Consider the following 72089-nt stretch of genomic DNA (forward strand, 5'->3'; position numbering starts at 1 on the left):
TCACTGAGCATGCACCAGGATCAGAGACAAGGCCGGAAGAAAATAAAATATAAGATAAAATAGGAAGGACTTCCCTGGTGGCCCAGTGGTTGGGACTTTGCCTTCCAGTGCAGGGGGTGTGGTTTTGATCCCTGGTCAGGGAGCTAAGATCCCACATGCCTCACAGCCAAAAAACCAAACCATAAAACAGAAGCAATCATTTTTTTGATCCAAACCTTCCTGTAAAAGGCCCATTAAGCCAAGGGTTTTAGAGGGTGTGCTTCGCTGGCCCTGGAGACCACGAGACCTGGGAGGTCATGGCTACTGCCACTGAGGGCCACGCACAGCTGCCCCAACCAAGGGGGATCTTGCCTGGCGCCCAGCTCGGCGGTCTGGGGTTCCCAGGCCCAGGAGTGGGTGAAGCCTTGCCTGCTGGGCCGTGAGGAGGCAGGTGGCCCCTGTGCCCACACCCACACGCACGCCATGCCAGAGGCCGCCACACCGCTAGGAAGATGAACTGTTTGTGCCACCCCCGAACAGAACTGGGCCATTTCAGAAGAGCTTTGTCCTGGGTGGCAACTTCCTCCTCCAACACTGGAATGCATGTACCACTTTATGTGCTGTGGTTTTGATTCCTGGATACTTTTTCCATCTATCTGGATTACACAGCAAAAAAAAGCTATTTTCTGTTGTTGTTCTGTTCTTACCAACATGGTCAAATTAAAGCTGAGATTTGAAACAATCTTTGAATGATTGCAAAACATCATGAAAAGCAATGGCTTAATGCCCCTTGTTAGGAGAAAACAAAGGAAAGGCTGCTCATCTCCACAGGGATCATGCATGACAAATGTTATTTGAAAAGTGAGAAGCTGTTATGGACATAAGAGTCAGAGACATTGCCTGAGCAGTGAAACCATAGATGTTGTTTTATACATCATCCACTGCCCACTTTAGGAGTATCCATGAAGAAGCGTTTTTCAGAATAATTTTCTTTCTGCCATGATGGTTTATTTCATCCTTGTCATATTTGGAATCTCATTTTGATTTACACGTATGTCCATTTTATTTTGGCTTTCCCAAGAAACACCTTCTGAGACAAGGATTAGAGTAAAAATGGCAAATAAGTGGTGAGGTAATATAGAAAATGGAAGGAGATGAAAAATCTACCATAGTGAGCTACTGAAACATAATCTCACAGAGAGATACTGGGAAATGATAAAAACACATGCCTTAAGCCCAAAGAGAGCCATGTGGCTGACAGGGTCTTCGTGCTGCAGCTGGGGGTCAGGCCTGTGACTCTGAGGTGGGAGAGCCGAGTTCAGAACATTAGTCCACCAGAGACTCCTGGCTCCAGATGATATCAAATGGCAAAAGTATTCCCAGAGATCTCCAGCTCAAGGCTAAGACCAATCTCCACTCAACAATGAGCAAACTACAGTGCTGGACACCCTACATCAAACAACCAGCAAGACAGGAACACAAACCCACCCATTAGCTGAGAGGCTGCCTAAAATGATAATAAGGTCACAGACACCCCAAACACACCACCGGACATGGTCCTGCCCACCAGAAAGAGAAGATCAAGCCACATCCACCAGAACACAGGCACCAGTCCCCTCCACCAGGAAGCCTAGACAATGCACTAAACCAGCCTTAGCCACTGGGGGCAGACACCAAAAACACTGGGAACTACGAACCTGCAGCTTGCGAAAAGGAGACCCCAAACACAGTAAGTTAGACAAAATGAGAAGACAGAGAAACACACAGCAGATGAAAGGGCAAGGTAAAAACACACCAGACCAAAGTAATAAAGAGGAAATAGGCAGTCTACCTGAAAAAGAATTCAGAGTAATGATAATAAAGTTGATCCAAAATCTTGGAAATAGAATGGAGAAAATACAAGAAAAGTTTAACAAGGACGTGGAAGAACTAAAGAGCAAACAAACAATGATGAACAACACAACAAATGAAATTAAAAATGCTCCAGAAGGAATCAATAGCAGAATAAACGAGGCAGAAGAACAGATAAGTGACCGGGAAGATAAAACAGTGGAAATAACTACGCAGAGCAAAATAAAGAAAAAAGTATGAAAAGAATGGAGGACACTCTCAGAGACTTCTGGGACAACATTAAATGCACCAACATTCAAATAATAGGGGTCCCAGAAGAAGAAGAGAAGAAGAAAGGAACTGAGAAAATGTTTGAAGGTATTATAGTTGAAAACTTCCCTAATATGGGTAAGGAAATAGTTAATCAAGTCCAGGAAGTGCAGAGAGTCCCATAGAGGATAAATCCAAGGAGAAACATGCCAAGACTCATATTAATCAAACTATCAAAAATTAAATACCAGGAAAAAATATTAAAAGCAGCAAGGGAGGGCTTCTCTGGTGGCGCAGTGGTTGACAGTCCACCTGCCGATGCAGGGGACACAGGTTCATGCCCTGGTCCAGGAAGATCCCGCATGCTGTGGAGTGGCTAGGTCTGTGAGCCATGGCCACTGAGCCTATGCGTCCGGAGCCTGTGCTCCGCAACGGGATGGGCCACAACAGTGAGAGGCCCACATACCGCAAAAAAAAAAAAAAAAAAAAAAAAAAACAAAAACTCAGAGAAAAACATAGGCAATACACTCTATGACATAAATCACAGCAAGATCCTTTTTGACCCACCTCGTAGAGAAATGGAAATAAAAATAAACAAATGGGACCTAATGGAACTTAAAAGCTTTTGCACAGCCAAGGAAACTTAAACAAGACAAAAGGCAACCTCAGAATGGGAGAAAATATTTGCAAATGAAGAAACTGACAAAAGATTAATCTCCAAAATTTACAAACAGCTCATGCAGCTCAATATCAAAAAACAAACAACCCAATCCAAAAATGGGTAGAAGACCTAAACAGACATTTCTCCAAAGCAGATATACAGATTGCCAACAAACACATGAAAGGATGCTCAACATCACTAATCATTAGAGAAATGCAAATCAAAACTACAATGAGGTATCACCTCACCCCAGTCAGAATGGCGATCATCAAAACATCTACAAACAATAAATTGTGGACAGGGTGTGGAGAAAAGGGAACCCCCTTGCACGATTGCTGGTAATGTAAATTGATACAGCCACTATGGAGAACAGTATAGAGGTTCCTTAAAAAACTAAAAATAGAAATACCATATGACCCAGAAATCCTACTACTGGACATATACCCTGAGAAAACCATAATTCAAAAAGAGTCATGTACCACAATGTTCATTGCAGCTCTATTTATAATAACCAGGACGTGGAACCAACCTAAATGTCCATCGAGAGATGAATGGATAAAGAAGATGTGGCACATATATACCATGGAATATTACTCAGCCATAAAAAGAAACAAAATTGAGTTATTTGTAGTGAGGTGGATGGACCTAGAGTCTGTCATACAGAGTGAAGTAAGTCAGAATGAGAAAAACATACTGTATGCTAACACATATATATGGAATCTAAAAAAAAGAAAATAAATGGTTCTGAAGGACCTAGGGGCAGGACAGGAATAAAGACACAGATGTAGAGAATGGAGTTGAGGTCATGGGGAGGGGGAGGGGTAAGCTGGGACAAAGTGAGAGAGTGGCCTGGACATACATACACTACCAAATGTAAAATAGATAGTGGGAAGCAGCTGCATAGCACAGGGAGATCAGCTCGGTTCTTTGTGACCACCTAGAGGGGTGCATTAGGGAGGGTGGGAGGGAGACACAAGAGGCAGGAGATATGGGGATATATGTATATGTAAAGTTGATTCACTTTGTTATAAAGCAGAAACTAACACACAATTGTAAAGCAATTATACTCCAACAAAGATGTTAAAAAAAAAAAACAGAAGCAATATTTTAATAAATTCAATAAAGACTTTAAAAAAATGGTCCACAGAAAAAAAAGATAAAATAGGAAACATGAAGTTATAATATGTGAGTCCATGTGAAGTTGTGGGTCTTAATCTTATAGCGAAAAATGGAAAATAAATAATGATACAAATAGTCTATTCGTTAGTAACTTGTTTTGTCAATTTTAACAATGTGTTTGTTTTTGTAAAGTAAGGAATGTGTAAAAGATATACTTTAAAAATGAATCAGCATTACTAATTCCAATTGAACAGTGCCAATTCTTATAAACTTGATTCCTTGCATTATTTAAATAGCAGAAGGCTAATTAATCCTTTTTTAACATGATCTAGTCATTAAAGTGCTTAACATCATGATCCACTTTTCAGATCTTTCATCCTGAGACTTCATTATGAATCATTTCACAATTTATGTTTGTATATAAATTTTTAATAAATTTAAATAGTAAATATGTCACCATGTTTAGAATATTCAAAATAATTTATGTGTAATGTAGCAAACCCTGTGATTTAGATAAATTTTTTATTATAGTTCTAGGCCAAAATAGGATATGTTTAGGAAGCAGAGATCTGGTGATACCTTACTAATCAAATCACATAGAATTCCATCTGTACACATACAAGTCCACCTGCCAACTGCTTTTATCATATTGGATGTGAGCTCTACTGACATGACAGAAATTACCTCTAGGTTCTTCTTTTTTATGTTAATAATTATTTGTAGTTAGTTTCCTATTCTTCCACATTTCTTATGTCCCTCTACAAAGTTATGTTAATTATTTCTATGCTATTAAAGATAAAGTTGCTTATACAAAAAATTTATACATATATGATCTGAGACTAAATCTTGCCTTCCTATATGTTATTTATCACCAGAGTCCAACTGACGATAGAATACAACGCATTCAATACCTGTCTGAGTATAACTGGCTACTGGTAACTAAATCTTGTACTGGAGTAAAACTTTTAGAGGCATCAATCATGTGAAAAGTTATAAAAAGGACTGAGAGCCATTCAATCCAGTCCTAAATGAATATTACAGTGGAGTTAATCTCACTTGTTCCCTGATAATGTTCTCTCCTCTGGTTGCAGTTTAATTTTAATCCCTCATTAACCTCTCTATATTGCTCCAGTGTGTTATAGAAAAATTATGTTTCCCTGGCTACATTATATAATTGGTCTGAAACAAATTCATATCTGTCACACTAGAAAATAAATGACACTCCCAAACCACAAGCAACCAATACAAACTTTAACAGTCTACTCTACTATAAATATACTCTCCCTCTCAACCTCACAAGAGCAACACCGCAGTAAACCCCTTCTTTCCTGCTTCACCTTTATACAGTCATTACATATATGTTCATATACTAGTGGTCTTACACTAATACACTCTCTATAAAATTTGATTTTATTTTTGATATTTAGGAAAACTGAGATACTTTGGGAAATACCCTTTTTGTGTTTTTGTTTTTGTGTGTGTGACAATTAATTCATTGTTTGACAGTTATGGAAACTCTCTCATTATGTCACTTTACTCACTTAGAAAACACCGGTAAAGGCATTAAACCCACAGTCTCTTTTTTTTTTTTACATCTTTATTGGAGTATAATTGCTTTACAATGGTGTGTTAGTTTCTGCTTTATAACAAAGTAAATCAGTTATACATATACATATGTTCCCATATCTCCTCCCTCTTGCGTCTCCCTCCCTCCCACCCTCCCTATCCCACCCATCCAGGTGGTCATAAAGCACTGAGCTGATCTCCCTGTCTTTATAATAAGATCCTTTGAATAAAATTCCCTGCCTTTAATTTACGTTAATGCTTCACTTGCTGGTTTGTTTATAAATTGCACAATACTTTTGTACTTTAATTTTTATTAGTTATTATTTATTTATTATAGGGGAAACTAAAGGAGCATAGAAATGGAAGTGGTAGTAAACTTTAAAGTAGCTAATTTTGCTATTTAGAGTTGAAATTAATTTTTTTAATTTGAAGATTGGGATTTTTCTAATTGAACACAATTTAAATGTCCAATAATAGAAAAGTTTTAACATAAAATGTTCTATATTCATAATATATGATACTATGCAGAAATTAACAAAAGTGATATAAATCACATTTATCGACATTAAATTTTATTGAAATTAAAACTATAAGATGTTACATAAAAATACATATGTGCATGTGTATATGCAGGTATGTGTATTTTTAAACAGTACTTTACTAAAGTTTTGGTTTAAGGAATATTTTATCTCTTATTTATTTCCTAAATTTATAATATGATTACCACTTATTAATGTAAAAGTATAATACAAAATTAATTGAATTATTGAAAATATTTCTGTTTACTGTAATGTATATTTATTTTGGCTTTCATTATTATTAATCTATGAGTGCTCAGTAACAATTGATGTGACATCCTATGACAATATATATCTATTATTCAGGATTATAAAATAAGTTTATTATTATTTCTAATAATACATTTATTTTAATTAGGCATCCCCATTTTTCAGGACCCAGCGAGGCGTGTTCTTATTACATTGCAATAAGAATAGAGAGACTGAGCAAGCTTCAGGCTAGGATGGAGACACTAGTAGAAGGGAACGAGGCCCAAACACAGTCATAGGTCTTGGAAGGAAGCACAGTCTGTCAGTGACAATGTATTATCCCCAAAATGTGCTATTGGGTAATATTTATATTAGACCATACAAAGGGACAATTCTGCTGAGTGGGAAAAATGTATAAAAATGATAGCAATAGCAGGTGATAGAGAAGACTGATGTGTATAAGAAGAAAAAGATAATTAGTCATTTAAGAGATGTAAATATACAGAAATATAATTGCCAATTGGGGGCATTTCAGATGTCTGTGAAAATAAAGGAATCTTGCAAATAAAATTTGATACAAAGAACCACACTCTACTTTTTGAATGGAATACTTTATAAGAGTGAAACAGATATCAGGAAAGTTATCTAGAAAAATTTCTAGATGCAGAGACTGGATAGATGTTAGAAAAATGATCTGAAACATTTTACAGAAGTGAGGTGACCGGAAGCAATTGTGACAGAGAGAATACAATATAATTAATATTATATATAGAAATTAAAAAAAGGTATAACAGATGTTAAATGAATTAATATATTTTTGAAATATAGATAAAATTTATGCCTATATAATATTCTGTTACAACAATAAAAAGTTAAAATCTGATACTTAATTTCTGCAATTAAAACATTTTAAACACAAATAGAAACTAAAAGTGATCACAAAGAAGGACAAAGTTGAAGTAACATAGTGCTATTATTGTTAAATTCAAATTTACTGTTTAATTGCAGGAATATGTAGTACCATAGGTGTAGAAGAAACAAATTTAACCCAAAATATTGCTTGAATTATTCTAAACTTTTATAAATTTTTTGTTTAAGTGAACACATGTAACTGTGTATAACTGGGGGTTCCCCATATTAACTTCCATATAAACTATAATGTCTACTACATAATAAGTAATGGTATTGCCTTAATTTAACATTTGTGGGTATAATAAAGCCAGTCCTCACTTTGCATAATAGTGGAGACAAAAAAAAAAAGACCTTGCAAGCTGAAATTGTGAAAAGTGATGTTAATACTCAATGGGAAAAATTTACAATTATTCCATGACCTTTAAAATCTTTGTCAAAACATTAAAAGCTCTCTTACTGTTGGTGATAAATGTATAAGGCAGAGAAAAAGAAGAAAATTGTTTAACTATAATTTAAAACACTGAGATCAAAGTATTTTATTTCTTAGTAAAATTACTTGCCTTATCATATAGTTTATGATATGAAGTGAACATGTTTTCTATAGATTGAGGAATTATCATCGTCCATTCTAGTTTTGGATCACTTTCAAATATTTTCGTATTTTTGTTTTCAATATTGTTAAATATCTTCAAGATTTCCTTTAAATGAAGTTTTCTGCCAGAGTTTCTTCCTGTGGGAACTCTTTATCTTTTTGGTTGCAATCACTTTTTTCCTTATGTCTCTAAATGTGCCTTTACTGAGATCTTCTGGCTGTATATATAGTCTCAAGAATGATGGCAGTATCAACATTCTTATGGTCAGTTATTTTTTCAAAATATGCATTTAAATTTGATTCAGATTTCACTTTTTTTCAGCATTATCTCTTTTCATTTCTTGCTGAACTTTCATCTTTGTTGGCCAGTGGCTTCATTTTAATATCCAATTTTGCAAATGCCACTTGGCCTGTCCCTGTGAGACAAGGAGTCAGCACAGCTACAGGCCTTGCTGTCTGTGCATAAACTGAATGACAGTGGCACAATGACCAATCACTGACAGACTTTGAAAGAAGTAACATAATTGTCACTGATCATGATGTGCATCTGTTATTTACATAATGATTTGTGGACTGAAGAGCTACCAGTGAAGTTATACTTTATGCAACTACTCAGACTTAATGTAGTGTGGTAACTAAACTTTGAATCACATTGTTGGGACACTGGTATCATTTTACTAGAACATGGTAACTGAAATTTGTGTGTATTAGAAACATACAAAATGAGGACTGCTTGTATTAGAACAGTAACTGCAGCAACTGTTTAGAACTTAGGTCATCAATTATTTTTCAGGGGAGAATGGTTTATCATCGCTTTATTTAGAATTGCCAAAGCAGGCATTTTATTTGGATTTTTAAATTGTTTTTAAATTCTTTGCAGAAAATGCGTTCCTTTATTGGCTGCATCAGGAACTGACTGTTCTCACCTCCCCACCATTGGTAAGCCACTTAGGCATATCATCACGACTGGAAGTCCATGGGAAATTTGAGCATTCACTCCTACCATTTGGCCACAGGGGGGAAATAAAAGGCTGGAGGTGAGCTTAAGGAGCAAGTTGTAAGTAAAGCCCCTTGAAGGTTCTCTTAGACCAACTACAGAAAAGAGCACAAAAGAATTACTGGAGTTTTGGGAACAACTGGACAGAAGTAACATATGTCTCAGTGTTAACCTTGTCTTTTTCACACAGCTGAATATCTCACCAAAAACTCTGGGCAAAATTCTCAGTCTTTTGTTTTCTTTACATTTATTAGAGAGCAATCTCAGCTAAATTAAATTTCTTAATATAGCTTTTTCCTTACTAAGACACACAGAATTTTAAACTATACTTTCTCTGACCAGAGTGAATTCTGTTGTTAAAACTTTATTTAATATAAATTTATTTAATTTTTCAAGTATTTTATTAAATCTGTAATTGGTACACTTATTATTGGATTGATTTTGCTCCAATGTCCAAGTATTTTCCTTAATGTATACTTAACAAGTGTTTTCCCCTCACTCTGAGGGTGGAAGTGGGGAGCTCAATTTAAAATCTCCAGTGTTCAAATGTTCTTCCTTTTTTTCCCCCCAGAAAATTCTTTCTTTATACAGTGATTCTTCCTCCGCCGCCAATGTCTTTTCTTTCTCCTCATGCATAAGCTATCCGTTTCCTCTTCTTTCTGCTCATCTCTGAAACATGGTCCATTCTTTCACCCTGTCCATATCTATATTTTAACATTTCCCTCCTTAAATTTCAAACACTTCACAAGTCTAAGTATCTACTTTCCCTACCCATAATAAAACTGCTGAATGTTTCGGATAAAATCACCCAGAAGTCTGTAGTGACACTACATGAAATTACTGTCAGAAATCTCATCTGGTGACTAAAATATGCCCAGAAATCTTTTACTATTGTCCCATTCAAGCATTTTCCAATTTTCATAATAATCGTTTTAAAATATTTTCCCTTTCTGAAAACTTCTGCAAAGCCCCAATACTCCCAATGGTTTTTAGCAAAAGACCTTGCCTTTCACTTCACAGAAAAAATGCCATCAGATGTTTACTGAAACAACTTCCTTACATCAAATCTAAAAAGATTATATCTGCACCTAGACACACAAACTCATTACACACATATGTTTTATTTATATATGAATACTATATATATATGTTTTATACACGCTGCTTTTTCCCTCATTTTATAAGGAAAATTCTATCATAGTCTACATGCTGATATTCTAACTGTACACTCTATCTCAACCTCTGTTTCTTCCCAAAGGAAATTTCATTATCAATTATTCTCCTACTCATTTATATCTTCACCTCCTCCCTCTCATATTGTTAATTTTATTTCATATTTCAAGACATTTTGTTCTACTCATCTTCCCCATCATTTACTGCCTTTTTTCCCTCTTCTTCACAGCCAAAGGTCATGCTTGAATTGTTTACACACATTTCCTATATCTCCCTACCTTCTAGTTACCTCTCAACCAACTGTAATGTGGGATTTGCCCAAATCTGCTAACTAATTTAATGACAAAGGGCCAACATATTACATCATCCTATAAGGTCTTTTCCAAACCAAGATTATATTTGAAACTATTGGCAGCTATCTCTTCAAAGCACACACTTGCCTTAAAATCTTTTGTTATCACGGAATATCAAAGCCAACTCCTGAGAAATAATAATATACAGAAAAATAAATACAGAAATTTCATTATATATTTTGGATATAAGTCCTTTATCAGATAAAAGTTCTTTATTAGGTATTATCTCCCAGTCATTCTCTTAGTAGTGTCTTTCAAAGAGAAGTTCTTAAACCAGCCTTCCACCTATTTTCAGAAACAAGGCTTTGCTTTATTAGAATAAAGCCACACTCATGTTACATATTATCCATGACTGTTTTTGTGCTACAATGGAAGGCTTACTTATTGCAACAGAGACCATATGACTAAAATATTTACTATCTGGTCTGTTAGAAATAAAGTTTATAATCCCCTGCCTAAATATACAGTACATTATTATTAATTTTGCTGTAAACAGTTACCTTTTAGAGTTATTAAAAATTTAGAAGTTCATTTATTTTCATTTATTCCATTTTAAATGTTCTTCATTATACTTTAAAGATCCAAGATTTTTATTATCATATCCCTTTTGCCTCAAGAACTTCTTTAACATTGTTTGTAGATTAGTTCTGCAGGCAATGGATTACTCAGTTTTTGTCTGCTTCTTAGAGTCTTTAATTCTCATTTACTGTTGAGGATGATTTCTACTATTATTTATATATGAGTTGACAATATTTTTCTCTCAGTTGTTTAAAAATATCATCCATTTTGTTCTTACTTGCATTTTTTCCTGAGAAAAATCTACTGTAATTCTTATCCTTTTTGCTCTGTAGGTAACAAGCAATTTTCTCTGGCTTAAGATTTTCCTTTGTCTTTGGTGTCAGCAATTTGAATATAATATATCTAAGGAGTGTGTGAGTATGTGTCTGTGCGCTGACACACTCTGTTTTGGTATGAATTATGAATGATGTTTTCAGAGGTACTTGGATCTATGGACAATCATTTGATTTATTATCATTCTTTTTTCTTATGTAAATAATTAATGACATTTTTCTTAAATTTTCACTTGTACTACATTCCACATATTTTGATATGTGATATTTTTAATACCCAGTTGCATTATTAAAATACCATTATTATTGATTTGACTCATAAGTGTGAAAAGTAATAGTTTTCTTAAAATTTCAAAATGAATGAATATCTATTTTTATTATCAGCATTTAAATTAACATTGTATAGGACTTATGATATCAAGTATTTAAATTTTGTTATAAAATTTGCAGTGAAAAAATAAATGTGAATATATTTTTGACATACATGGAGGAAATAATTTCTTAAACTAGACCCAGAAGTACCACCTCTAAAAACTTTTGTTAATTTTGGATAAAAAATTTAAATTTAAAATTAAAATTTCTGTTAATATATTTACAACACACATAACAGACAAAAGGTATAATATGAAGAATAGCATCTATACACACATACACATATGTACACACACACACACACACACACACACACACACGCACATTTTGAAATCAATTTACAAAGACAACCCAATAGAAATATGGACAAATTCAAACCAAAATTAAACCATACTTTTCAGGCATTTGATTAAAACACATTAGAGTTCTGATGATACCAAATGTTGCAGATGTATATCAATAGCTGTTCTCATAATTCACTGGTTGGGATATAAATTAGTACAACCAAATTTGAAAAATACCTTAGTATAATTTTTTATTGATGATAATCTCAATCTCAACCTCTCTTTCTCTCTCTTCCCCTCTTTCTTATTTGTCCTTCTATATGGAGAGGAGCACTGGGATCAGGGGTGCATATAGGTAAATTATTTTCAGTATTCTACTTATATTGGCAGTTGTATTCACAGATATTTATGGATTTTTAAACGTAGTGTGTAATGAATCAAAATTCTATTTAATCCATTTCTACTATTTTTCTGTTCTTTACATTGAACCAAGGAGAAATTTCTAATGTTTTCTAAACTCCATTTTAACAAAGGAAAAATAGGTCTTAAGTTCAAAACTTTGGCAGACAGCAATATCTAAGGAGAATTTAATAACATAATTTTTCCACTATGCTTTTTTAGAATTAGCTTTTATACACTGTAAGTGACATTGTATTTTTAACCATAGTGATAACTGTTACCTTTTAAGCTAAAATGGTACATAGAATAGTGAGTTGATATAAGAAAATAAATTAAAGCAAAGCTGGTATGATGTGTGAACAATTGTGGAAGTGCTAGGCATATGACTCATAGTTGGGAACAAAGAAATCAACAGTAGGTTTAAAGCAGATTCCCATACCAAAACATAGACAGTACTAAATGTACCAGATTTCAGAAGAATATGAGTGCTTTACTAACCACAAAGGTAGGAAAAAAAGAATTTTTAATGAGGATATTTGGGTGGAATATTCATTAATTTTGCTTAGATACTTAGATCAGTAATATAAATTTTTGCAGTATTTCTACCTATTAGCCATATTTATTCTCTTACAGGTATGTATTCATTTCACATCATCATGTTCTTAACTATGTGTGTACTATTTTTATTAACTAATCTAGAAATTTGTTTTACAATAATTCTGGTGTGGGATTTATATCTATAAATACAGAATTAAACTTTTCAGTATTAATAATACAGCATGCATTTTCAGACTTATAATAGTTGTACTTTTTGTTTTTTTGTGGTACGCGGGCCTCTCACTGTTGTGGCCTCTCCCTTTGCGGAGCACAGGCTCCGGACACGCAGGCTCAGCAGCCATGGCTCAAGGGCTTAGCCACTCCACGGTATGTAGGATCTTCCTGGACCGGGGCATGAACCTGTGTCCCCTGCATCGGCAGGCGGACTCTCAACCACTGCACCACCAGGGAAGCCCTAGTTGTACTTTTCTTGACACAAGTCTTTAATTTGATAAGGGGATATGTAGTCCAATGCTACAAGCTACATGGTTCACTATCTTGCCCATTAGTGAAATTCAAATTTTCACTCTTTAGGGCAGACTCCTGTTGCATGCTGAATGCAACTTGAATTAAAGGTTCCTTTGCCACAGCTGGGATTTATATAACTTAAGTTGTATCTTAATTTTAAAATTCAATCTTTAGAAAATCCCAACCAAGTAAATTTGGATCTCCAGTGACAGAAGACTTTGGCATCTGTGAGTAGCAGAATTAGACTCATTTAGTTGTCTTATCTGTAATCATCAGTTTGAATTAAAAGCTAATACTACTGGTGGGGAGTTCATGAACAGAAGAAATTCATATATTACATAGACTCATCCTGAATAGAATCTGGAGTGGATTTGTTTTGTTTCCTTTTTCTCACCATTTTGATTTTTAGGGACCCCTAAATAGTTAGAGATAAATGATACTGTGAGGAAGAGAATTTATTAGTTTTTACATATACTTAATTACTGTGATAATGACCTATGACTTCTATTTATCCTCCTTATTGTGTTCACTAAATCACAGATGTTTATAGTACGTGAAGTAATATATTTAAGCAGCATAAACAATATTTATTTATCAAACTTTTGTTTGAGATTCATATACAGGATATATCAAATATAGGATATATCAAGTACATTATTTCATTAAGCAACTATAGTAAGAAAATCATTCCAAATTGGTACACATGTATCTTTAAGTTAATCAAAATAAATGTTATACTTGTAATCCAGGTGGACCAGTCAGTACAGTTCTATGTGGCATCTTTGCAAGTCTCCCCGTTTCACTTGTGACTAAGCTCCTTACCTGAGTCTCCTGTCAGTCCTTCCAACACAGCAGACCATTTTTCATCTCACAACCTTCATGTTTTCTCTTCTACAATTGAAACAAAGGTTTCTCAAATATTTGATTATCTAAATCATTCTGTAATCTAAATGGTCTTTTAACTTTTATTGTTTTACACAGCATTAAGGTATTGAGTTTATTTTTGTTCTCCATAATAACAGCCTCTATTGTTTTTAGTTATTTGTTATATTTTATGTTTATTTATCCTCAATAATAATATATGGTTCATGAAGACAGGAACTTGCCTGTTTTGTTCTCTGTTCTTGCTCTCTTGTTCAGGTCAGAGAGCCAAACCCAGAACAGAGTTAATTTTCAGTGATATTTGTTGAATGAATGAATATATTACTATAACTTTTAATAGTATTTATATTTCTAATCACATTAAACCTCATGAGTCCTCACTGTTTTTTGAGAAAAAGTAAACTGACTTGATCTGATGTTGAATTTTATATCAGTCTACAGACCTTTGAAAATTTCCAAGTTTAACATTCTACTCTTATTCTCTCTTCTCCATTACATTTTGAATATTGTTTCTTAGGTCAAAAATTACTATTTCCCAAATCCTGGGTATTTTTGGAAATTGGTTTTATTTATATCTTCAAATGATAATCAATGGGGTATTGCTTGACCCTAAATTGTCTGACATATTATTTTAAATATACAAAGGTAAATTATATCCTATTCAAAGACAAATTAAATTCACAACTTTTAAATATCTCACCTTATCCTGGATCTAAATGTCTAAATGTAGTCATGACACAAAGAGTGTATAATTTTCTGCCAGGTCCAATTATTTACCATGCTTTTGAGGTACTTTTTTGTTGTTTATTAGTTTTTCACTATCAGAAAATGTTTTTATAAGCTTCTGTTCTCTTCTTGAGGAACTGAGTAATTGAGGTTGAAATTAGAAACATGTGGGTTCTTACTATGACATGTAATATGAAGGTTTTAAAAATCCATTTTAGGCCAAATTTCTGTCACAACTAAAGCATATGGTGTTTTTCATTTTTGCACTAATAAATTAAATCTAAAGAAATGTTTTTATATGTAATAAAACTTAATACTGAGGAATACCCAAGATACATGCTATTTACATAATTGATTACACATCAAAATCTTAAAAGCCTAAATATTTTAAGAGCTTCAGTATGATTCATTAGGGCGTTGGGCTACTTGTTTGGATTATTTTTGAAAAACAATTAGATTGCTCTGTGAGGATTATAATATTAATAAAATACTGTTTAATGAAGAATAATTTTAGCAGAAAGTATTAACTTTAGTAGTAGAAAGACTCACTGTATAGCTATTAGAGAAGACCAATAATTGTCCTGAGAAATTTCTTCTTACTGAATGATACACCTCAATAGAAATAAGCCCTAAATAAATTTCCATTCAAGTAATAGCTTAATTGAAAACACAGCACTGAATTTTGCCATTTGTGACAACAGGCATGGACACAGAGGGTATTATGTTAAGTGAAATAAGTCAGAAAGAGAAAGACAAACACTGTATCATTTCACTTAGATGTGGAATCTAAAAAACAAAACAAATGAACTAAAACAGACTCACTGATACAGAGCACAAACAGGTGGTTGCCAGGGGTAATGGGGTGGGTTTGGGAATGGAATGAATGAAATATGTGAGAGAAATTACGAGGTACAAACTTCCAGTTAAAAAATAAATGAATCATGGGAATGAAGTGTACAGCATGGGGAATATAGTCAACAATACTGTAATACCTTTGTATGGTGACAGATGGTAACTAGACTTATGCTGGTAATCATTTTGTAATGTATAAAAATACTGAATCACTATGTTGTGCACCTGAAACTAACATAGTGGTGTGAGTCAATTATATTTTAAAAAGGAAGAAAATGTGTAGGAAAAAGAAATTACTTTTCATTTCTATTTTTTAATCTGATAAATTTAAATTTTAGCATAATTTTAGTGTATGTTTTAAAATTTAAAATATATTAAAAGAGATGTAAAATGCAAAAATATTCAAAAATCAATAACTACATTGACCACATCAACAGGGTAAAGTGGGAAAGTCATATAATCATATCAATAGACACAGAGAAAGCATTTTACAAAACCCAACACCAATTCATGTTTAAAAAAAAAACAACTCTACAAATTGGAAATAAAGAATAACTTCCTCAACTTGATAGGGAACATCTACAAAATCCTACTTACTGGCTAATGTCATACTTAGTGGTGAGAAACAAATCATTCCCCCTTAGAATGGGAAGTAGGCAAGGATGTCCCCTCCACCACCCTTATTGAACATCATACTGGAAGTATAAAGTAATAAGAAAATAAAACATATTAATTGACATGGAATAAATGAAACTGTCTTTGTTTCCAGATTGCATGATTATACATGTAGAAAATTCCAAAGAAAAATTAAAAAATTCCTGGAACTAATAAGGAAGTTTAGCAAGATCACAGGATGCAAAGTTAATGTACAAAATTTAATTGATTTCCTATATGCCAGCAATGAACAACTGACATTTTAAATTAAAGCCATATACATTAACACCTCCAAAATTAAATACTTAGGTATAACTTTAACATAAAATGTATTAGAACTGTATGAGAAAACCTAGAAACTTCTGATAAAAGAAATAAAAGATCTAAATGGAAAGATATTCCACATTCGTGGATAGGGACTCTCAATATTAAAAGGTCAATTTTTCTTGTTAGAAAGATCCAATGCAATTCCAATCAAAATCCCAACAAGTTACTTTCTGGTTATTGAATAACTGATTTTGAAGTTTAAACGGAAAAGCAAAAATCTCAGAAAAGTCAAAACAAAATTGAAAAAGAACAAAGAGGACTGACAACTTCAAAACTTACTATAAAGCCATAGTAATCAAAACAGCATGGTACCGACAAAAGAACAGACAGACACATCCTTGTAACAGGATTGAGTGCCTAGAAATAGACACACACAATATAGACCCACATGATAAATGACTTTAACAAAAGAACAAAAGGCATTTTGATATAGAAAGAATATTCTTATTGATCCAAGAAGAAGATATAACAATTGTAAATATTTATGCACCCAACATAGGAGCACCTCAATACATAAGGCAAATACTAACAGCCATAAAAGGGGAAATTGACAGTAACACATTCATAGTAGGGGACTTTAACACCCCACTTTCACCCATGGACAGATCATCCAAAATGAAAATAAATAAGGAAACACAAGCTTTAAAGGATACATTAAACAAGATGGACTTAATTGATATTTATAGGACACTCCATCCAAAAACAACAGAATACACATTTTTCTCAAGTGCTCATGGAACATTCTCCAGGATAGATCATATCATGGGTCACAAATCAAGCCTTGGTAAATTTAAGAAAATTAAAATTGTATCAAGTATCTTTTCTGACCACAACGCCATGAGACTAGATATCAATTACAGGAAAATATCTGTAAAATATACAAACACATGGAGGCTAAACAATACACTACTTAATAATGAAGTGATCACTGAAGAAATCAAAGAGGAAATAAAAAAATACCTAGAAACAAATGACAATGGAGACACAACGACCCAAAACCTATGGGATGCAGCAAAAGCAGTTCTAAGGGGGAAGTTTATAGCAATACAAGCCCACCTTAAGAAGCAGGAAACATCTCGAATAAACAACCTAACCTTGCACCTCAAGCAATTAGAGAAAGAAGAACAAAAAAGCCCCAAAGCTAGCAGAAGGAAAGAAATCATAAAAATCAGATCAGAAATAAATGAAAAAGAAATGAAGGAAACGATAGCAAAGATCAATAAAACTAAAAGCTGCTTCTTTGAGAAGATAAACAAAATAGATAAACCACTAGCCAGACTCATCAAGAAAAAAAGGGAGAAGACTCAAATCAATAGAATTAGAAATGAGACAGGAGAAGTAACAACTGACACTGCAGAAATAAAAAAATCATGAGAGATTACTACAAGCAACTCTATGCCAATAAAATGGACAATCTGGAAGAAATGGACAAATTCGTAGAAATGCACAACCTGCCAAGACTGAATCAGGAAGAAATAGAAAATATGAACAGACCAATCACAAGCACTGAAATTGAAACTGTGATTAAAAATCTTCCAACAAACAAAAGCCCAGGACCAGATGGCTTCACAGGTGAATTCTATCAAACGTTTAGAGAAGAGCTAGCACCTATCCTTCTCGAACTCTTCCAAAATATAGGAGAGGAAGGAACACTCCCAAATTCCTTCTACGAGGCCACCATCACCTTGATACCAAAACCAGACAAGGATGTCACAAAGAAAGAAAACTACAGGCCAATATCACTGATGAACATAGATGCAAAAATCCTCAACAAAATACTAGCAAACAGAATCCAACAGCACATTAAAAGGATCATACACCATGATCAAGTGGGGTTTATTCCAGGAATGCAAGGATTCTTCAATATACGCAAATCTATCAATGTGATAAACCATATTAACAAATTGAAGGAGAAAAACCATATGATCATCTCAATAGATGCAGAGAAAGCTTTCGACAAAATTCAACACCCATTTATGATAAAAACCCTCCAGAAAGTAGGCATAAAGGGAACTTTCCTCAACATAATAAAGGCCATATATGACAAGCCCACAGCAAACATCATCCTCAATGGTGAAAAACTGAAAGCATTTCCACTAAGATCAGGAACAAGAGAAGGTTGCCCACTCTCACCACTCTTATTCAACATAGTTTTGGAAGTTTTAGCCACAGCAATCAGAGAAGAAAAGGAAATAAAAGGAATCCAAATCGGAAAAGAAGAAGTAAAGCTGTCACTGTTTGCAGATGACATGATACTATACATAGAGAATCTTAAAGATGCTACCAGAAAACTACTAGAGCTAATCAATGAATTTGGTAAAGTAGCAGGATACAAAATTAATGCACAGAAATCTCTAGCATTCCTATATACTAATGATGAAAAATCTGAAAGTGAAATCAAGAAAACACTCCCATTTACCATTGCAACAAAAAGAATAAAATATCTAGGAATAAACCTACCTAAGGATACGAAAGACCTGTATGCAGAAAATTATAAGACACTGATGAAAGAAATTAAAGATGATACAAATAGATGGAGAGATATACCATGTTCTTGGATGGGAAGAATCAACATTGTGAAAATGACTCTACTACCCAAAGCAATCTACAGATTCAATGCAATCCCTATCAAACTACCACTGGCATTTTTCACAGAACTAGAACAAAAAATTTCGCAATTTGTGTGGAAACACAAAAGACCCCGAATAGCCAAAGCAATCTTGAGAACGAAAAAAGGAGCTGGAGGAATCAGGCTCCCTGACCTCAGACTATACTACAAAGCAACAGTAATCAAGACAGTATGGTACTGGCACAAAAACAGAAAGATAGATCAGTGGAACAGGATAGAAAGCCCAGAGATAAACCCACGCACATATGGACACCTTATCTTTGATAAAGGAGGCAGGAATGTACAGTGGAGAAAGGACAGCCTCTTCAATAAATGGTGCTGGGAAAACTAGACAGGTACATGTAAAAGTATGAGATTAGATCACTCCCTAACACCATACACAAAAATAAGCTCAAACTGAATTAAAGACCTAAATGTAAGGCCAGAAACTATCAAACTCTTAGAGGAAAACATAGGAAGAACACTCTATGACATAAATCACAGCAAGATCCTTTCTGACCCACCTCCTAGAGTAATGGAAATAAAAACAAAAATAAACAAATGGGACCTAATGAAACTTCAAAGCTTTTGCACAGCAAAGGAAACCATAATCAAGACCAAAAGACAACCCTCAGAATGGGAGAAAACATTTGCAAGTGAAGCAACTGACAAACGATTAATCTCCAAAATTTACAAGCAGCTCATGCAGCTCAATAACAAAAAGACAAACAACCCCATCCAAAAATGGGCAGAAGACCTAAACAGACATTTCTCCAAAGAAGATATAAAGAATGCCAACAAACACATGAAAGAATGCTCAACATCATTAATCATTAGAGAAATGCAAATCAAAACTACAATGAGATATCATCTCACACCAGTCAGAATGGCCATCGTCAAAAAATCTATAAACAATAAATGCTGGAGAGGGTGTGGAGAAAAGGGGACACTCTTGCACTGCTGGTGGGAATGTGGATTGGTTCAGCCACTATGGAGAAGAGTATGGAGGTTCCTTAAAAAACTACAAATAGAATTACCATATGACCCAGCAAACCCACTACTGGGCATATACCCTGAGAAAACCAAAATTCAAAAAGAGTCATGTACCAAAATGTTCATTGCAGCTCTATTTACAATAGCCCAGAGATGGAAAGAACCTAAGTGCCCATCATCGGACGAATGGATAAAGAAGATGTGGCACATATACACAATGGAATATTACTCAGCCTTAAAAAGAAATGAAATTGAGTTATTTGTAATGAGATGGATAGACCTAGAGTCTGTCATACAGAGTGAAGTAAGTCAGAAAGAAAAAGACAAATACCGCATGCTAACACATATATATGGAATTTAAGGGAAAAAAATGTCATGAAGAACCTAGGGATAAGACAGGAATAGAGGCGCAGACCTACTGGAGAACGGACTTGAGGATATGGGGAGGGGGAAGGGTGAGTTTTGACAGGGCGAGAGAGAGTCATGGACATATACACACTAACAAAAGTAGTAAGGTAGATAGCTAGGGGGAAGCAGCTGCAAGGCACAGGGATATTAGCTCGGGGCTTTGGGACAGCCTGGAGGGGTGGGATGGGGAGAGTGGGAGGGAGGGAGACGCAAGAGGGAAGACACATGGGAGCATATGTATATGTATAGCTGATTCACTTTGTTATAAAGCAGAAACTAACACACCATTGTAAAGCAATTATACCCCAATAAAGATGTTAAAAAAAAAAAAAAAGAAAGAAAGAATATTCTTTTCAACAAATGGTAATAGGACACCTGGCTATCCACATGCCAAAAAAAAGAAAAAAGGGTATCTCGACACAGACTTCACATCTTTCACTCAATAGAGATCATACACCTAAAAGTAAAACACAAAACTATAAAATTTCTAGAAGATAACATAAGAGAAAACCTAGGCGGTCTAGGGTTTTGTAATGACTTCTTTTTTCCCAAATAGGCTTATTTTTGGTAAAGTTGTAGATTCACAGTAAAATTGGATGTAAAATATAGAGAGATCCTACATAACCTCTGATTCCACACATGAACAGCCTCCACCACTGTCAACATCCTGTATCAAACCGGTACATTTGTTACAATTAATGAACCTATATACACATCATCACTCAACGTCCAAAGTTTACATTAAGGTTAACTCTTGGTATTATACATTCTATGGATTTGGACAAATATATAATAATATGTATCCACTTTATAATAAGTATCATACAGAATAGTTTCATTGCCCTAAACGTCTCTGTGCTCTGTCCATTCAACTCTCCCTTCACCCAACCCCCTGTAACCACTGATCTTTTTACTGGTCTTTTTTTTTTTTTTTCAGAATGTCATAGAGTTGGAATCATACACTATGTAGTCTTTTAAGATTGACATCTTTCACTTAGTAATATGCATTTAAGGTTCTTCCATGTCTTTTCATGATTTAATAGCTCATTTCCATGTTAGCACTGAATAATATTCTATTTTATAGATGTACTACAGTTTATTTATACATTAACCTACTGAAAGGTATCTTGGTTGCTTCCACATTTTTGCAATTATGAATAAAGCCACTTAAACATTCAAGTGCAGGTTTTAAAAGCTCATTTGGTTAAATACCAAGGGGTGTGACAGCTGGCTCATTATAGTAAGAGTATGTTTAGTTTTGTAAGAAACAGCCAAACAGTCTTCCAAAGTGGCTGTACCATTTTGCACTCCCCCAGCAATGAATGAGAGTTCCTGTTGCTCCACATCTTCACCAGCATTTGCTGTTGTCAGTGTTTTTGATTTTTACCAATCTAATAGTTGTGCAATGATATCTCATTATTGTTTTAATTTGGATTCCCTAATGATGGTGGTGAATTTTTAGATACAACAACAAAAGCATGATCCATGAAAGAAAAAAGTTGATAAGTAGAACCTCTGTAAAAAACAAAACTTCTGCTCTGAGAAAGTCACTATTGAAAGAATGAGAAAACTGGGGAAAATATTTGCAAAATATATAACTCAGAAAGAACTTGTATCCAAAATATACAAAGAACTCTTAAAATTCAATAATAATAATATTAAAAATTTAAAAGTGGGCAAAAGATTAGAACAGACACCTCACCATATAAGATGTATAGATGGTATATAAGCATATGAAAAAATGCTCAACGCCATATGTATTGGAGAATTGCAAATTAAAACGAGATAATACTACACACTGAATAGTCAGTTTCTTACACATACAGTCTTATATGTCACTCAGCAATCACGCTACTAGGTATTTATACAAATTAGTTGAAAACTCATGCCCACACAAAATGTGCAGGTGATTGTTTATATCACACTAATGCACAACTTTTATTTTATGATAGATATTAAGGCAGAATTCCTTCACCTGTGGGAAAATTCAGTTTTTACTATTAAGGCCATCAACTGATTGGATAAGTCCCACACACGTTATAGAGGGTAATCTACTTTACTCAGAGTAAAGTCAACTGACTGTACATGTTAATCACATCTACCTAATGCCTTCACAGCAACATCTAGACTAATGTTTGACCAAACAACTAGACACCACGGACTAGTCAGATTGACACATAAAATTAACCATTACAATAGGTGAGGAATGTACAGAAACTGTCTATAGTGTCTGGAATCTTTCTGTAAGTCTAAATCATTCCAGAATGTAAAGTGTTGTTTTTTCTTTTTTTCAAGGATAAACATAACACGTATCTCAGTATAAAAAAGCAAATTAAAACAGCTTATTATTGAATATCTGAATAACAAAAATTAATACATGGAATAATTATTTTGGGTATATTCGGAGGTAATTAATTCAGTTTGTTTATTAGCCATCTTTCTCTGATACAAAGCTGTTTTTTTCTTAGAAGAAGGTACTTTTAAAAATACAGTCTTTTATTTTTATTATTTTAAAAAATTGCTTGCAATTCTTCAAAGGTACATTTAATAACTAATTAATTTGAAATTGTAGGCATTTTCAGTTGACTCTTCTCTGTTAACCATGTTATCACATTTTAAACCTATAGGACACTACTACATGCAAATTATTTTAAGTTTCTTTTTCTTCCATTTCTTGAGATAGAAATATTCATGGGGATATGATATAAAATTTCTTTTTTTGGTGGCTTTATTTCCACTTTACAAAGATTTCTCTCATATTCCCTCCTTCATTTCCATATGTCTTCTTTTATTTTCACCTTAGTTCCCTGCCCTTCACTTTCCACCCACCAAAGAAGCAAAGGATAAAAGGAGATTAAATTCAACAAAAAGATATTCTGTTATTTTATTTTTCTAACCCTCAAACTGTACTTAAAAAATCTTTTACTCGTGTTATATCCTTGTTTCCTCACCTAACAGGTGACACCTGTTAGGTGTCACCTCCAACTGACACCTAACAGATCAAATACAAAAAGGAAAGCTAACTGAATGGCCTATTTTTGGACACAACTTTTTATTGTTAATATTAAGAACAATGAACAAAGATTTGTTTTAATAGCTTAGAATTAAGATTTTCCAAAGACTTTGCAAAAAATAATAAAAATATGAGTTAAATGTAATCTCTGAATTAGAATGTATAGTGAATTCTAGCAGCAGTGTTTTTTGACAAATTCTTTTTACTTGAAAATGAAACAATTAAGAAAAAATGTTCACATAAGTCGATTATATTTCAGTCTTGGTCTATTGATCTACATTGAGCAACCCAGTCTTTATACAAATTACAGTGTCTTAAATAAAATCTTACATAAGATTTAAAATCATTATAATGCTAATCTCATAGTTATGGGATTGAAAATGTAAATATTCTTAAAATTCAAATCAATTTATTAGAGAGGTAATATTTTTTCAGAGACTTAAGCAGATTTCCAGTGTTTTTGTCTCTAAAAGTGAGGTGATTTGGATGAGTCTTAGAATAATTACCAGATATTTCAGAATATACAAAACTCACTCTTCATGTTATAAGATGAAGTACAATGTGAAAAGGTAAAACTAAAAGGGCAAACCTAGGTGAATAAGTATAAAACTTACAGTTTACACATACATAATAGCACTTATTACTTTGTTATATGTTACTAATTACTGGAATTTTCATTAAGTACATGTAATGTGAATGATACTACTAGGTGCTGAAATTAATTTATTCTAGAATTTAAAAATTTTAAACTAACACTTATGGCTAATCTCAATAAAGAAAAGGCATTTATATTCACCCCCTTAGGGAAGATGTTAGGAAAGCAACTCCAGAGGGGTATAATATGGAAATTTATGCAGATGCATTGAATATGTGAAGAGCACACTACTAATTTTAGGCAATGAAAAGACAGGTAAAAGTTACAATTCTCAATGATTTGTGCACTGGGAATTGTACACCTTCCTGATTACATTAATTGAAGACTAGATGAGGTAGCAATTGTGAAGATGTCACTATGAATGCTGCACAGATATACACAGCTGTCAGCAGCAGGTATGCCACTTTTGTGTTCAATTTCTATATTATATGCATGTGACAGCTTCAGTAATGTGGTACTAGTGTGAGGTGGACAAGTAATAGAAACTACTCTTGTCCTAGAGAACTTAAATGGGTTCCAATACCTAGAAGAAGCCCATAGAAAATAATTTTACTTGTGCAACATGGAATTACAGTAAAGAAGAATTTGCCAGATTAGAAAAGCAAGAGATTAATTCTCATATTTAAAAAGAAATGCTAAACCAGGTGGTTGGTATTTAAAAGTCATATCATACTTACACTTCATTATATTGATAAGAATAATGGGTAATATGGTCGTTTGGGACATTTAAAACAGCTGAGAATTTTGTGAGAAACTTTAATTTAAAAACTAGTAGTACTTACTCGTAGTAAAAACTAGCACCCTTTTGAGGGCTTGAAATAATTCAATGACACGTATTCTCTTTGTGCTTCTGTTATTCCCTAATATCTCTTAGAAGATAAGTAGGGAAAAGTTATTTTTAATGTTACAATTTGATACTATTCTGATCTTTAGATCTAATTCTTGAGTGACTTTTAAATATCAATTTTCAATGATTATAGCAAAACTTGACATTTAAATGTTAGCATTTTGTTACCAAGAAATAACATTAAATGACAAAGAAATCTTGGGAACACAGTTCTGAAATATTTCTGACCTTGTTACAAAATTTTTATTATTTGAACTTATGACTTTTATCAAGTTTTAATGATAACATGAGAATTCTATGACTATATAAGGACTATAAAGTAATTTTCTTGTAAGAAAAAATTATAGCATTTTTATTCACTCAATAAAGTATATACTTTAATATATTTTTTCCAAAGAGTACAGTGGACTTCTATTAATTAATTTGTATTATCTTTTCCAGTTTTTATTGTGCAGGCTATTTCACATTTGTAAGATATTGTGGAGTTTTAGTGATGTCATCTGTGGATAAGGATGAAAAGGAAATTCCCTGGCCAATATTACCCTCAAATCTCAAGTTTACTATTTATTGTTTATATCAGTTATTTAAAAAATATCACGAGTTCTAAGCAAGGAAACATACTGAACATAGAACAAATAATTCTATACAAATCCAATATAGGATTTACGACCTGCATTACAGCAGGATTGCATAGAGTATTTAGATAGTCTTATGAAAACTATCCATATGATGACAACAAATACTTTTTGATCTCTACTCTTTTAAACTTTAAAAGACTGACTAGACAGTGAAACAAAAATATTACATCATTGGTTTGTCTGATTCAGCTGTTCATGCTATTTGAATGTGATAGGTAGATAATTATACATAGATATCAACAGATAGATAGATAGATTGACAAACTTTCAATGAATAAATATCAATATATAAGTTGTAAGAATAAATGGATTTATATATGGTTTCATTCAAGGAGATCAAACATATACACTCACATTATAATTTCTTTAGAAAGTATTCATATTTCAGATCTTTTTACATTATTAATATATGATGTTAACTTACACTATTGTAAATATAAGCTAACTGTTAGTTTGAATACTTATGGAATTTGGGGATTGATATCTCAATTTAGTGTGTTTTGAAGAGGAAATAGTTGTTAGACAATTTTTTTCCTAAATCACAGACACTTGACAAACTTTTTTTAGGAAACATTTTAAGGTGTTGTCCAAAGACAAGACAAGTTAAAACCACCAGCTCAAGAGAGATAAAAATTGTGAGTTCATAAAAGCACAAAAGAAAATGATGAGTCATCGAATGGTCCTATATCAAGGTTCTCTGTTTACTTTTTCTTTTTTGTATTTTTCATTGATTTGCTTTGTTTTATGGAAGCTCTAATATTGTTATCTAGATAAGAATGATAAAAAAGAGTTCAACATCCCAAAATATAGCATCTAGAGGAAATCCTTATTGGAAAATTAACTTTCAGTGGTTTGTAAAATCTTGAACTAAATATTCCAGTATTTTTCTACAAAATTTAAAGAAAAAAAATTTTAAAATAAAGCTCTCTTAAAATGAGGATCACTTAGGGAGGCTGTTTGTCAGGAGATCTCAAAAACTGAAATTCACTGTTTTATTGAATTACCATAACTTTGTTGTTCCAGCTTGCATACTCAGAAGCCTGACATTGTTAAGAATTGTTGGCATAGATTAACATAACTAAAATTCATGAAGTTGCTTAATTACTAGACTTATTATTATAAATGTAACCAAAATCGATCAGTATATTCTTCTCACCATAGGCAGTTCAATCACTTCCCATAGCTGATTACATGAAAAGACAGTTCCTACTCCTAAAGTTTTAAGTGGGCATAGAATAAAAGTAAATAAAACTAAGTAGATCAATATATGTCTGATGGTATCCATACAATGATACTCTTTGGTTTTGGAATATTGGACTAGCATAATTGAAAACTATTGGCAAAGACCTCATATCCCCTGATTAAGGCTTGGATGGATACTGTTTCTGTGGGTGAAGCTACTTTTGAAATTACCTTTTATATCTGATTAGAACACTATGTCTCTAGCTATGCAAATACATTCAATCAGCCTATCATCAAATACAGCAAATTGCACCTTTATGGTGGCCTTCCAGTTCTCCTTACTCGAAACTTTTGGAAAGTTTTCATTGCAACATCCAAGTACTGATAATGCTCACATATTTATGCAAATGTATTCATGTATCCCATATAGTTCCTTGAACGTAGATATACCACTTTCCTTAATCTTGCTATGCAAAAAACAAAGGTAATAGGGATATTGGAACACTTAATGAAGAATTTCTCCCTCAAATAGAAATTTTCAGGCTGATAAATTCTTGATAACTATTTACAAAGTAGAATATTAGGTCTGCACTATAGTTTTGCTACTTTAAAGGCAGAAAAACTGCATTTTCACAAGATAATCTTATTTATTTACAGTTCATCAGTACTAATCTTTTGGTTAGTGACTTCTACTATATATTCATAAGTAATGACATATTTCAAAAATACATATTCCAAAAATACATATTTAAAGAATTCTGATATTTCCTCAGTAAATAATAAAGACAATTTAATTTATACCCCCAAACAATACTTCTGCTTCCTCTTCTACAATTCTCTAGCAGTTATTTTCTGCTTCAGGATCTTTTTAAAAATCTTAACCCCCCACAACAGAACACACTTCTTCCTTACCCACTTTTTTCACTGGCATTTATCACCATAAAATTAGAACCATCCAACAAGGAAAAATTCTATTCCCCTACATCACTTTCTCCAACCTGTTCATTTCTAAGAGATACAGTTAACCAAGAGGTGGCACATCTCCCCACTAGGGTGCCTGCTGGACACTGGTGGGGGACCCCAATGACCAAGGAGATGGGAAGAACCCCCAAGCAAATCAGTAGGACGTGGGGGTACTGAGGGGATGTGGGTCCAGCATTTCCACTGCCCAATTGGCCAAGGAAGACTACCCGGCTCTCAGACTGGGTCCTACACCTTCAGAGGTCGCCTCCATGCTGGATTGGTCCTGGGGACGTAGGAGGGAAGCTGGGAGAGAACAGGAGAGGCAGGTGAGAGGGCACCTCAAGGACTGGAGAAGCAGGAGAGGAGTGGAGGGCATTTGCTCCACCCACTTCAACCCAGGAAGCCTGCTGGGTTCCGAGGTGGGGTCCCCCACCCCCTCAGACCAGAGGCACACCTGGGCCCCTTCTGTTCTGTTGAGCCTAAGCCCCACCCCCCCACACCCTCCACGGTATTTTCCAGCCCTGTGGGTCCTAAGCATAGGCCCTGCCCACCGCCAAACTTCGCCCCTGCTTAGGCCCTGCCCTCCACAGGCAAGGCTTTTTCCACTTTTTTATTCTCCTCTTTATTTTACTATTGTGGTCTTGTTTATGTTTCAGTTGTTGTTTCATCTATATTTTATGTTATATTTTTTCTAACATATCTGTTAGTTTGCTAGTCTAAATTTATTTTTTACTTTCTTATTGTTCTCCTTTTTTCTTTTCTTTTTCCTCATCATCTTTTTTATTACTGTGGTTCTGTTTTACCTTCTGATTTTTGTTTCATCTATATTTTTATTTTTATATTTTTTCTAACATAGCTGCTAGTTTCCAAGTCTAATTTTATTTTTTACTTTGTTATTGTACTCCTTTCTTCTTTTTTTTTTTTCTTGATGCTCTACATGGCTTGTGGGATCTTGATTCATGAGCTGGGGGTCAGGCCGAGGCTCCTGTAGTGGGAGCTCCAAGTCCAAACCACTGGACTAACAGAGAACCTCAGACCCCAGGGAATATTCATCAGAATGAGTTCTCATGGAGTTCCTCATCTCACCACCAAGACCCAGCTCAAGCCAACAGCCTACAAACTCCAGTGTTGGAAGGCTCAGGCCAAACAACCAGTAAAACAATCCCACTCATAAAAAAAAAGGGATGGCAACAAAATGTCACAGATGAAGGAGCAAGGTAAACACCTACAAGACCAAATAAATGAAGAGGAAATAGGCAATCTACGTAAAAAAGAATTCAGAGTAATGATAATAAAGATGATCCAGAATCTCAGAAATAGAATGGACACACAGATTGAGAAAATACAAGAAATGTTTAACAAAGATCTAGAAGAAATAAAGAACAAACAAACAGAAATTAACAACATAATAACTGAAATGAAAAATACACTGGAAGGAATCAATAACAGAATGACTGAGGCAAAAGAACGAATAAGTGATCTGGAAGACAAAATAGTGGAAATAACTGCTGAGGAGCAGGATAAAGAAAAAAGAATGAAAAGAACTGAAGAGAATCTCAGAGACCTCTTCTGACAACACTAAACATACCAATATTTGAATTATAGGGGTCCCAGAAGAAGAGAAAAAGAAAGGGTCTGAGAAAATATTTGAAGAGATTATAGTGGAAAACTTCCCTAACATGGGAAGGAAATAGTCACCAAAGTCCAGGAAGCACAGAGTGTCCCATACAGAATAAACCCTAGGAAAAACACACCAAGACACGTATTAATCAAACTAACAAAAATTAAATTCAAAGAAAATATATTAAAAGCAGCAAGGGAAAAACAAAAAATAGCATATAAAGGAAGCCCCATAAGATTATCAGCTGATTTTTCAGGGGAAACTCTGCAGGCCAGAAGGGAGTGGCAGGATATACTTAAAGAGATGAAAGAGTAAAACCTACAACCAAGATTACTTTACCCAGCAAGGATCTCATTGAGATTGGATGGAGAAGTCAAAAGCTTTTCAGACAAGCAAAAGCTAAGAGAATTCAGCACCACCAAACCAGCTTTACAACAAATGGTAAAGAAACTTCTCTAGGTGAGAAACACAAGAGAAGAAAAAGACCCACAAAACCAAACCCAGAAGAATTAAGAAAATGGTAATGGAACATACATGTTGATAATAACCTTGAATGTAAATGAATTAAATGCCCCAACCAAGAGACACAGACTGGCTGAATGGATACAGAAACAAGACCCATATACATGCTGTCTACAAGAGACCCATTTCACACCTAGGGACACATAGAGACTGAAAGTGAAGAGATGGAAAAAGATATTCCACGCAAATGGAAACCAAAAGAAAGCTGGAGTAGCAATACTCATATCAGATAAAATAGACTTTAAAATAAAGACTGTTACAAGAGATAAGGAAGGACACTACATAATGATCAAGGGATCAATCCAAGAAGAAGATATAACAATTATAAATATTTATGCACCCAACATAGGAGCACCTCAATACATAAGGCAAATTCTAACAAGCATGAAAGGGGACATCGACAGTAACAAAATAATAGTGGGGACTTTAACACCCCACATACATAAATGGACAGGGCATCTAAACGAAATAAATACGGAAACACAAGCTTTAAATGACATAATAGACCACAGAGATTTAATTGATATTTATAGAACATTCCACCCGAAAGTGGAGGAATACACTTTCTTCTTAAGTGCACATGGAACATTCTCCAGTACAGATCACATCTTGGGTCATAAATAAAGCCTTGGAAAATTTAAGAATATTGTAATCATATCAAGCATCTTTTCTGACCACAACGCAATGAGATTGGAAATCAGTTACAGGAAAAAAAATGTAAGAATCACAAATACATGGAGTCTAAACAGTGTGCTACTAAATAACCAAGAGATCACTGAAGAAATCAAAGAAGAAATAAAAAAATTCATAGAAACAAGTGACAATGAAAACACATTTACCCAAAACCCAAAACACGTTTGCCCAAAACAGCAAAAGCAGTTCTAAGAGGGAAGTTTATAGCCATTTAATTTCGCCTCAAGAAACAAGAAAAATCTCAAATAAACAATCTAATCCTACACCTAAAGCAACTGGAGAAAGAAAAACAAAGAAAACCTAAAGTCAGTTGAAAGAAAGAAACCATAAAAATCAGAGCTGAAATAAATGAAATAGAAATGAAGAAAATAGCAAAGATCAATAAATCTAAAAGCTGGTTCTTTTAGAAGATAAACAGAAGTGATAAAACCTTAGTCAGACTCACCAAGAAAAAAAGAGAGGATGCAAATCAATAAAATTAGAAATGAAAACAGAGAAATTGCAACTGACACCACAGAAACACAAAGGATTAAGAGAGACTACTACAAACAACTATATGCCAATAAAATGGACTACCACAAAGAAATGGGCAAGGGCTTCCCTGGTGGCGCAGTGGTTGAGAGTCCGCCTTCCAATTCAGGGGACACGGGTTCGTGCCCCGGTCCGGGAAGATCCCACATGCCGCGGAGCGGCTGGGCCCGTGAGCCATGGCCGCTGAGCCTGCGCGTCCGGAGCCTGTGCCCCGCAATGGGAGAGGCCACAACAGTGAGAGGCCCGCGTACTACAAAAAAAAAAAAAAAAAAAAGAAATGGGCAAATTCTTGGAAACGTCCAATTTTCCAAGACTGAACCAGGAAGAATTAGAATATATAAACAGACCTATCACAAGTAATGAAATTGAAACCGTAATTAAAAATATTCCAACAAACAAAAGTCCAAGAACAGATGGCTTCACAGGCAAATTGTATCAAACATTTAGAGAAGAGCTAACACTGATCCTTTTCAAATTCTTCCAAAAAAATGCAGAGGGAGGAACACTCCCAAATTCATTCTATGAAGCCACCTGATACCAAACCAGAAAAAGATATCACAAGAAAAGAAAATTGTAGATCAATATCACTGATGAACATAGATGCAAAAATCCTGAACAAAATACTAGCAAACAGAATCCAACAGCACATTAAAAGGATCATACACCATGATCAAGTGGGTTTTATCCCAGGGATGTAAGAATTCTTCAATATACACAAATCAATCAATATTAAACACCATATTAACAAATTAAGGAATAAAAACTATAAAATCATCTCAATAGATGCAGAAAAAGCTTTTGACAAAATTCAACACCCATTTATGATAACTCTCCAGAAAATGGGCACAGAGGGAACCTACCTCAACATAATAAAGGCTATATATGACAAACCCACAACAAACATCATACTCAATGGTGCAAAACTGAAAGCATTTCCACTAAGATCAGGAACAAGAAAAGGATGTCCACTCTTGCCGCTCTTACTCAACATAGTTTTGGAAGCCCTAGCCACAGCAGTCAGAGAAGAAAAAGAAACAAAAGGAAACCAAATCAGAAAGGAAGATGTAAACCTGTCACTGTTTGCAGATGGCATGATACTACACATAGAAAATCCTAAAGATGCCACCAGAAAACTACTAGAACTAATCAATGAATTTGGTAAGGTTGCAGGATACAAAATTAATGCACAGAAATCTCTGGCATTCCTATACATTAAAAACGAAAAATCAGAAAGAAAATTTAAGGAAACAATCCCATTTACCATCACAACAAAAAGAATAAAATACCTTGGGATAAACTTATCTAAGGAGGTGAAGGACTTAGAAAACTATAAAACATGGATGAAAGAAATTAAAGATGATACAAACAGATGGAGAGATATACCATGTTCTTGGATTGGAAGAATCAATATTGTGAAAATGACTATGATACCCAAAGCAATCTACAGATTCAATGCAATCCCTATCAAACTACCAATGGCAGTCTTTACAGAATTAGGACAAAAAATTTTACAATTCGTATGGAAATACATAAGACCCTGAATAGTCAAAGCAATCTTTAGAAAGAAAAATGGAGCTGGAGGCATTAGGCTCCTCAACTTCAAACTATACTACAAAGCTACAGTAATCAATACAGTATGGTACTGGCACAAAAAGAGAAATATAGTTCAATGGTAATGGATAGGAAGCTCAGAGATGCACTTGAATGAATATATGGGAAACTAATTTATGACAAATGAGGCAAGAACATACAATGGAGAAAAGACAGCCTCTTCAATAAGTGGTGCTGGGAAAATTGGTCAGCTACATGTAAAAGAATGAAGTTAGAACACTCCCTAACACCATACACAAAAATAAACTCCAAATGGATTAAAGACCTAAGTGTAAGGCAAGACACTGTAAAATTCTTAGAGGACAACATAGGCAAACCACTTTTTGACATAAACTACTGCAAGATCTTTTTTGACCCACTTCCTACAGTAATGGAAATAAAAACAAAATAAACAAACGGACCTAATTAAACTTAAAAGCTTTTGCACAGCGAAGGAAACCATAATCAAGACGAAAAGACAACCCTCAGAATGGGAGAAAATATTTGCAAATGAAACAACTGACAATGGATTAATCTTCAAAATCTGCAAACAGCTCATGGAGCTCAATATCAAAAAAACAAACAATTCAATTAAAAAATGGGCAGAAGACCTAAATAGATATTTCACCAAAGAAGACATACTGATGGCCAGAAGGCACATGAAAAGATGTTCAACACTACTAATTTTAGAGAAATGCAAATCAAAACAATGAGGTATCACCTCACACTGGTCAGAATGGCCATTATCAAAAAATCTAGAAACAGTAAATGCTGGAAAGGGTGTGGTGAAAAAGGTACCCTCCTGCACTGTTGGTGGGAATGTAAATTGATACAACCACTATGGAGAACAGTATGGAGTATTTACTCCTAAAAAATTAAAAATAGAACTACCAAATGACTCAGCAATCCCACTACTGGGCGTATACTCTGAGAAAACCATAATTCAAAAAGAGACATGTACCACAATGTTCATTGCAGCATTATTTACAATAACCAGGATATGGAACCAACCTAAATGCCCATCAACAGATGAATGGCTAAAGAAGACATGGCACATATATACAATGGAATATTACTCAGCCATAAGAAGAAACGAAATTGTGTTATTTGTAGTCAGGTGGATGGACCTAGAGTCTGCTATACAGAGTCACGTAAGTCAGAAAGAGAAAATCAAATACTGTATCCTAACACACATATATGGAATCTAAAAAAAAAAAAAAAAGTACTGATTAACCTAGTGGCAGGGCAGGAATGAAGACGTAGACATAGAGAATGGACGTGAGGACACGGGGGGAGGGGAAGGGGAAGCTGGGGCAAAGTGAGAGTAGCATTGACATACATACACTACTGAATGTAAAATAGTTAGCTAGTAGGTAGCAGCAGCACAGCACGGGGAAATTAGCTTGGTACTTTGTGATGACCTAGAGATGAGGGATAGTGAGGTTGGGAGGAAGGCTCAAAAGGGAGGGGATATGGGGACATGTGTATGCATATGGCTGATTCGCTTTGTTGTGCCACAGAAACTAACACAGTATTGTGAAGCAATTATACTCCAATAAGGATCTATTAAATAATTAATTAATTTACTAAAAAGTTAACCAAGAGGCAGTTGGTTCTCAAGAGTTACTGGAAATTATAAATATTAAAAATTCTTTTGCCAAATTGCTTTGAGTAACCAGAGTAATCTTTTTTCTCTTGTTCTTCCAGAATTGGAAATCCTTATTCTGCCAAGTAAATATTTACCCCTAAGTAACCAAATATGTATTTCCAAATCTAAACACTTCTGTAAAAATACCATAAAATAAAATTTTAATTGCAAAGTAAATTTTTGACTTAGAGGATATGGCTGAAAAGTAGACATGACCATAGAGTAAAGCATTGGAGTTTGAATATTGCTTCCCAAATTATGCAAAGATTACTGAAAAAAATAGAACAGTTTCCAGGATAATCAACTTTATATCTAAGATACTAAATGATGCTATGCTCTTTTGCCACTTGGATTTATCAAAATAAGAGTTTTAATTTAACATTTTAGTCTGTAAACACAGATTAATGCTGTTGTTTTTTTTGTGTGTGTGCACTATAGTGATTCACAATTTTTAAAGGTTATACTCCATTTATAGTTACTATAAAATATTAGCTATATTCTCCATGTTGTACAATATATCCTTTTAGCTTATTTTATACCTGATAGTGTGCACCTCTTGATCCCCTACCCTTATCTTGCTCCTCTCCCCTTTCCTCTCCCCACTGGCAACCACAAGTTTTTCTTTTTTAAATTTCATTTATTTATTTATACAGCAGGTTCTTATTAGTTTTAACTTATACTGCAGGTACTGAAATTCATTTAGTCATCATCTATTATGAAAAGCAGGGTAATGTTTTGGGGTCAAAGTAAAAGATAGGGAAAATTGACACTTTATAGAAAAAAAAAATACTAGGACCGAAGAAAGCTATACAAAACAGATCAGTAAACAGTTTTTATTCAGCATTAATTTTATGTGACTGTCAATTAAATTGAATGATTTTTAAAAAACAATAAAACATGGAATTTAAAAAAGGATTTTAAGTCTAGTACTGAGTCAAGCTTGCTAATCTTAAAAGAATTGAGAGCAAAGAACAGTATTTAAGATATAAATGACACTATATAGACCAGTTTTAAAATACATAGCTTTTGTTGTAGCATTTTTTCATATTTGGATTGGGAAGTAAAAATAAAATCACTTTTCACTGCAATATAGAGTATTTTACATGATTTCAAAATTATATACATGATACATGGTTACTTTAGGATATATCAGAATTTTAAAATAGCAATTATATGCCATCTAATTCTACTTGCTAGACTGTTTTTATTAATACTTTTATATAAATCCTTCCTAATAGCAACTTTAAAATGCCAAATGTTTATTATCAAGTTTCTTTGGTCAGTTTTGACATTATTATTTCATTCTTTATTCTCTTACTATAGCATAATTTTATATATTTTATATTTTGGACATATGGATCGGCAAAACTATATTTTGATGAGGCAGAGGAAGAGCACTACTTCTTTATCATCCATGAGAGCTCACGTTTCCTTTATGTAATTATCTTTCCCCATACTGCACCTCCAAAATGCGCTTTATCTACTCTTCAAGTGACTCCTATGGGTTTTGAAATGGTGAGTGTAAAAGATCCTTATCAGTAGGATCAGTACTAAAAGTCATGTCTTAATAGCTGCTAGGTAGATAGAATAAGAAATTTAGAATATCAAATAACTTTGGTTTCTACTATCTTGGGAGTTATAAGAAGCAAGAGTTATGAGTCATGCAACGTGTAAGATTATATACATATCTGAGATAAGAAAAGCAAATGAAAAAGATTTGGAAAGGAGCATGGAAGATGATTGATTCTTTTTTTTACATTGATTTTGAGCAATTGTTGCAACTTCAAATGTGGATATCTAGTACTAGGTTACTGGATATATAAATTTGGTGATATCACTTTGGGAGTGAGAAGCCCATAGATACCACTTCAAACAAAGGTTTGAATTAAGTTAATTAAAATATCTGTTTAGAATGAAAATAGCATGATGCCAAGGAGATAGGGTGAAAACCAATGTAACTGGATGATTGAAAGAAGATAATTTGAGAAGTGAAAGGTAAAAAGAGAAAAGTAGAAGATAGAGGAGAAAAAATTTCAAAAAAGGAGGATCAATAATAACAAATATCAAAGAAAGGTTAAAGTGAGAAGAAAAATAAAAATTTACATTAATTTTGTTCTTTTTTAATGGCTGACTATTCAGAGTAGTTTTGGTGAAACTGTGAGGGTACAAACTAAATGGCAATGAAATGAGGGATAAGAAGGGACTTTCAAGAAGCTCAACTGTTAAGAATGACAGAGATGATAGGACAGTGACTAGTGAATAATTAGAGGTTAACAAGCCCCCCAAAATAATAATAACCAAGAAAATATTAAAACGTATGAAGTTTGCCAAGGGAAATTTGCAGATTAAAAAAAAGCAGAGTTGAGTGACGAAATCAAGGTCACTGTAAAGATGGCTTTCAGTAAGAGTAGGGACAACTGATCATGTACTAGGAAAAGAGAAAAAAATCATATTTTAGGGAACAGATGATAGGGTTAAATCATTTATTCCTTTATATTTTCTAATCCTCAGTACCTTGGAATATGACCTTATTTGGAACAGGGTCTTTACAGAGGAAATCAAGTTAAAGTGAGCTCATTAGGGTGGTCTTTAATCCAATATGACTGGTGTCCTTATAAAAGGAGGAAATCTGGACACAGAGACATATGCATAGAGGGAAGATGATGTAAAGAGACAAAGGGAGAAGATGGCCATCTACAAGCCAAGGAGAGAGCCCTGAAATGATGCTGCCCTCAATCCTCAGGAGGAACCAACCCTGTCGATTTTGGACTTCTCTCCTCCAGAACTGTGAGAAAAGGATTTTCTACTGTTGAAGTTTGTGGTACTTTGTTAAGGCAGTACTAGCAAACTAATACAGAGAAATAATAATACATAGGTAAAAAGCAATAAATTAAAAGATTCTGTTTAAGTAACTTATGAAAATATCCAACATTTTTCCTTCCCCCCCCCCAAAAAAGAGGCTATATTTTTTCCTAGGTATGTGGACAATTGCTTCAAATATTTCATTTTATTTATTTTTTATCCATTTTATGAATATGCAACATAATGAATATGTTTTCACTTGAATTTTTACAATGGCAGAGAGCTTAATATGATGTAATCTGAGCTAGACAGAAAAGATTCTGGGTAATAGTCCTAGTTCTACCACTCAACATCTTAACAATAATAGTGAACGACAAAAAATAAATAAAATTATTTTTCCTCAATAATTAATTGGATATAATTATACCCACCTATCCACTTCATCTGATTGTCATAACAATAATACAAAAATTTTTCAAAACTGTAAAATACAAAGCTGTAACAAATATTAACAATTAGCATTTTAAAAAGCATTTTACTAATATAAAACAGAAAAATATAATTTGGCATATTAACAAAAATATAGACTATTAGTGATGTCTGCAATCATTTAAAGTACAATCTAAAAAGGGATCTTTTAATTGGCAAAGTTTTATTTTCATATTAATTTAATTGAAATGGCTATAAACAGAAAGTAAAAGTTATTTAAATTCTATACACTCTTAAAGCAGGGAGCATCTGTCAGCATAATAGACGCCTTAGCCTCCTGCTGGGCAAACCCAGCTAGTAGACATTTTAAAATTGACTGAGTTTGAGAAGAAGCAATTTTTCATACAAAGACTGGCAGCTAAGGTTTTATCCTAATTGGATTGGATTTGGCCACTGGGATCTTTTCTACTCAGCACAATGAATTCAGAAACCTTTTGTAAATTTATACCACTCAGGATTTTCCTAGTTACCTGATAAGTTGCCTAACTCAGCTATTGGTGCTGAGTCTGCTCTTTAATCGTTTTCTGCACTCTTTCCTTTGTGGGTTCCTGAAGAATACAAGAAAGAATCTGGGTTTTAGCTGGTTATCTCCTGCTAATGGCTGATGAATGGGCTCCCCTAGAAGATACTATTTGCTTTGCTTCTCTCTTAACTCATCCTGCTTATTTGAGGGTGTGTTTTGAACCTGCCAGGAAAATAGCACATGTTTCAAGAGTTACAATTATAATGTTATGCCAATTGTTTATTCTTGGTTTACATTTTTTAAAGCAACTGGAATAATGCATTGCAAACATTGATTGTGTTTTAGTAATCAAATATTATAGTTGATTAAATTAGTACTAGTCACTAAGCTGCATTCGCTTTTAGGCATGCAATGAAAATGATGATACTTGGATATATACTTGGTTTAATAGTTATTATTAATGATTTTCCCTTAAAGTACAAAAACACTAATGCACACACACACAGTCACATACACAATCACATAATTACTTTCATTGGTTTAATTTTCTAACTAAAATAATTCATATAGAATCTAGTTTAATACATTTAATGCTTTTTATTTGTTACTGATAATATGCTATATTTTCAACTTCTTATGGTTCCTCAAAATAATCCTCAAAAATAATGTTAAGTTATTTGAAAAATCCATAATCTAATAACTAGTATATTTCCATATAATTTTGAATAGTATTTTTTCATTAATTTGGATTGAAAACTAGTGCCTGAATCAGGGCAAAAAACCACTATATACACCAAAAAGAGGATTAAAAAACTAGAAGCCAGGCTTCCTAAATGGGGCTAAATGAAAAGCAGTTATATTAGCTCTGTTACCCAGAAATTTTATCCCCATCTCCACAAAGACCCCTGAAGTTGTATATGCAAACTTCTAGAAAAGAAAGTAGAGGTGAACTTTTAGAATTCTCCAAAGAATGACATAAAAACAGAAACAAAACAAGAGACAAAAACAACAAAAAACTACTAATAAGAATCGGAGAGAGTGACACAAAGGAAAGGGGAGTATGTTATTCTTGAGTTAGATGTCTGCCTACTTAGGAAGCAAAATTACTGACTGGCTAGGTGCCTATTTGATAAAGGAAATGGCAATTTAGGGAAAGAAGACAGGGTGAGAAAAAGGGCCTCAATGAATCTGAGTCCATTCACAGCATCTACTTTGGTACCATTGTGTGCTTCCTGCAAATCAAGTAGGCAGAGGGCCTAGTAGCAAGGCATCAGCAAATTTGCTGATATTTGGATGATTGTACAATTTATTGTCCTACAAGGGACAGTTCTGAGAGCAAAATGGGTCACTATTAAAAATTCACACAAAAGGCATAAGCTGGGAGAGAACTAAGCAAACTATTATGTGTGATGCCCCAACTGCTATGCTACCTGATCAAGTGTTCACAGTTGCCTATTTAGTAACTTCTGCTTTCTCTCGACCAAACTTTAGTCAGGCTTCTCTCCTCCCCAAAGGCCCCTGAATTCTGCTTACCTCAAAGCCTAACCTAACACTCAAAGCTGAGCATGTTTCCTTATTACCTATCCTGAGAACTGGCTGATAGTGCCAGACACAATTTTTCAGACTCTGTTGGTCATTTCCCCTCGTTTTCCCAACTTAGCATTACTTTATGCTTACTCTTTTCTATAAAAGAAAAGATTTTTCTGTTGGATTTTGAGATACTTCCTGAATTCTGAGGATTGTCTCTATTGCAATAGTCTTTCCAACTAAACTATGCCTGGACCTGATTTTATTTGACATATCCAGCAATTGCTGTTGGAAAATCTTCTTCCGCTTGCAATGAAGTGAAGCCTCTCAGGGCACTCTGAAGTGAAAAGGACTTTGTCTCTGTAACAAAGCTGGTTGTCCAGGCCTCACCTCTAGAGTTGTTGGAAGGAGAGGAGGAGTGAAAGACAAATCCCCACTGCCCAACTCCCCAGACTAGTACTGATTCTCAAAGTCTGGTCTGTGTTTGGGGTGGTAGGTGAGGGAGATGAGGGTAGAATGGGGAAAAATTAGGGTTAAAATAAATAGAAAATTGACATTTTAAATTGGACTAAATTGAACTGGACTTTGTAAATATCTAACTGACAATAGAATGGGTTAACCCAAGATATTCCTGAGTGATATGAAATGGAGATTAAACACAGTTATGTTTAAATGTAGTATTAACAAACCATTTCAATTATCTTTTGCTTATACTCCACTAAGTTAAGACTGTTGGTAGTTACATTTACTTTCTGTATTAACTAGAATGCTTTCAGTAAGAAATGAAAGAACGTCTGGCTCACAGTGGCTTAAACACGAATGACATTTAGTTTTCCTATGTAGCAAGAAGTCTGCAGGAAGATAGTTGCAAGGTTGGGTGTGAGGCTCAATGTTATTATTAAGGACAGTGTTCTTTTCGCTTTGCCATCTACAGCATGGTGTCCAAATTCATGGTCTTAACGTGGCTACAAAACCTACAAAGAATGCCCCTACATAATAATATACAAAGGAATGAAAGAACAAGGACAGCCTAACTGGTGAGACAGCACTTCTCAGGTATCTTTCAATTTTATCTGGAAGGAAAATTTTTACCCGGAGTCCCCCTACCCTGCTCAAAAAATTTTTGCTTCTCATTGCTCCAAATCTCATGAGTATCTTGGGAGCAAGGGATGACTGGGGAGTGAAAATCTAGAAATTTTAGCTTCAGATTTTGAAGGCAGTCTTTGCCAGCCTAGAAAATATAGGTAGGTTGTATCATAGCAACCCCTGTATGCCAACCCCAACAATATGGGTTCTTGACTCACTTCATACTACATACTATCTTGCAGGAACAAACTACTGTGCCTTTAATAATTTTGCCTAAGATACAGAAAAACCTGAACAAATCTTTTGGCCAACTCAATATTTTTTTTCCATTTGGAATGTATGAATTCCACTATTCTCTTCACTCATTCAATTTCTTCCAGAAGTTTGCTTTACATTACCTTAACTGACCTTTACATCCTGCTATCATTGCATTTACTACATTTTATTGTAAGTATGTGTTAATGAATTTTTAGTTCCTATACAGATGTAAGCCTGTTAAATTGAGTGGCCCTACTGCCTGTACTTAATAAAGGGTCAACACATGGTTTAACAAATACTCTCCCAATGAATGAATGACCAAAATTCTGCAGAAATGACTTTGTATTTATACCTAGTTGTAGAGATAACTCATTTAACTAATTTGCAGTTAATAGCTACAAAATGTTTTAATGGGCAAAGGACCTGAAGAGACATTTTCTCAAAGACTGCATACAAATATATTTTATTATAAAAGAAAATAATTAACTGTTAATATAAATATATTATGGATACTTAGGTAAGAAGGTAAGCAGTTGGATATAAATGATTTTCTGAGCACAGAGAAAGTTGTGGGGGAAACAAAATGTTATATTCAGTCAGTTGATATTCGTTACCTCATCAGTGTTTCATTGGAAAAGGGACAAGGAAAGAGTACAATGGTGATTACTGGGGGTGAGGGGGTGGGGGTAATGGGGAAATGTTGGTCAAATGGTACACACTTTCACTTGTAAGATAAATAAGTTATGGGAACTTATGTACTAAAGTACAGCATAGTAAATATATTGTATTGTATGCTAGAAATATACTAAGAGGGTAGACCTTAAGTGTGCCTACCACACACACAAGAAAAGTAACTATGTGAGGTGATGGATATATTAATTAGCTCGACTGTGGTAATCGTTTAACAATGTATACATATATCAAATTATCATATTGTACACCTTAAATATATACATTATTTGTCAACTGTACCTCAATAAAGCTGAAAGAATATAAAAAATATATTTACTATATGAAAAATCATAGAATAAAATATAATAAAAACCTTTGGGCTTATCACCCATCTTTATTAACTATATATATATATATGTATGTATATATGTGTATCACATACATTTTTTTTCAATGACTATAACACAATTTATTTATTCATTCACCTGTTGAGAAACATTGGGGTTGTTTCCAGTTTTTGGCTATTACAAATAAAGTTGTACTGAACATTCATGTACAAGACTTTGTACAGACATATGCTTTAATTTTCTTCAATAAATACCTAGAAGTGGAATAGCTGAATTTTATGGTAGGTGTAGTTTAACTTTTTAAGAAATTGTCACTGTTTTCTAGTGGTTGAATATTGTATTAAGTCCATTCAGGCTGCTATAACAAAATGTCATAAACTAGGCAGCTTATAAACAACAGAAACTTATTTCTCACAGTTTTGGAGGCTGGCAAGTCCAAGATTAAGGAGCCAACAGATTCGGCATCTGGTGGGGGCAAAATTCGTGGTTCATAGATGGTTGTCTTTCTGCTGTGTTCTCACATAATAGAAGGGTGGAGGAAGCTCTCTGGGACCTCATTTTTTTTTTTTTTTTTAGGTTTTAATTTATTTTTGAGATATAATTGACATAATATTATATTAGTTTTTTTGGTAATAGGTCCTTATTGGAGTATAATTGCTTCACAATACTGTGTTAGTTTCTGTTGCACACAAAGCAAATCAGCCATATGTATACACATGTCCCCATAACCCCTTCTTCTTGAAACTCCCTTCCATCCTCCCTATCCCACCCATCTAGGTCACTGCAAAGCACCAAGCTGATTTCCCTGTGCCAGCCTGCTGCTTCCCACCAGCCAACTATTTTACATTCTGTATGTATATATGTTGATGCTTCTATCACTTTGCTCCAGCTTCGCCCTCCCACCGCATGTCTTCAAGTCCATTTTCTATGTCTACCTCTTTATTCCTGCCCTGCAACTAGGTTCATCAGTACCATTTTTTTTTTTTTAGATTCCATATATATGTGTTAGTATACGGTATTTGTTTTTCTCTTTCTGACTTACTTCACTCTGAATGACAGTCTCTAGGTCCAACCACCTCACTATAAATAACTCAGTTTCGCTTCTTTTTATGGCTGAGTAATATTCCATTGTATATATGTGCCATATCTTCTTTAGCCATTCATCTGTCTATGGACATTTAGGTTGATTCCATGTCCTGGCTATTGTAAATACTGCTGCAATGAACATTGTGGTATGGTTTTCTCAGGTTATATGCCCAGTAGTGGGATTACTGGGTCATATGGTAGTTCTATTTTCAGTTTTTTAAGGAGCCTCCATACTGTTTTCCATAGTGGTTGTATCAATTTAAATTCCAACCAACAGTGCAAGAGGATTCCCTTTTCACCACACCCTTTCCAGCATTTATTGTTTCTAGATTTTTTGATAATGGCCATTCTGACCAGCATGAGGTGATACCTCATTGTAGTTTTGATTTGTATTTCTCTAATAATTAGTGATGTTGAGCATCTTCTCATGTGCCTCTTGGCCATCTGTATGTCTTACTTGGTGAAATGTCTATTTAGGTCTTCACACATTTTTAACTGGATTGTTTGTTTTTTTGATATTGAGCTCCATGAGCTGTTTGTAAATTTTGGAGATTAATCCTTTGTCTGTTGTTTCATTTGCAAATATTTTCTCCCATTCTGAGGGCTGTCTTTTCGTCTTGTTTATGGTTTCCTTGTGCAAAGGCTTTTAAGTTTAATTAAGTCCCATTTGTTTATTTTTGTTTTTATTTCTCTTACTCTAGGAGATGGGTCAAAAAAGATCTTGCTGTGGTTTATGTCAAAGAGTGTTTTCCCTATGTTTTCCTCTAAGAGTTGTATAGTGTCTGGTCTTATATCTAAGTCTTTAATCCATTTGGAGTTTATTTTTGTGTATGGTGTTAGGTAGTGTTCTAATTTCATTCTTTTACATGTAGCTGTCCAGTTTTCTCAGCACCACTTATTGAAGAGGCTGTCCTTTCTCCACTGTATGTTCTTGCCTCCTTTGTTGTAAATTAGGTGTCCATATGTGCATGGGTATATCTCTGGGCATTCTATCTTGTACCACTGATCTATATTTCTTTTTTTATGCCAGTACCATACTCTCTTGATTACTGTAGCTTTGTGGTATAGTTTGAAGTCAGGGAGCCTGATACATCCAACTCCGTTTTTCTTTCTCAAATCTGCTTTGGCTATTTGGGGTCTTTTGTGTTTCCATATGAATTGTAAAATTTTTTGTTCTAATTCTGTGACAAATGCCATTGGTAGTTTGATAGAGATTGCATTGAATCTGTAGATTGCTTTAGGTGGTATAGTCATTTTCAAAACATTGATTTTTCCAAACCAAGAACATGGTATATTTCTCCATCTGTTTATGTCATCTTTGATTTCTTTCATAAGTGTTTTATAGTTTTCTGAGTACAAGTCTTTCTCCTCCTTAGGCAGGTTTATTCCTAGGTATTTTATTCTTTTTGTTGCAGGGGTAAATGGTATTGTTTCCTTAATTTCTCTTTCTGATTTTTCGTTGTTGGTGTATTGGGATGCCAGAGATTTCTGTGCATTAATTTTGTATCCTGCAACCTTACCAAATTCACTGATTAGTTCTAGCAGTTTTCTGGTGGCATCATTAGGGTTTTCTATATATAGTATCATATATAAGCAAACAGTGACAGTTTTACTTCTTCTTTTCCAATTTGTATTCCTTTTGTTTCTTTTTTTTCTCTGATTGCTGTGGACTTCCAAAATTATGTTGAATACAAGTGGTGAGGGTGGACATCCTTGTCTTCTTCCTGATCTTAGTGGAAATGCTTTTAATTTTTCACCATTGAATACGATGCTTGCTGTGGGTTTGTCACATATGGCCTTTAGTATGTTGAGGTAGGTTCCCTCTACGCCCATTTTCTGGAGAGTTTTTATGATAAATTGGTGTTGAATTTTGTCAAAAGCTTTTTCTTCATCTATTGAGATGATCATGTGGTCTTTATTCCTTAATTTGTTCATGTGGTGCATCACATTGATTGATTTTTGTACACTGAAGAATCCTTGCATCCTTGGGATAAATCCCACTTGCTCATGGTATGATCCTTTTAATGTGTTGTTAGATTCTGTTTGCTAGTATTTTGTTCAGGATTTTTGAATCTATGTTCATCAGTGATACTGGTCTGTAGTTTTGTTTTTCTGTGACATCTTTGCCTGGTTTTGGTATCATGGTGATGGTGGCCTGTAGAATGAGTTTGGGAGTGCTCCTCGCCCTGCTATGTTCTGGAAGAGTTTGAGAAGGATAGGTGTTAACTCTTCTCTAAATGTTTGATACAATTCACCTGTGAAGCCATCTGGTCCCGGATTTTTGTTAGTTGGAAGATTTTTAATTACGGTTTTAATTGCATTACTTATGATAGGTCTTTTTATATATTCTAATTCTTCCTGGTTCAGTCTTGGAAAGTTGTACCTTTCCAAGAATTTGTCCATTTCTTCGTGGTTGTCCATTTTATTGGCATATAGTTGCTTGTAGAAGTCTCTTACAATCCTTTGTATTTCTCTGGTGTCAGTTGTTATTTCTCCTTTTTCATTTCTAATTTTATTGATTTGCATCCTCTCCTTTTTTTCTTCATAAGTCTGGCTAAGGGTTTATCACTTTTGTTTATCTTTTCAAAGAACCAGCTTTTAGTTTTATTGATTTTTGCTATTGTTTTCTTTGTTTCTATTTCATTTATTTCTGCTCTGATTTTTATGATTTCTTTACTTCTACTGACTTTGGGTTTTTCTTTGTTCCTCTTTCTCTAGTTGCTTTAAGTGTAGGGTTAGATTGCTTATTTGAGGTTTGTCTTGTTTCTTGAGTTGAGATTTTATTGCTATAAACTTCCCTCTTAGAACTGCTTTTGCTGTGCCCCATAGGTTTTGGGTCATCGTGTTTTCATTGTCAGTTGTTTCTATGTATTTTTTAAATTTCTTCTTTAATCTTTTCAGTGATCTCTTGGTTATTTAGTAGCACACTGTTTAGCCTCCACGTATTTGGGTTTTTTACAGTTTTTTTCCTCTAATTGATTTCCAATCTCATAGTGTTGTGGTCAGAAAAGATACTTGATACAATTTCAATTTTCTTAAATTTACTGAGGCTTGATTTGTGAACTAAGATGTGATCTATCCTGGAGAATGTTCCATGTGCACTTGAGAAGAAAATGTATTCTACCACTTTTGAGTGGACTGCTCTATAAATATCAATTACATCTCTCTGGTTTATGTCATTGTGTCATTTAAAGCTTCTGCTTCCTTATTTATTTCATGTTTGAATGATCTGTCCACTGGTGTATGTGGGGTGTTAAATTCCTATACTATTATTGTGTTACTGTCGATTTCTCCTTTCATGGTTGTTAGAATTTGCCTTATGTATTGAGGTGCTCCTATGTTGGGTGCATAAACATTTATAGTTGTTATATCTTCTTCTTGGATTGATCCCTTGATCATTATGTAGTGTCCTTCCTTGTCTCTTGTAACAGTCTTTATTTTAAAGTCTATTTTATCTGATATGAGTATTGCTACTCCAGCTTTCTTTTGATTTTCATTTGCATGGAATATATTTTTCCACCTCTTCACTTTCAATCTGTATGTGTCCCTAGGTCTGAAGTGGGTCTCTTGCAGACAGCATTTATATGGGCTTGTTTTGGTATCCATTCAGCCAGTCTGTTTCTTTTGGTTGGGACATTTAATCCATTTACATTCAAGGTTATTATCAATATGTATGTTCCTATTACCATTTTCTTAATTTTTGGGGGTTTGTTTTTATGGGTCTTTTTCTTCTCTTGCAATTTCCACCTAGAGAAGTTTCTTTACCATTTGTTGTAAAGCTGGTTTGGTGGTGCTGAATTTTCTTAGCTTTTGCTTGTCTGAAAAGCTTTTGACTTCTCCATCCAATCTCAATGAGATCCTTACTGGGTAGAGTAATCTTGGCTGTAGGTTTTTCTCTTTCATCACTTTAAATATATACTGCCACTCCCTTCTGGCCTGCAGAGTTTCCCCTGAAAAATCAGCTGAAAACCTTATGGGGCTTCCTTTATATGCTATTTTTTGTTTTTCCCTTGCTGCTTTTAATATATTTTCTTTGAATTTAATTTTTGTTAGTTTGATTAATATGTGTCTTGGTGTGTTTTTCCTAGGGTTTATCCTGTATGGGACTCTCTGTGCTTCCTGGACTTGGGTGACTATTTCCTTTCCCATGTTAGGGAAGTTTTTCACTATAATCTCTTCAAATATTTTCTCAGACCCTTTCTTTTTCTCTTCTTCTGGGACCTCTATAATTTGAATGTTGGTATTTTTAGTGTTGTCCCAGAGGTCTCTGAGATTGTCTTCTTTTCATTCTTTTTTCTTTATCCTGCTCCTCAGCAGTTATTTCCACTATTTTGTCTTCCAGCTCACTTATTCATTCTTTTGCCTCAGTCATTCTTTTATTGATTCCTTCCAGTGTATTTTTCATTTCAGTTATTGTGATGTTCATCTCTGTTTGTTTGTTCTTTATTTCTTCTAGATCTTTGTTAAACATTTCTTGTATTTTCTCAATCTGTGTGTCCATTCTATTTCTGAGATTCTGGATCATCTTTATTATCATTACTCTGAATTCTTTTTTAGGTAGATTGCCTATTTCCTCTTCATTTATTTGATCTTGTAGGTGTTTACTTTGTTCCTTCATCTGTGACATATTTTTTTGCCATCTCTTTTTAACTTTTTTTTTTTTTATGAGTGCTATCGTGTTCCTGTCTTACTGGTTGTTTGGCCTGAGGCTTCTAACACTGGGGTTTGTTGGCTATTGGGTAGAGCTGGGTCTTGGTCCTGAGATGAGGAACTCTGGAGACCTCACTGATGAATATTCCTTTGGGTCTGAGGTTCTCTGTTAGCCCAGTGGTTCAGACCCAGAGCTCCCAAAGCAGGAGCTTCGGTGGGACCCTGGCTTGTGAACCATGATCCTGCAAGCTGCCTGAGGTGGCACAAAAAAAAAACACCCCAAAACAAAGTAAAATATAAAATTAGAATAGGAAAGTAACAGATATATTAGGCAGAATACAAAAATAAAAATATAGATGAATCAACAACTGGAAGGTACATCAGTGCCACAATAGTAAAAAACAGGAGGCGGGAATAAAAAAAGAAAAAGTGCGGGGGAAAGGCCTTGGCTGTGCTGGGCAGGGGCTGAAGTTTGGGCAGTGGGTGGGGCCAATGCTCAGGATCCACAGGGCTGGAAAATGCCCTTGGGGCTGTGAGGTGTGGAGCTTAGGCTCAAGGAACAGAAGGGGCCCAGGTGTGCCCCCCACCCCTGGTCTTAGAGGGCAGGGGACCTCACCTGGGAGCTCAGCAGGTTTCCTGGGCTTGAATGAGTGGAGTTAACACCCTGCTCTCCTCTCCTGCTCCTCCAGTCTGGGAGGGCCCCTCTCGCCTGCCTCTCCTGATCTCCTTGGCCTCCCTCCTATGCCCCCTGGACCCACACGGCCTGGATGGGTCTTTGGAGGGGGGTAGAGGCCTGGGAGCTCAGTGGGCTCCCCAGCCCAAGTGGGCCAGGTGATCGCCCTCCTCTTCTCTCCCACTCTTCTCGGAGAATCTCCCCCACCTGCCTCTCCTGATCTCCCTGGCCTCAGAGGTGCCAACCCTGTCTGGCCATCTCTTTGGGCGTCAGAGTCCCCCACCAGTGGCCAGCAGGTGCCCTAGTTGTTGGGAGATGCAAACTCCATGTCTCCCACACCACCATCTTGACTCTGCCTCCACATACATTCTTATTTAACTGTTAATTTTCTATAGTACTTGTTAATTCCACATATACCTCCTGGTGAGAAGAAAGGAAGAAACTGTTTAAAAGTAACATTTTTATAATGAAGTTTTGTTCCTCTGGAACTTACTATTCAATTCTACTGAAATTTTGGTAATATTAGAGAGAGAAAAAAACAACTCAAATTGAAAAAAAGGAGGTGCATAAAATATGATTTTATATAAACTTTTTCACTTTTACAAGTTGTAAATTCTATTTTGGAATCTTCCAGCACAAACGACCTGAAGGACAGATAAACAAACTGTAGTCAAAATCACTCTGTTTAAATACTTATCAGTATAGTCTTTCCCTTAAATCCTCTGAGGCTTATTGTCTTTACAGTCAGTGAAAATTTGCCTGCTCATCTGTTTCATCTGCCTGCAGTACTAACCTCATGCCAAAATTGTTATTGTTGCATAAATTAATGAGTGTAAGTTATTGTACAAAGTTCTCAAAACCCTATAATTGCACACACTGGGGAAAATTATCACAAAATGTGTTTTAGATTGGTTGCTTTTCAAACACAACCTGAACACTGCTGAATATATTTCTGAAAAAAGCTAAATCTCATACTAAACTTTATTTTGTTACTTTTTTTTATCATGAACAAAATAGCTGTCTCAGTATGGTTAGAAGAATTATTAATCAACTATATATATCTGTACTACTGATACATAGATTAATATATAAAATATCAACTATTGGTCTCTGCATTTTAACAATATGAGAAAGAAAAGAAAACAAACATCATGTACATTATCATAATATATATTAATATATTAGATAAATTTGATATAAATCTAACTTCTAAAACCAAGGAGGATATTTTCAGGATACAAACTGAGATTAATATTAAAAATTACAAAATGATGATAAATTCATTAGCATAAACATACCCTCAGAAGAAATCAAGAGCTACCCATACCTTCAGTACTCTGACTCCTCCCCACCCCCGCCCAGGTTTACTGAGATATAATTAATACATAACACTGTGTAAGTTTAAGGTGTACTGTGTGTTAATTTGATACATTTATAAATTACAAAATGATTATAACATTTAAGATGTACTCTCTTAGCAACATTCAATTATATGATATAGTATTATTAGCTATAATCACCTTGTTAATCATCATGTATACCATGCTGTACATTAGATCCCCAAATTGTTACTATTTTAGCTGGAAGTTTGTACCTTTGGACCAATATCTCCCCCATTTTCCCCAACACCCTGAACCCCTAGTAATCACCACTCTACTCTCTGTTTCTCTGAGTTTGATTTTTTTAGATTCCACATATAAGTGATAGAGTGTCTTTCTCTGACTTATTTCATTAAGCATAATGCCCTCAAGGCAGGACCCACTGACTTCCATTCCATTAACTTTCCTATTCAAGATCATACAATAACTATTCAGTCAGCTCAAGTTAAAAGTATTTTAGCTCTCTCATTTACCATATTAAATAAATGTATTCCTTAAAAAAATTATCTCTTTCCATTCCAGGCCATGGTAGATATTCTTAACTTTAAAACTGGGCAATTAAAATTATTTTACAAGTAGTCCCTTGAGTATACTTTGCTATCACTGTAAGTGCTGCCAACTCAGGAGTGAACATTGTCTTGTCTCTTTCTCTTTCTCCTTTCTCTTTACAGAATTTTGATTAGTTTGAAGATAGAATTTTTCACTCTGTGCTTTCTCTTTACATTTTTCTATACTCTATCAATCACTTTGTGCTGCATTTGGTGAAGTTTCTTAACATCTACTCTCAGTTCACCAATTCCCAATTTAATGTGCTCTTAACTCCATAATTTTTAATATCTATTCTTATGTTTTCCTATTGTGGGGTCTGTTTACTTATTATACACATATTATATATATTTTTTATATTACATAGAAATATGATATTTAAATAGATTATATAGTTATAAATATAGCTATTTTTCAGGATCCTGGTTAATTCATTATATCATCTTATTTCTTATTAACTGTACAACCATTTCTTTCAGTTTATTTATTTTTTAAAATATTGAATGCATTAGTTTCTATATCTTAAAATTCTAGCATATAAAATATTTGTAGAGCTATAGTTAAGAATGTTTTTGATGGTTCTTGTTCATATGCCTTATTATTTTTTTGTGTTGTCTTTAATTTATACACTTGTACTCCTTACATACCTTGTAGAATTATTTGAAGAAATTCTTTTAGTCTATCATTATGCTTATTACAATCTTCCTCCAGAAAACATTTGGTTTACTTCTGCCAGAGACTTGAGGAATCTACCACTCCCTACCACCTTTAAACAAAATTCATAGTTTGAGATTTTGGATGAAAGAGGGGGGTCACTCAGGGGATTTGAATTTAGGGTGCATCTCTGTGTTAAGGCTGGCTTCTGATTAAAAATTCTCAGGGGTGAGTTAATTTCCCCCTTCTTCTGCTCAGTGAGAAGGTAACTGTCACTGCTTTCTTCTGGGTGGAAAAGGGGCTATTTCTGTTTAAATTTTTCCCTGACTGTTCATTGTCTTCTCAGCTTTATGAATCGTGGGCTTCTATATTACTTTTCCAAGTTGGCCTTAGGCTTGCTTGCAGTTAAAATAAACAAACATCCTTAGGGCAAAATAAATTTATATTTATTACATATATATATTTTTATATTTTAAATGTTTTATTTAATCAGTAGTGTAGAATTATAAATGGTAAAGATGTCATTGCTTAAACTGTTTAAGTTAACTCCAGGGGTGTCAGTGTTGCCTGAAATTCACCCAGGAAGCTCACTCTGGGTACCTGGACAATAAGCTAACTGGTACAAGAGGCTTCTGACTTCTCCTTGTGAAGGAATTTCATTTGAACTCAGCTTTTCACAAACATCAAATCCTCCACATGGTTAGAGGATGGACAAAATATCAGTAGTTGTCTGATATTTTTCAGACAACTACTATAAACAGTTGCTATCTAACCCACATTGTCTGATACCCATGAGGGCACCTCTCTCCACTGGTAATATGGTTCTTATGAATGACCTATAGAAATATATGAATGCCCTATAAGAAAGAGAGGAAGAGAGCACAGAATCTGCCACTGGAACCCGTCCTCTCACTGCACACCCTCAGCACACTTCTCTGTGAGATGCTGGGAGGATTGAGGGACCTCTACCTTTGTACGAAGTATGAGTGCTTAGACCATTATATCTGATTCATGACTAATATTTATCTATTATGTGTATCTATCATTTTGTGCCACATTCTAGGTATCTGCTCTGACCATATTGTATCATAATTGATTAAAATAGCAAAAGTAAAGAAAGATCAATTAAAGTACTATTAAATACTTATATCAGAGAGAGGCTAATTTTTTCTCCCTAAACTTTGTCTCTCACATCTTAGATAATGTCTACTTAATGGTAGACAACTATTTGTAAAAAGATAAATTCTATCTAGGTACCCAGTTATTTTGTCTACAAAGATGCCAAGAATTCTATTCTGTCTTATTTTAGTTTTCCCTTTTCTATTCATCAGCAAGTTCTTTTGACATTGTATAGATATAATTTCAGTTATCATATATACAGAGGTAGTGTATCTATGTTATAGATGGTAAATATGATAGAAAATATGAAAAATGGTTTAAATTGCTCCAAAACACACATCTATTTTCTATATTCTAGTCCTTTTTCCCCCAGAAATATACATATACAATCACTCTTATTTCCCAAAATGTTAACCATGGTTTTATTCTGGCATTGTAACAGCAAAACATTCCACTATTTTCAAGAACTATTATTTATCAAGAATGGAAGTACTACAGTTAAAAATGGAAAACCAGAGAGAGGAAGTCTACTTAAAGATGTAATATATGTATAAAAGCTACAGATTTTTTTTCTCTTGTGACATTCTACTGTAGTCTATTTCTTTTTTTAAGCAGCTGACACAACTTTCAGGTGAATTCACAGTGGTTAAGGATCTGAGAGTACATATTAATTAGTTGGGCTCATACTATTTATAGCTATTTGAGGTGTGCATTATCCTTTTGCCTCCACAGGAATCATTATTGCTTTAAGGGCTGGAGCCTACACGAGGCAGCCAAGAGTGTGACAGAGACAGCAGGGGCCCACTCTATAGCTGCTGAGTCCATCTGTCATAGCAAGGGTTTTAGCATTTACTTTAAAATCAAATTTCCATTCCAAAATGTAATTTTTCCAACCACTAATTCTTGCAACATTATATATATCTACTCGGTTGCTATTTCTGGAGCAACTAGTCATGACTAGCTCCATACTAAATTCGACTAAAGAAGTGTGTAGTATGTATGCATTTAAACTATGGGCACATTAAACTTTGTTATTTAAATAGATTGGAGAATACTGTGTTTCAGGGAACTAAGTTAAATATGTAACTGTCACACACATTCCAAATAGTGTGAGTGACACATTTCTGCCAAGAAATTTATAAATTTATACAGGTAGTTTTCAATGTTCAGAAAGAATATCAGTTATGGATTTAAAAATGTTTAAAATCATCCTTAATAAAAATAACATTGTTTATATTTAAATGACAGTTAATAGCAATTTTTAATTGATTAAAAAATAAAAATCTAGTTATTAGTATTTCTGAAAGTGTGTGTGTATAATGTGTGTATAGAGTATGTATGTACATATACAGACGTTAATATGAACCATATCTATAAACACACTGATATGCACTATGTATATTTACACACATGTATATGGTGCACATATATATATTGTGTACACTATATGTATGTGTGTGTAAATACAGTGATGTGGACTACAGATGTGGATTATATCCATATCTATATGTACATACATGTTCCTATATAAAAATGCATTTGTATAAATTCCTATATGCATTCGTATTTTTGGATATATTTTAAAACCTGTAATGCTTACTATGTGTCAGTCACTGTGCTGTTAGCTATGCAAATGATTTCAACCGATTATTTTCCTCTCTCAAATATTCATTATTCTTTAACTCATTCCAAAAACAGGACATGGGATAAAGAACTTAAAATGCTGGTTTGAATGAAATTGTAGTTTTATATATGATTGAGAGGATAAAGCAGGTAATGGAGTTATATATTCAATCACTCTTAGTTGAAGACAGTTGTTTTTTAGAATATTTTCCCACCTTATCGCTCGACAATGTATTATTTCTACTAAGAGTGAAATGAAAAGTGATGCAATCATTTGATGGAATGTTTGTTCACTCTGACAGGTAAATAGTCTATGAAGAGAAAAGTAGTGTTGATTTCATCAAAGAAAAACAGTGTTGAAAATCAATCTGCTCTCATACACAGCTAAGAAAAGTCACTGCTTTTCAAGTCATCAAATGCTTTCAGTAAATGTATAAAACTGCAAGATAATTAAAATTTCTCTTATTAAGCATTTTTTGTGGATTTAAAAAGAGAAATAAGTCACAGCATATTTTCCCTTTTAGATGTATGTACTTGCATTCAAAATCAGGCGTGAGCAAGACATCTCAGAGCTGCATTTCTGCATAGCCAGAAATACCTATATGAGAGCTGACTCAGGTCCTTGCTTCCCTGACACCTCTCAGACCACTGCTCAATATTAACAAGTGGCTTTGCTAAACCAGCAACAAAATGGTCAGAACCAGAATTTGATATGTTCTATCAAAGCATAGGCAAAATTACAATTCTCAAACTGCAAAGGATGTGATTCCAAACTTTAGTTTTACATAACGGAACTAAAAAATGCTGACAGGTCTGTGTAAAGTCACATCTTTCTTCATGCAGTCCAGAGTTCCTCACATCCAGCACATGTTGCATATTGTATTTTAGGGTACAAAAATCTGGCCTAGACATAGCTATCTGTTCTTAATTATTTTTATATTGAGGCATAGTTAACATAAAGTAAAATTCACCAGGGTTCTTTTCAATTAAATCTGACAATTGATTATACCTGTGTACCCACCGCTCGTGTCTTGCTTAAAAATTTAAATGGTTCTGTCAGGTGGCCCTATAGAAAATGCCGAACTGAGCAAAATTCCTGAAAAAGCTTATATAATTTGTAATTCGTATTATTTGTAATTGTTTTGTCTGATAGCATCAATTAATTCATGCTACCTGTATTTTTTGGAACTCCAAACGTTAAAAGAAACATAGCTAAATGAGAAATAGGTATCTTGAGGATTTAAGTAAAGGTGGCAGATATGCCCACACTTGTCTTTTTTATTTGCTACAAAAATACTAAGAAGGAAGACCTGAGATATGATAGCTAGCCAGAGGTTATTTCTATTTATTCTCAAGGGTTAATCAGCCTTTTACTTGGTGAAGTTTCTTGAAAGTCCCGTGTTTTCACAGGCTTCTATGAATCTGCATGTATTCCCCCCCCACCCCCACTCCACCTTGATTTGGTCCAGTGATTTGATATTGGTTAAGGTTTTCTATATTTAATATCATGTCATCTGCAAATAGTGACAGTTTATTTCTTCCTTTCCTGAACATGAGATAGTTTGCTTTTAAACACTACTGGGTTCAACTGGCTAATTTTTATATTTATATTCACAAGATGTGTCTACAATATCCTTTGTGCTTTCCTTGTGAAGAAAATCTTATAATCAACTTTATAATAATTCTATAATATAATGATATTTTATCTTGTCTACTTTCTGAGACAGTTTTAAATGGAGTGATCATCTATTCTGTGAAAGTCTGGTAAAACTTAGCTTGGGTCTAGCGACTTTAATTATCCATTTATTGCAAATTCATCTTCATGCATTTGCTGTAAATCTTTACAAAGAAATTTTGAAAATCTCTACTGTTTTCCAGTATTTTGTTTATAATATTAATTACATTTTTTCTATTCTTTTAAAATTATCAAACTCTAATGTTTATTACTTTCTATTAGCTTTTCAATGAGTCAACTCTTGGTTTTCTGGATTGCTTATACTGCTTTATTGTGTCTTTGCTCCTTTTAATTAGTGTCTTTACTTACCTTTATTTATTTCCTTCAATATATTCAGATTTACCTGGTTGTTTTTCCTAGATTCTGATGCTGAAAATGTAACTCACTCATTTATTTTTTGGACCTCAAGCACACCGAATTGCAACAATCATATTTTTTTGATGCATGGCACATTCTTGTCAATGGTCCCTACATGGACTATGTAAAATAAAGCCTTGAGCTTCCACTTTAAATCCATCAAATTGCTAAAGGTAGGAAAAGACCCTCATGTTACAGATTGCTGTTAAAATGTAGGAAAAAATCTCATTCTCTATGGTGATGTAAATTTGGTGTGTACATATTAAAGAGCAGTTTAGAAGCATACTATAAATTTTGGAAAAAGTATATAATTACAACACACTGATTTTATTTCTAAATATAAATCCTTGAGAAATTCTCGCACAATTAAACAGCAAGATATGCATACAAATGTTCACATCAGCATTGTTGTTACTGCAAAAGAATGAAGACAACACAAATCATTGGAGTCTCAAAAAAATTCTATTAACTGCTCATTCATTATTTCTTTACCCCATAACTACAAGGAATTATAAGTGAAAGTCTCAGTTCTAATTCTTTCCAAGCTATACTTCATTCCATATATTGCATTTTTAATTTCAGGAACCACTGTTTTCTAAGTCTTACAATTAGCTTCTTTTAATGCTTCAAATATTTTCCACATTTAATTTTTAAAATCTTTTGATCCAGCAATCCCACTTCTGAATATATATCCAAAGGAAATGAAATCAGGACCTCAAAGAGATATCTGCACTCCCATGTTTATTGCAGCATTATTCAGGATAGCCAAGATATGGAAACACCTAAGTATCTGTCGATGGATAAATGGATAAAGACCATCTATTTATATTAAATGGATATAAATAAAGAATATGTGGTGTATTATTCAGCCTTGAGACTGAAGGAAATTCTTCAATTTGTGACAACATGGATGAACCTTGAGGGCATTATGGTAAGTGAAATAAGTCAGATAAAGAAAGACAAACACTGTATGTTATCACTTACATGTGGAAACTAAAAAAGCCTAACTCATAGACACAGAGAGTTAAATGATGCTTACCAGGGGCTGTGGGGTAGGGGAAATGGGGAGACGTCGGTCAAAACATACAAACTTTCAGTTGTAAGATGAATATGTTTTGGGGATCTAGTGTTCAAAATGGTGATTATAGTCACCAATAGTGTATTATATACTCGAAAATTGCTAAGAGTAGATCTTAAATGTTCTCACCACAAAAAAGAAATGGTAATTATGTGAAATGATGGAGGTGTTAACTAACACTGTAGCAGTAATAATTTTGCAATATATAAGTGCATCAAATCGACACAAGGTACACTTAAACTTACACAATGTTATATATCAATTACACCATAAAAATAAAATAAAATCTTTTCAAATGTTATGCAAAGTGTAGTCTCTGTAAGAGAAGTTACTGTTCTAATTGTTGATTTTACTGGCTCAGTATTTATTAGATACATTCCTATATTTTGTATATTTGATTTGCTTATTTGAGTCAAAAGTTCTCTCAACTTTTCGCTCTCACTCCATCCTCCTTTCCCTCATTCTTCATTTTTTACTCATTTTGCCATTGCTACAACCTGTCCTTCTGGACTCTGGATCCAAAATTATGCCTTTATAACAGTTAAGAATTACTCTCCCCTTGTTAAGGGCATGGAGAAACATTCAGGGAGGAAGTGATAATAAGTGGTTTTATTTAATTTCTAGTAATGAAGCTGATTATTCCCCCTGCCTTCTGAAGGCAACAATTTTGAATTAAAATGAAATCTCAGTTAGAAAATAACAATAATACTAAAAGGTAATAAATAAACACTTCAATGAATGGAAGAACCTCATCTATACCCCTAGAATCATCATTGAAGCTTGCTCAGGTTTGCTGTCTAAAAAAAATGTTTGTAGTTCTCTTTATCCAGAAGAAGCCTTACTTCTGGCCATGAATAACAGTTTCCTATACATCTAGCTAGTTTATTGCATCAACTCTGGTTTAACATTTTATAATTCTTTCATGCTTCAAATCTACAGGTAAGTAGTTATGCTTTTCAAACCCAGACATATATATTTAGTTACCTATCACTTTTTATATGTAAACTGACATGGTGTGTACCATTTCTGGTCATACCACAAAAAATGTTCAAAAAATGATTCTTCATGCTCTTTCTACTTCCATGATGTAGATGAGAACAATCACCATGAAAGCCAGATGTAAATTGTGGAGAGAAAAAAATGTAAGGAACTTGGAAGTTCAAATTAGAACCTGGAGAAAAAATGTGTTAATCCAAAACAACTATTTTAATTTTTTTATCTAGGAAAGAAGTTTTATTATATTTCACATTATTATACATTTTGGACTTTTTCTTAATAAAACACAGTTAAAGGACAAATAAAGTGGTAGTTACTACAGTAAAACTAATGATATTAAAGCAATATAAAAGCTTAAAACATGGACTTCCTTGGAGGTCCAGTGGTTAAGCCTTCCCCTTCTAATGCAGGGGGTGTGGCTTCAATCGTTGGTGCGGGAGCTAAGATCCCACCTGCCTCGTGGCCAAAGAACCAAAACATAAAACAGAAGCAATATTGTAACAAATTCAGTAAGGAGTTTAAAAATGGTCCACATCAAAAAAAAATTTATTTTTAAGCTAAAAACAGAAAATTTTGATTGAATAAAGTGACATATGTCAGTAGAGTCTAGAACAGCAGTTGACCCTTGAACAACACGGGTTTGAAGTGTACAGGGCTACTTATACAAAGACAATTTTCGATAGTAAATACTTCAGTACTACAGGGTCTGTGGTTGGTTGAAACTGAGGATTTGGAAGAACTGCAGATATGGATGGCCAACTATAAATTCATGTGGATTAACCCATTAACATTGTTCAAGGGTCAAATGTATTCTGAAATCTGATTTGAGCAATTAGTATTAAAGGACAAAGTACAGTATTAGGGGCATATAGACCATCAGAACTCTTGTAGGATTAAATGATAAGATTTTTTTTAATAAATAAGTTTTGAATACCCAGTTATATAATTAGATATATTAACATGAAACTCGAGGCTAGAGAAATAAAATTTGGATCCATCAATACAATACAGAGTTTTTAAAGTTACCATAAGTCTGGGATGATCAAATAGTCTGTGGAGAGAATTCTTAACTATTAAACATTACAAAAATTAAAAGTGTAATAGAAAAACAAAGTATGAGAATTAGAGTGAATAAAGACCAAATTAGAAACAACTAAGGTAGGCGTCTCAACAAATGGTACAAACAAGTAAGAGTAGAATGGGAGACAATTGTGTACCAGAGCCCAGTGTTCTAAACACAGATTTACAGTGAAAATTATATAGGTTAGATATCTAAGTAAGATTTCCCATTTTATTCCTAGTTTCAATTTCAGGATCTTTTATATTTCTGATACTCTAAGTGAGCAAACAAATATATATATATACACACACACACACATTCTGTGAGCTTCCATAAGTAAATACGAAGGATATGACTTTGTTAAATAAATAGTAAAATACAAGACACATGCCAGAAGGTAAAGGACTAGGGAAATTATAATGTATACTATTTATTATAATTAAATAAATAGTAAAATACAAGACACATGCCAGAAGGTAAAGGACTAGGGAAATTATATATATAATTATAATATATTCCAAGATTTTGCACACAAGCCAATTGAGCAACTTGACTGTCTTATATTTTACATCTTTTTTCTGATTATATGTCTTTGACAAGCCAAGTCAACTTCTGGGTCATTTTCACTGGAGAATTTGATGGTCCCAGTGACTGCCGTTGAAAGCTGTCCAGCACTGTGATATTTGTCCAGAGCTGAATAAATGGGTACCAGAAAATAAAATTCCAGCAAATCCACTCTTGCATCAAAAAAAACCTACAAGTTTCTGGATTCCCATACATAAGAAAACTCTGTTCATAAAAGGAATAAAACAAAATTGACACTGATCCTAATAAATGGACTTCTGATTGTGAACTTCAATTTCAAGAAGGCTTAATTTGGCCAGAATTATGCACATTACATGTAGACCTCAGTATAGACTCTGAAATTTTTTTTTTCTTTTTTTTTTTTTGCGGTACGCGGGCCTCTCACTACTGTGGCCTCTCCCGCCGCGGAGCACAGGCTCCGGACGCGCAGGCCCAGCGGCCACGGCCCACGGGCCCAGCCACTCCGTGGCACGCGGGATCCTCCCAGACCGGGGCACGAACCCGCGCCCCCTGCATCGGCAGGCAGACTCCCAACCACTGCGCCACCAGGGAAGCCCAGACTCTGAAATTTTAACCAAGTTTTATCATCAGCTTTACCCCGTCTTTCACCATAGCCTTTCCAATGTGTTATATGATCAATGAAGTCTCTCGCCAATGTCTCTCCAAACACTGCCTATCCCATTTTCTCTCCACACCCATCCAGACATATTTCCCTGCCCTTGAAGAGAGTTTACCTAAATTACGCCACAGTATTGTTGCCTCAGCATTCATTTTGTTTGGTCAACCGGCCTGCAGTGACTTTAAACTGACACTAGCTGCTTATGAATGCCCTAGATAGCAACACAGTCACAAGGAAATTTAAGTTCCTGATATGACTTCCCCAACAGTCTTGTGATGAGTAGTCTCCCTGGCCATCAATGCCTTCCCCTCCCCTCGTGAGCTCCTTTGATTAAGACACCCATGGGGCTTACCAAAACCTTTGGGTTTGAGTTGACCAAACTGTCCTTAGCCCAGGAACCCCCAAGAACTCCACCCATGGAACCTAATAAAGGCATGTACCTGAGGTCCTGTCTGTCTGCACTCTGCCTTGACCTCCCTGTGTGAGCCCTCAAGGCATGCCAGGTACTTCCTCCAGGATCTGTAATAAACTTCTCTATTTCAGCTTCTCTTGTGGTCTGTTGTTTAACCGCTGCTCACCATCCAGTGCCTTGTGCTCCACTTAATGAGTGTTAATTTGACAAATTCATAACATTCTCTTTATCACCTTTTCCTTAGTTCAGACTATTACCATCTCACCCTGAACAGCATCAACAGATTTCAAATCTCTCCCTACTTCTAATCTCTCCTTTCATTTTATCCTTTATATTACAATGAGAGAAAGTGTTTTTTTTTTAATTTTGAATACTTTATCCTGCCCTTCCTTTTCTCAAAAACATACAGTAGCTCCCATCATGTGCAGATTCAAACACAACCCCTTAAGCCCTTTTAATTACTCATTTGGACTATTCAGCTATTACAACCCCTAATTCTGTACATTTCAGCAGCACACTGTGTGTGAGGAAATCAGCTTTGAGTCTGTTAGAGAGTGGAGGCTGAGGTATGGTTCAGGAGTCCTGGTCACTAACTATGTCCATATGTCTTCCTATCCTCTCAATCATGAAGATGTTGCTTTGATAAGCCAGCAGAGGTTCATATTGGTAGAGCAAGTCCAAGGAGGAATTTTGTGAAGTGTTCCAATAGTGTATAAATTACCCAGAGTCTAAAAGGTCAGGGCAAGGCAAAAAATTAGCTTCCTTCTTAACTCCAGCAGGAAGTGTAATCTGCAGCACAGTAACTTAGATGGAAACAGGTCAAGGGAGTCTCACAAATATAATCTGCAGCAGCCTCTGCTCTGTATAACAACCCAGAGTCTGTACATTCTGTATCTTTGCCATAATTAACCTGAAACTTTATAGCTGGTGTGTGTTGTGAGGGTGGGGGGGAGGGTTGTAGAGTAAGATCTACAATGCCTTAACACATTTTTGTAATTTTATGTATTATTTATCATAGTTATAATTCCTCTCTGAAATTACTGTATAACGTCAAGTCCAAGTGATCTTTCCCCTCTATAAATATCCCTGACCAATTTCTCCACATAAATACCTATGCATACACATATATATCACACACATGTACACATATATATACTTATTGCACTCCTCCCCACTTCTGCAGATTTGTGTGTTCCTTACCCTAACCTCCCACTGCACCTCATAAAGTGCCTATTTTATAGTACTGATGATAGTAGTAATGAGATAATATTTATTGGTACTAAATACTAAGAAGTACTGTCATATAAGGAAAAAGTGAACAGTAAATGACACAATATTTATAGAATTATTTTGCTATAATTTCTGAACAGGTTTGAAAAATTTGGAGATACTGACTTGTCACAAAAGTAAATAAGAATATAAATGACAGAAATCTAAAAATATTGTTTTATGACATTGGAAATATTTGCTGTATGAAGTAGACAACCACTTTTTTTTTTCATGAAAAGTAATTCATCATCTGGGTGTACAGATTTACATTTAATTTCCCAAATTATTTTAGACTCTTCAAAATTTCCCATTCCCTTCACTTTTATTGTCCGTAGCCAATTTTTATAGATGCTTACATATTATCACTTACAATCATGATATTTTACTAATGTTTAAATTGCCTTAACACAAATTTAAAATAGTGAGTATTGTGTGCTTTTCGAACTCCTTAAGATGATAGTAACCAGTCTTTCTGAAAAATTTTCTTCCCTTTGTATGAAATATTTTCCTCTATGATATTTAAAAAATAACTATATAAGGCAAGTATTTTAATTGTCCTACTGCCTTTTATAAATTTTGTGATGATTCATGAATTGTAAAATAAGATTAGATAATTATTAAAATGTGGATTATTCCATAAAACACTATTGAATATAATATACATTTACATAGGTGTATATCTACATATGAATGCATATTTATGTATGTCCAAATATATGTACGCACATATATCTTTATTTTCAAGCAGGATTCCTCAGATAAAATACACTTGTTTATACTCAAAAGGCTAACTCTAATTTAGAGCAAGACACAACATACCTTGAAGTGTAATTTCTGCGCTACACCTGAGATATTACTCTCTGGATAGAATTATTTTAATTGTTGTCATTAATAACTTTCCTACATATGCAGAGTCTCAAATCCCCTTGCCATATTTTATTTAGTAATCTCTGAAGCCAAACTTACTCAAGTCCATATTTAGAAGGTAAATTTTGCAGGAAGAACTAAAATATCTCACTTCAGAATGTGTTCTTTTCTAGAAACATGTATGCTTTTAACTAGCTACAGTGCTCTTGGCTGACACCCCTGTTGATTCCGCTAACAGCAAAGAAGCTAGTGTTGCTCTGAAGTCATCCTAGTTATCTTTTATACTTGGAAAATATGGCACTTTGTACTTATTTTATTCTTGGTATGGAAAATGGTGTCTGTTAATGCCCAGAATAGAACAGTGGTATTTTGGTATTTTGTTAGTGAAGGGCATTTCTTTCCTATCACTTCCTTATTTAGACTAAAATCTTGCAGACAACTATATTTCAATACTTTACTACAATATGCAATCTAGCTCAGCCCATATGTATGTGTGTATACATACACATATATATACATATAAATATTTCTTCTCATCATCAATCTTGAATATTTCTTGTAATAGGGAGTTTAACAACTCAAGAAAAGGTATATTTGTTAATTTGAGATCTTTTTTGTACAAAAACCCAGTTTCCTTAGACATCTTACCCTAATAAACAACAAATCATATTTATTAAATGTTCAAGAATGCAACGAAGTAATTACAGTTAAAGGATTGAATAATTTTAGTCTTCTTGCAGGTATGTTTCATTCCTTGTTTTATTTGAGATAATAAAAAATCAATATCTGACTAGTTTGAACATTGAAAAAAGCTGGAACAATTATAAGACATAAAGTTTTTTCAAAAAAATAAGATATAATTCATTAAATAAAGTAGTCCTGGAGGCAAATGTCTGACTATTCCAAGGAGTACATATATTGAAGGATTTTCTATCTTGTTTGTAAAACATCCTAACTCCCTTTTATTCCATATTTAACTTCCTTGTATCTTTCATGATGTGTAGTAAACTCTCCTTTCTATTTTCCTGTATCTTTCAACTTTTCACTTTTAATTCTTTTCTATAATGCATTGTTATTCTGCCTATGTTTTTTCTCTCATACATGACCTGGGTTTTTTTCCCCCTCATACTATTCTCTGTCTCTCTGTCTCTCTCTCTCTGAATCTGTTTGTTTCTCTCTCTGTAGATAGATAGATAGATAGACTGACAGATGATAGGTATTGTACATATATGGATATATATATATATATATTTCTTCCCAGAAAGTCAGAATAAATTGGAATGCATTTAATAGTAGAAACCTAATCAAATATATTAAAACACTGAAAGAAAGACATTAACTGCTATGAAAATTATACATAAGACTGATCTTGACAATTTTTTTTTAAACATCTTTATTAGAGTATAATTGTTTTACAATGGTGTGTCAGTTTCTGCTTTAAAACAAAGTGAATCAGTTATACATATACATATGTCCCAATAACTCTTCTCTCTTGCATCTCCCTCCCTCCCATCCTCCCTATCCTACCCCTCTAGGTGGTCACAAAGCACCAAGCTGATCTCTCTGTGCCATGCGGCTGCTTCCCACTAGCTAACTACTTTACGTTTGGTAGTGTATATGTGTCCATGCCACTCTATCACTTTGTCCCAGCTAACCCTTCCCCCTCCCCAAATCCTCAAGTCCATTCTCTAGTAGGTCTGCATCTTTATTCCCGTCTGGCCCCTAGGTTCTTCTGACCATTTTCTTTTTTTGTTGCTGTTTTTTAGATTCCACATATATGTATTAACATATGGTATTTGTTTTTCTCTTTCTGACTTACTTCACTCTGTATGACAGTCTCTAGGTCCATCCACCTAACTACAAATAACTCAGTTTCATTCCTTTTTATGGCTGAGCAATATTCCATTGTATATATGTGCCACATACTCTTTATCCATTCATCTGTTGATAGACATTTAGGTTGCTTCCACATCCTGGCTATTGTAAGTGGAGCTGCAATGAACACTGTGGTACATGACTCTTTTTGAATTATGATTTTCTAAGGGTATATACCCAGTAGTGGGATTAATGGGTCGTATGGTAGTTCTATATTTAGTTTTTTAAGGAACCTCCGTACTATTCTCCATAGTGGCTGTATCAATTTACATTCCCACCAGCAGTGCAAGAGCATTCCCTTTCCTCCACACCCTCTCCAGCATTTAATATTTGTAGAGTTTTTGATGATGGCCATTCTGACCCATGTGAGATGATATCTCATTGTACTTTTGATTTGCATTTCTCTAATGATTAATGATGCTGAGCATCCTTTCATGTGTTTGTTGGCAATCTGGATATCTTCTTTGGAGAAATGTCTACTGAGGTCTTCTGCCCATTTTTGGATTGGGTTGCTTGCTTTTTTGATATTGAGCTGCATGAGTTGCTTGTATGTTTTGGAGATTAATCCTTTGTCAGTTGCTTCATTTGCAAATATTTTCTTCCATTCTGAGGGTTGTCTTTTCGTCTTTTTTATGGTTTCCTTTGCTGTGCAAAAGCTTTGAAGTTTCATTAGGTCCCATTTGTTTATTTTTGCTTTTATTTCCATTTCTCTCGGAGGTGGGTCAAGAAGGCTTTTGCTGTGATTTATGTCATAGAATGTTCTGCCTATGTTTTCCTCTATGAATTTGATGGTGTCTGGCCTTACATTTAGGTCTTTAATCCATTTTGAGTTTATTTTTGTGTATGGTGTTAGGAAGTGTTCTAATTTCATTCTTTTACATGTAGCTGGCCAGTTTTCCCAGCACCACTTATTGAAGAGGCTGTCTTTTCTCCACTGTATATTCTTGCCTCCTTTATCAAAGATAAGGTGACCATACATGCATGGGTTTTTCTCTGGGCTTTCTATCCTGTTCCATTGATCTATATTTCTGTTTTTGTGCCAGTACCATACTGTCTTGATTATTGTAGCTTTGTAGTATAGTCTGAAGTCAGGGAGCCTGATTCCTCCAGCTCTGTTTTGCTTTCTTAAGATTGCTTTGGCTATTCAGGGTCTTTTGTGTTTCCATACAAATTGTGAAATTTTTTGTTCTAGTTAGGTGAAAAATGCCACTGGTAGCTTGATAGGGATTGTATTGAATTTGTAGATTACTTTGGGTAGTAGTCATTTTCACAACGTTGATTATTCCAATCCAAGAATATCGTATATCTCTCCATCTATTTGTATCATCCTTAATTTCTTTCATCAGTGTTATAATTTTTTGCATACAGGTCTTTTGTTTTCTTAGGGAGGTTTATTCCTCTTTTATTCTTTTTGCTGCAATGGTAAATGGAAGTGTTTTCTTAATTGCACTTTCAGATTTTTCATCATTAGTGTATAGGAATGCAAGGGATTTCTGTGCATTAATTTTGTATCCTGCTACTTTACCAAATTGATTGATTAGCTGTAGTAGCTTTCTGGTAGCATCTTTAGTATTCTCTATGTATAGTATCATGTCATCTGCAAACAGTGACAGTTTTATTTCTTCTTTTCCAATTTGGATTCCTTTTATTTCTTTTTCTTCTCTGATTGCTGTGGCTAAAAATTCCAAAACTATGTTGAATAATAGTGGTGAGAGTGGGCAACCTTGTCTTGCTCCTGTTCTTAGTGGAAATGGTTTCAGTTTTTCACCACTGAGGACAATGTTGGCTGTGGGTTTGTCATATATGGCCTTTATTATGTTGAGGAAAGTTCCCTCTATGCCTACTTTCTGGAGGATTTTTATCATAAATTGGTGTTGAATTTTGTCGAAAGCTCTCTCTGCATCTATTGAGATGATCATATGGTTTTGCTCCTTCAATGTGTTAATATAGTGTATCACGTTGATTGATTTGCGTATATTGAAGAATCCTTGCATTCCTGGGATATACCCCACTTGATCATGGTGTATGATCCTTTTAATGTGCTGTTGGATTCTGCTTGCTAGTATTTTGTTGAGGATTTTTACGTCTCTATATTCATCAGTGATATTGGCCTGTAGTTTTCTTTCTTTGTGACATCTTTGTCTGCTTTTGGTATCAGGGTGATGGTGGCCTCATAGAATGAGTTTGGGAGTGTTCCTCCCTCTGCTATATTTTGGAAGAGCTTGAAAAGGATAGGTGTTAGCTCTTCTCTCAGTGTTTGATATCATTCCCCTGTGAAGCCATCTGTCCTGGCTTTTGCTTGTTGGAAGATTTTTAATCACATTTTCAATTTCAGTGCTTGTGATTGGTCTGTTCATATTTTCTCTTTCTTCATGGTTAAGTCTTGGAAGGTTGTGCATTCCTAAGAATTTGTCCATTTCTTCCAGGTTGTGCATTTTATTGGCATATAGTTGCTTGTAGTAATCTCTCATGATCCTTTGTATTTCTGCAGTGTCAGCTGTTACTTCTTTTTCATTTCTAATTCTATTGATTTGAGTCTTCTCCCTTTTTTTCTAAATAAGTCTGGCTAATGGTTTATCAATTTTGTTTATCTTCTCAAAGAACCAGCTTTTAGTTTTATTTATCTTTGCTATCATTTCCTTCATTTCTTTTTCATTTATTTCTGCTCTGATCTTTATGATTTCTTTCTTTGTGATAACTTTGGGTTTTTTTGTTCTTTGTCTAATTGCTTTAGGTGTAAGGTTAGGTTGTTTATTTGAGATGTTTCTTGTTTCTTAAGGTAGGCTTGTATAGCTATAAACTTCCCTCTTAGAAGTGCTTTTGCTACATCCCATAGGTTTTGGGTCATTGTGTTTTCATTGTCGTTTATTTCTAGGTATGTTTTGATTTCCTCTTTGATTTCTTCAGTGATTTCTTGGTTATTAAGTAGTGTGTTGTTTAGCCACTATGTGTTTGTATTTCTTACAGGTTTTTCTCCTGTAATTGATATCTAGTCTCATAGCGTTGTGGTCAGAAAAGACACTTGATATGATTTCAATTTTCTTAAATTTACCAAGGCTTGATTTGTGACCCAAGATATGATCTATCCTGGAGAATGTTCAATGAGCACTTGAGAAGAATGTGTATTCTGTTGTTTTTGTATGGAGTATCCTATAAATATCAATTAAGTCCATCTTGTTTAATGTATCATTTAAAGATTGTGTTTCCTTATTTATTTTCATTTCGGATGATCTGTCCATTGGTGAAAGTGGGGTGTTGAAGTCCCCTACTATGATTGTGTTTCTGTTGATTTCCCTTTTTATGGCTGTTAGTATTTGCGTTATGTATTGAGGTACTCCTATGTTGGGTGCATAAATATTTACAACTGTTATATCTTCTTCTTGGATTTATCTCTTGATCATTATGTAGTGTCCTTCTTTGTCTCTTGTAATAGTCTTTGTTTTAAAGTTTATTTTGTCTGATAGGAGAATTGCTACTCCAGCTTTCTTTTGATTTCCATTTGCATGGAATATCTTTTTCCATCCCCTCACTTTCAGTCTGTATGTGTCCCTAGGTCTGAAGTGGGTCTCTTGTAGACAGCATATATATGGGTCTTGTTTTTGTATTCATTCAGCCAGTCTATGTCTTTTGGTGGGAGCGTTTAATTGATTTACATTTAACGTAATTATCGATATGTATGTTCCTATTATTTTCTTTCTTTTTTTTTTTTTGGTTTATTTTTGCAGGTCTTTTCCTGATCTTGATAATTTTGAGACAGTTGTTAAAAGTTATTAGAGAGAAAGAATTTTAATCTCTGCTCTGCTTTCTATGATTTTTTTTTTTTTTTTTTTTGCGGTACGTGGGCCTCTCACTGTTGTGGCCTCTCCCATTGTGGAGCACAGGCTCCGGACGTGCAGGCTCAGCGGCCATGGCTCACGGGCCCAGCCGCTCCATGGCATGTGGGATCTTCTCGGACTGGGGTACGAACCCGTGCCCCCTGCATCGGCTGGCGGACTCTCAACCACTGCACTACCAAGGAAGCCCTGCTTTCTATTTTTGACTTTATCTTAATGTTGCCTCAGTCAAGAGGAATATTCTTCTTTCTTATCCGAAGGATAAGTGGTAATATTTCTGGTGTCTTTTGTGCAAATAGTGGGATTCCATTACTCTCATTGACCTGACTTAGGTCATTTTCCCATAACTGAAATGATTTTTATGGTCAGAGAGTTGAATAATTGATTTTCTTCTCTCAGTTGGGGCTAACCAATGTAGCTCTGAGTGAGCTCAGCACCAATCCTCACCCCCCAACACACTCTGAATTTGACACAGTGTAAAAGGATTGACTTTCTCAAAGGGAAGTCAATGGTAATAAATGCTAGGGAAGAACTCAACAAATGCCCATGTTTTATGGCTTTTATCTTAATTCAAACTTTTCTATGCTACTCTACTATTTCTTTCCATTTCCAAACTGCCAACTTAATTCTTCAATTTCAATGAGAAACCTGGTTTGTTTTGCTCTGTAACATATGTTTCCATGTTTGTTCTACCATAGTCTCAGTTATTCTAAAACTTAACAATGTTATCCATGTTTTCTATGAAATCGTGGGGCTACACATTCCAAGGTACTACACTTAGTATCAGGTTGGTCTTCCCCAGTTATATAAACTTAAACACACCTAATTATAAGGAAATAAGCCACACATTTCTAAGTTAATTTGTCTTCACCAGGGAGCTCTTCAAAGACTGCTTCTTTTAATGAATACAGGAAAATATGGGAGGAATTTCTCTTATGTAAAAACAAATTCAAAAGAGTAACATATTCTATCACAATAGTTTCATAAAGTTTAAACTTCAGGCATGCAATTTGTTGACCTTAGCAAAGAGAATAATTTAAGGGATTTCTGGAGGAAAAATAAAAGAATGGAAAAATTAAATTTATACTACTGCAACCTGTCTCTGCTTATTACTTCCAGGGAATATGTTTTCTGAGAACTCACCCAGGGAAATAAACTTTTAAACTCTAAAACAGCTATTTCTAACATCTATACAATACATATGGAATTACAAGACGCTGTAAATACATAAACATTTTTACATGGATACACTAGCTTCCATATTCTTATTTAATATGTAAGATCTTACTAATGTTTTATGTTCATATTATTAATAGTGTTTAGATTTATATACGAATTTTACGGCTCAAAAATTTGAAATACATATATAAAATACTGTTAAGATAAATTTCTCATTGTTTTTCATTTATACGCAGTTTACTACATAAATGTTATGTTCAACTATTTCTTCAAGTAAAAATACATGTTAATTTGTTCAGTTATTTTGGCATTTAGTTGAAATTTTTCCAGTTTTAATTCTCATACATAAGCTATGGAATAAACTACTTTTAGATATGAGTCTTCCAGTTTAAAGGGTTAATCTAGTTTCAGATAGGACTGTTGCGAAAAGTTTTAGAACTAACCATATCCTGATAAAATTCATGAACTTCGAAAAAAAGCTAAAATCTCAGGAGCTTTCATCCAAGAGAACAAATTATCTCTAAAACTAAAATACAATAGTCTCTCAGTTCCAGTATCTTCAACTCTGGAATTCAGAAGACAATGGAATAATGGTGACAGACTACTAAAATGAAAGAACTACAAGAGTCCTGTATTCTTCTAAGTAAATGGCATCATGATCCACAACCACATAGTTTTTCAAGTCGCAAACGTAGGGACTTATACACACACACACACACACACACACATTCTTTTCCATTCTAGATTACAAGATACTGAATATAGCTCCCTGTGCTATGTAGAATAGTTTACATCTGCCTTAACCCCAACCACCCACTCTATCCCTCACCCAACCCTCTCCCCACTGGCAACTACCAGTCTGTTCTCTATGTCCATGAGACTGTTTGTTTCATAGTTAGGTTCATTTGTGTCATATTTTAGATTCCACATGTAAGTGATATCATATAGTATTTGTCTTTCTCTTTCTGACTTACTTCTAAACTTAATTTTTTAAATTATATTTTTATTTGTTAAATGTCTCTCCATCTCCATCTCCTATGATGTACACTAAGTTATAAGTCTCACGAGATCAGAAACCTTTTTTTCTTGCTCCCTGATGTGTAGCTGAAACCTAGAAAAGTGTCTGACAGAATTATTGGAAGAGGAAACATGATTTAAATTTTTGGAATGTATATTAAATTGACCCCATTTAGAAGTTATGAGTTACAAGAATAATTTCAAGAGTACCTGAACAGTACTATTCTCTTTTCAATCTGAGCTGAAGCAGAGAAGGATTCTAAAAAGAATCTAACTTCATAAATTTCATAGTAGTGGGTATTTTTTAAACACATGAGACTCGTTAGCTGATGTCCTTTTTCACCTAATGATTCTTCGTCTCTGAGCTTTCTTGTAATTTCATCTCCCTTAAGGTCACTAGAAGGCTTCAAGCTAGGATATTAAGCTAATCCCAACCAAAACCCCACAATTTCAAGTGGAAGTATCCAACCCAGTAATAAAATATAGAGGTAGAAAAAGACAAGGTTGAATTTACTGTTAGATGATCTTATTTATTCTGGACTGGGGAAGCAGCTTTTTTTTTTGTTTGTTTTTAATGAGTTAAAGTTACCACTTACATATCAAAGTCAATGATTTTTCTTCTCAACCCAAATTATTGGTCATTCATTCGAGTTGATTTAAAGAAAGATACCTAGTAAATCATGTATGATTCTAAGATGGTAAAATCTGTGATAGTGTCCCTAATGTATAAAACATTACAACTGTATGTTTGTTTCACAAATGCTAGAGAGAAAGTGAACAAATTTTAAATAAGTGAATAGGTGAAATGAGTAAAGAGACCTAACATCAGAGAGGTTGAAAAAAAAAAGTGGGCATACAGTAAGAATAAAATATTTCGTGAGGCTTTATTGCTAAATGAATAGACAATTGAGAGATTTGATCACTTTTTTGTTTAGATCATATTAAATAATGATCTAATAATTAAATATGAAATCACTTTTTTTTCCTCACTGACCATGATGGGTAAATTTATATCCTTTTAATTTCCACTAAAACCATTTATTTTAGAATAAAGTATAGCAGGATAGAATCTGATTTACATTAAAATACTGAACCCCACTGTGAAATTAAATTCAGAAATAATATAACACACATAACTACATCTGTGTGTGTAAGCGTGGGTATGAAAATCTATGATTCCTTGTCTATAATATAAAAAATAAAACAAGAATCATTTAAAACAATACTACAGTAGAAGTAACAAAGAAATAGAATTCTGCTCCTATAAAAAAATAATGAATGTGATAGTTA

The sequence above is a fragment of the Phocoena phocoena genome, chromosome 7 (assembly GCF_963924675.1).
Source record: "Phocoena phocoena chromosome 7, mPhoPho1.1, whole genome shotgun sequence".
In the NCBI taxonomy this organism is placed as follows: Eukaryota; Metazoa; Chordata; class Mammalia; order Artiodactyla; family Phocoenidae; genus Phocoena; species Phocoena phocoena.